Raw genomic sequence first — 72089 nt, forward strand, 5'->3', positions numbered from 1 at the left:
TAAAATATTTATACCTTTATACCTCTTATACCTCTATAAAATATATAATATACCTCTGCCTTTTTCTAGAGTGTAGCAATGACATGAACAGATACCTGTTTAAGGAAATGTTCCTCTTTTATTCATGATCAGGAAATCTGAGTTTCAGCTCTGAAATTCCGATTCAATTCAATAAATTTTCACTTTATGCCTTTTATACATCAAGTCCTGGCCTAGTACTGATAATTCAAAGATGAATCAGGCATGATCATTAGCCTCAAGTTGCACATAATTATATGGATTGATTTGCCTCCTCTATCAGGGACTTTTCCTCAAGTTTTGGTTGATTGGTTGTTTTTTCTAATTGTATTTCTAGTTCTTGTCACATTTCCAAAATTCTGTAAATGTTAGTGGAGTTTAGTGGTAGAGCGCACATTATCCTGTTAAGTACTGTAACACAGGTATAAACAAAGTGTTAGTAAAACACAGAGAGGGTAACTGCTCAACACCACCCCACCAAGGTCATTGAAAAGTACTTCACTGAGGAGGTGCTATGTGATTAGAGAACGTTAAAATGCTCACAGACACAGAAGGAGTAGCAGTATTTCCAGGCAAAGAGAATTGTTTGTACAAAGAAGCAATGCCAGAAAAGTTTGTTTCATGCTGCTGTGGGTAGGTTAGGTGTTGACAGGGGATAAATGTAAGTTTGGAAAGATAATTGTGAACCAAATATAAAGGTTCTTTAAATACCACTTAAGGATCTTGAAGAAATCTTGAGAAGTACCTATGCTTCTCACTACTATGACTTTATGACCTGGATGAGTACACATCTGTATTCAGACAACTCATTAAGATCCTGAAGAGGAACTTCCGTAGGCGTGTTAAAACTCTACCAAAACAATACAGTATGCTGAATCACCATCGTGCATAATAGCATTTAGTCACTCCCTTTCAATCAAATAATAGTCATAAACTGTGTTCATAAGCTAATCTTATTATTTTAGCAAGAACTTCCTGCAGAAGGAACCTGGCTGCTGCTGCTGCAGCAGAGTATACTTGTAAAAGGGGGCTTAATTCTGTGGTTTGAATGTGATTTCCTTTAGTTTCCCATCTGTCTAATAATATTATCCTGGTATATTAAAGTATCTCTAGTTTTGATTTTTTTTCAAATTCTTTCATTTCAGTCTATTTACCAAAATAAGACGGCAAGGAAAAACTAAACATATTGTGTATTTACACAATAAAAAAATAAGTTGTCAGATGAATGAGTTCAACATGTTGGAAATTTAGCACAGACTTTTCGTATACTCCATAATAGCAATATCATGGTAGGTTTTAGAAACTATTGGGATGTTTGTAATCAAGAATCTTCATTTTTCACCAGTTGAGAAGCTGCTTAATTCCACTAGAAAGTGTGACATAAACTCCACACTGACCTCACTTAATGACTAGCCGAATAAAAACAGGAGTGTAGAGGTTTCACAGCTGCTGACAGAGAGTCCTTGGAAAGAATTACGTTGGAATATTCTCACTGTTGCTAAGGAAAGGAATTAAAAGGTTCAGAAATAAGAAACGAGGAAGAAAACAAGCCTGTAAACATTCAAAACTGATTACTAGGGAATTACTTAGTGGTTAAAAATCCACAGTATTTCAGCGACTTATTTAGGAATGTTTATTCCAAAGGACTTTCATTGCGTATATTTTGCTACAAATAAATTTGCTTACCTTAACTCTATAAAGAGCTTTACAAACCACAACTGCTTGGATTTGAATTTGCCAGTTTTCACAACAGCTCCCAACTCCACTGAAAACCAGGAACCTTCCAGGATATGGGAGGGGCCCTGGCAGTCACAGGGTCCAATTATGTGGTTGTCCCTTTTGTTATGGTTCACATTTTAGAAGAAGGCAGATAATGAGCTGTAGCTTCCACCATTAGCAACTGGGAGCCTGATAATTGTGTAGGGACCCCTTTACATTGAGTGTCAAAAAGGGAGATGTGGTGTTTTTCTAATCTAAACCAGTTGGATGATTTACTTTCATTCTCTCATTTGCTTTAATACTTGTGGCATAAACAATCATTGAAAAATTAAGTATATTGATTTCTTTGAACAAGCAAAGGAATCTCTCACTTGGATTAGAGAATCACAGTGCCTGTTAAGGGGGCTAGTGGGCAGTGCATGAATTGAGATTCGGAGGACCTACACTCCATTTTCTACTTATTTATTGTTTGATTAGTCTCATCCTAAGGTAGGTTAATTTCCTCAGTTTCAGTTTCATCATCTTTAAAACGGAAGTGATGATACCTATAGCAGAATGATGTAGGGATCAAGAGAGATGGTGTGTTGCCAAAGTATTTCATTAAAACAGTAATTTACTATACTGCCTCATTTGCCATCCCTGCCATAAACACATTTTTGCTTCTTAAAGTTCCTTGATCTCAGAGCTAGATTAAGGCATGGGCCACATGGACAGCCCCAGCCAGGTGCCAACTTATAAAAGTGCTGCACAGCCCTGAATTACATTGAAAATATGTTGCCAGATAATGCAGGCTTTGACCTGCCATCCTTGGCAAAATGCAAATTTTGGTCCCACTTCTGCCAAAAGAGGCAAGCCCTTGAGCAGAAATAAAAATACAAAACAAAACTCTTCTTGCTAGAATTAGCTAGCTATACTGAGTTTTCTCGCAAACTAGCAGTAACAGTCAAGATGCCAAGGTCCAGGATACGGGTCACAATGCTGCTTAATGGGGACATGATTGATCTTTTTATTTAGATTTTTAATCTATGGATAAGCATCCCACTAAGTGGTCACATTTTTTTCAGAACATTGACTATGCTTTGACCAGTAGACGTCAATCAGTAAAGGAATTTGTTTCTATGAAGAATTTTTTGTTGATATAATTTTCCACACTCCCTAAGTAAATCTTCAACAAGTAGTTTTTGTATATTGGTTGAAAGAGGTGCCAGGCCGTTTGCCTGCCAATGATGTTTAGATTTTCTTGCATTCACGGTGCTTTTTCCATATATTTCCATCTACAAATATTTTGTATTTACTCTACTTTGTTCACTACTCATCTTTTGAGTCCATTAAAAAAAATCAATTGCTCTATGATACCTTCCTGTCCCCCTTAGTTTCCTACAGGGAATTATATTGATAATATTTTCTTGATTCTAAAATAGCAGCGTTTTTTGAAAATCGAAGCAAAACAAATAGAACGTTAAAGATATGCATCAGGTTTAAGACATGTTCCAATAGAGAAACACTAAAGTGATCAAGCAAGTTTTAAAATCTGGCAAGTGGTGTAGTTCCTTTCTTCAAGGAACATTTCTAGCACAGTACATTCTCTGTTTTAGTACTTCTATATCCATGTATCTGACTGTAAGGAATATGAATTTCCCCATGAGATTTGGGTGAAACAAAAATCATATTAACTTATTTTGAAAAATCAAAATAAGTCTTGCTCTGAACTCTCTTGTCAACATGTTTAATACCAATTACTAGAGAGCTCCTCCTTGAGGTTGTTCGTGATTCCCAGGGGACATTATATAGTTTATCCTATGTCATCATGGAGGAAAGGATTCTGTTTTTTTAAATATTTATTTATTTATTTCGATGCACTGTTAGTTGCGGCACGAGGGCTCTTCGTTGCAGTGTGCAGGATCTTTGTTGCAGCATGCAAACTCTTAGTTGCGGCATGCAGAATCTAGTTCCCTGACCAGGGATCGAACCCAGGCCTCCTGCATTGGGAGCGTGGAGTCTTAGCCACTGGACCACCAGGGAAGTCCCCAGGAAAGAGTTCTTGACTTGAGTTCATTCTAGTTGCTTTAGTTGTCATGCCCGTTGCTCAAGCCCACGTGACCTATTTTAAGGTAGGCTACTCTCTTGCTTGTGTAGTACCCTTCCTCCATTGTCGTCTCAACCCCGGAAGCCTTCTCCAAGGCTCAAAAGACCACAGCAATAGAGACTGAGCCACCAGCTTCCTACATACATTCCCTATCAGGGGTCCTTCCACCTAATGAAATTCTGAGTGGGAATAAGATCGGAGTCCCTACCCACCTCAGGAAATCACCTCCAGGTCTCAGTCACACCCCTTCTTCAATTCCAAATAATAACCTCTATCCACTCCCCTTCTGTGATAATCCAGTATAATCTTGCTGAGTAGGCCTGAATCCAGAACAGTTTAACTTTCTTTCTGAAGAGTTCCGTCTGGGTTTACTGAGCGGGGATGGGGCAATTGCAATATAACGGGAGAAGAGATCTCACCTTTTCAGGTGCAAGGTAGAAGAGGAGATAATTTATTTTACCACAGTGAATTGACTGCAGGGAAAACTAAAACTGACATTAAACAACAATCAAGATTGACCAGTTGGTCTGGTGTGTATGTCTACCCGCTCCCAGTGGTCAGTGGTCTTCTTGAGGGTGGGAGCGATGTTTTCTTCATGGATGGATCCTCAGCACTCAATACAGTGCTTATGTGCTTATAGTGCTTATTATATGTTATCAATCAATAGATACTGGATCCATGAATTGAGTGTATTATAGATTATTATTCTCATCTTTTACAGAAATGCTGGTTTTAGAACTTTTAGGTGCATCAAAGTGTAAAACTAGTTGAATAGAACTCAAAAAAAATCCCTGCTCTCCAACCATAAATTTCAATGAATTTTCGTTTAGAGATGTAAGGAATATTGGTTGCCAAACGTGTAAATTGGAATTTTAAAATTCTGGGATCTAAAATAGATTTCAGCTCTGCTTTTTACCCCTGAGAAGTCATTTTAACTCTTTGTGACACTGTGTCTATTCACATAATGTGAAGTTAGTAAAGTGTTCCAAATTTAGATGGAAAGTACACACTGTTCATTGAGGGCAGAGCAATATCTTTGAAAGTGAAATATTTGCTGTGTACACAGATGCTTGTACTTTGCTTTTGTTACATATTTAGCAGCGGGTTTATATCACTGATAAATATCAAGAACATTTCATGGGAGAACAAGGAAGTACCTTGGTTACCATGCAGTCATCAGAGTACGCTTCAAAGCCTGTGTGATTTCACTACCTCTGTTCATAAAATTCCCTCATTTAAAATGTCATTTTAAGCCAACTTTCAACCTCACAGCTAAAGCCCCATGCTGCTGCTTTTCATTCCTTCACTACCTAATAAATGTTCACCACCAGACCACTACCACATATCAGTCACTCTGATAGAAACTACTTATAGGATTTGTTATAGCACAAATTAGAGAAAACAGCTGAAACTCGAGAGACCAAAATGACCCACGAAGGTTTATTTATTCAGTACGTATTTATCAAGATACCTTAGGCAAGGAGCTATAGGAGGCTCTGATGAAAACTATGATTTATCAGTAACTACTGTCCTCAAGAATATTGCTATCTCCAGAGGTGGGAACAACACAAACACACAAATAACTGTAATTCAGGACATAAAGTGATGAATACTGTAAAGAGGAACAGAGTTCAAAAGAGGTAGTGACAACTTTCAGTTAGAGGAATTGGGCATTTCCCCTTAGAAGCGTCATTGAACTGTGCCTTAGAAAATGGGCTACATACCATTTGGACAAAGGATGACTAGGAGGGAAAGGATTCCAAATGCAAGGAGTGCCTTGAGCAAAGACACACTCATGCCACAACATGCTCCCCCAAAGAAAAGCAAACATTCTCTTTCTATCATATTTTCTACTTGGGTATGTCAAGTATATGTATTTCTTTGGAATAATGAAATATTATCATGTAACATCCTATATATTTACTATTTCATATACATTCAAAATTGGACCAACAGAAAATATGTTAAGAATAAAATAGTACTTTCAGAGTTTTCTTTGATTGCTTTTCACATTTTTCTTGTCAAAGTAAGTTCTTCATTCAGAGCAGCTATTGTATTAGTGTTCTCCAGAGAAGCAGGACCAATAGGATGTGTGCGTGTGTGTGTGTGTGTGTGTATGAATGTGCATGTGTACATATACATATATGTGTATATACACATACGGTCAGCTCTCCATATCTGCAGATAAGGAGGGTCAACTCTATTCATTGTACTACATCATTTTATATACGTGACTTGAGTATCTATGGATTTTGGTGTCCATGGGGGCTTGTGAAACCAATCCTCCATAGATACCAAGGGATGACTGTTCATGTATGTATACACACACACACACACACACACACATATACATATACCTTTCATATTGGTTGGGGAGAGAGATTTATTTTCAAGAATTGGCTCATACATGTGTAGGGCTGGCAAGTCTGATATTTGTAGGGCTGGCCGGTAGGCTGGATATTTTTGGCAGGAGTTGGTGTTGTAGCCTTGAGTCTGAAGTCAGTCCTTTTTTTTCAGAGAACTTTAGTTTTTTCTCTTAAGGTCTTCAACTTATTGGATGAAGCCTATCCACATTATGAAGGGTAATCTGCTTTACTCAAAGTCTACTGATTTAAATGACAATGTAAAAAAAATATTTTCACAGCAACATCTAGGCTGATATTTTATGAAACACCTGGGTACTCTATAGCCTGGTCAAGTTGACACATGAAAATAATAATCATAGTTACCACGAATCATGAAAACATGGTGCTAATGAAAAGAGGGAAACAGTATCTCTGTGTAGTTCATCATAGTTTTGTAAACATTTTTGCAAATGTTAAAAACCCTGTGAGGAAAGAAGGGAGCATATTGCTAGCAACAGTTTCTAAATGACAAATCTGAGGCAGAGAGAAATTCAGAATCTTGAAGGTTACGGAGCTAGAAGTAGCACAGTTGGTGTCAGAATTGGAACTGATGTCTTCTGACGCGTTATCTAATGGTCTTTCCATTGCACCATCTACTAGTGATCCAGTACAAATTCCTATAGCATTGATTATCTGTAACAGTCTCTTGACAGTTAAATGTACCTTTACTGATATATGTTCTACTCGCCAACTAAATTCTAAGACGTGCCTTATTATAGAAAACCCTGCTATGTCCTATATATAATTGAATATCAACAAGTGTTTTATAAGAGTGAATTCTGCTACAAATCCTATTTACACTAGGTAACGATTTGTTTATATAGCTTCTGGTGACAGACTCCTTGAATTAGTTTTCAAGGCATGTGGATGATGCTGTGTTTCAGTGCCTTCTATATGGCTGGCAAGTGTGAAAGGCCTAAATTCTCTGTATTAAGAAATGCTTATGAGTTGTGTGAACATGGGCAAGTTGCTCAACTTCTCAAAGGTCTAATTTCTTTATCTGTAAAATAGAAGATGATACTAGAACCTCAAGAATGTTTTATGTGAATAGAAAGTGTATAATAAGTATGAATATCTCCATAACACTCAAGGTACAAGAGATGTCATGGTTCCTTATTTTCTAAATAAAGCCATCTCCAAATTAACAACTTATCAAGGTCAACTTACGAAGTCCAATGTAAGTGATTAACTGAGCTTACAAAATCCTTGGGGCTTACATATTCCTAGGAACATGGGGAAGGGCCTGGCTCTTGGTCAATAGGGATGGCTCTTTTTCCCCGTGGTTCCATCTAGTTGCTATATACTGGGACACAACCTTCACAGACACGGATGGTAGCTCAGTCTTCTAAATGCTCAACAATAGTTGGGCACCACTTCTATGCCATATACTGGAGATGGCCTCCTTGGGTGGGCTGACCAATATATACTCGAGATGTTCCTCTCTGCTGATTCCTTAGCCACAAACGACTTACTCGAGGTGCTCAAGCTGCAGCACTTAGGGCCAATTCTCACAGGCATTCAAACATCCATTCTCATACAAGGACTTGTTATCTACAGAGTGCTGAGTCCAGGCACTTGAAGAAATCTACAGTCCTTCCCATGATTCAATCGGGGAACAACCTCCAGGGTTGGGCCAATTTCCTGAAGCCTCCATTTTCATCCCCTTTGGGATAGTTCAGTTTAATCCCTATATTGGCTGAGGGCTTTGAAATGAGTCCTATTACTCTCACTTTGAGGATAAAGGGAATCTAGATTTCAAAGGCGTAGGGCACTAGCATTATTCTTTGGTGTAAAGACAATAGAAAAAAAATCAAAATATTAACTAATTTCTCAGAAAATCACACTGATGCCTAGGCAAATCACTTAGCATAGAATAGTCGTTCAACATGTGTTGCTTTTTACCACTGTTATTTGGAAGACTATAAGTGCGTGCTGTTTATGCTGCATTGAATCTTCTGTATCTCCAGAAGCAAATTGTATCGGGGAAGGATCCTGGCTTTTGGAGTCACACAGCTCGGGTGTTGGTTCTTGGCTCTACTGCTTATTATCTCTGTGCACTTAGGTGACTTATTACCTCACCCAGCCTCAGTCTTTCTTCTGTAAAATCAATTGTGTAGGTTAAATGCACATAACCCATATAGCCTTAGGCTTCACCTGACGGGACATATAAGTATTTCACATTTATAATAATATCCCGAATCTCAAGGCTTTGAGTCCACAGCTGCTCGACTAGTAGAAAAATCAGTTTTTTGGTGGCAGCCCTTCCCATTCATTTAATTGTGTCTGGGAGGCCCCGTGGGTGAGGTTTGCCTGCAGTCACTTTGTTCTCACGTCCTCTGCTCTTAGCCCCAGGCTGCTGCCCTCCTGCCTCTCTCCATCTCTGGACAGTAGAAAAACTCGTTTCAAGTCTCATGATCAGAGATATTTCAAGTTAGGCCCCTAGAACCAGATCTGCAGGTAGGTCCCAGCCATAGCACACTCACGCTTGGTGAGGAACAATGTCAGGGAAGGTCATGTGCAGCCTCCTGCTGCCACATCCATGGCTCCCTTTGACATTCAGACAAGGTACCAGCTTAGACCTGCTCTTCCATATCTTCTCACAGTTTCTAAGGTCCCCTTCTCCAGGCCAGCCTCTTTCAAGGAATCCCAGTCCCCTAGACTGGTTTGTGGATGCCTGAACACAATATGTGGACCAGGTTTAAGTTCTCACCTACAGATATCCTGGGCCCATGCAAAATAAGATGTGTGTCTGGGCATCTGTGTTAGTCCTTAGGAGCATTCTGTGATGGTCACAAAGCCCCTGGGACATTTTGTAACAAGAAGTTGTGCTATTAGGCACAAATAGAGGACTTCATGCTTCAGCCTTGAGCGGGTCCAAAATATTACTTAAAGCAGCTACCATCTGCCACATAGTAAGCTCTCAGTAAATAAAAGTCCCCTTCTGTCTTCTTTGCTTAAGAACAATTTGATGTATTTGCTAGATAGTTGACTTTAAGCATATTTTATCTTTATGCCAAGCGGACTGTTTTTACAGTGATAAAATTTGAGACCCAATGTCCTTTGAGTCATATTGTTAAATAGAGCATCTCAGGACTTGAGAGCTTACTATCAACGTAGTCTCCATGGTTGTAAGCATGACTGGCTTAATCAGAAATATGATTAGTGGAATGTATAATAGTTACCAGGGAGAGTCATGGTACTGCACCATGGTGGGAGCCATTTCACCTTGGACCGCAACAAACAAGGAATCCTTACCAAAAATGGAGCAGAATAAAACTGGCTCCTTGAGTCCTGTGGGACAGAGACATATAGGGTAAGACACTAGCGTTAAGAGTATTGGGCCAAGCAAATAATTAAATATCTTCCCCACAACTTACAAGTAAAGCAGGAAGGCAACTGTTTGCAAGCTATACTGCAGGGAAACGAAGCCTCTATAAAGCTTATATTTAAGTGAACTTTGATCGTTTGCCAATGTAAAGAATAAGCACTATTTATTAACCGTTATAAGGCACTAAAGAAAAGAAGCCACAATTTAAACACAGAACAATGTGGGGTTAGACATTCTGGGAAAACAGAAAACGGTTAGTAGAGTTGGGACAATACAGGAAGAATTGTCCAGATCTGACCAAACCTGAAAGTATTCCTTTTGTCACGAAAGGGGCAGGGAAGAGGATATGGGAATTGATTAAAAAAACAAAAACAAAAAAAAAAACACTTATGTGATGTTTATAAATATATTATGAGCCTTTAAAAAAAAACATTTATTTATTTATTTTGGCTGCGCTGGGTCTTAGTTGCAGCATGTGGGATCTTTGTTGTGGCATGTGGGGATCTTTTTTTTAATTTTAGTTGTGGCGTGTGAGATCTAATTCCCTGACCAGGGATCGAACCTGGGCCCCCTGCATTGGGAGCGCAGAGTCTCAGCCACTGGACCACCAGGGAAGTCCCTATGAGCCTTTTATATAGTAACTTCCTTTATCTTTAAAACAAGCGTATGAAGTACTGTTGGCTCCATATTATAGGTAAAGTAACTGAGGCATAACTTTCCTAAAAACACAGAGCTAGAAACACCAGAGCCAGGATTAAAAATCAGGTACTCTTTATTAAACATGGTTATCATATAACCTAACAATTCCATTTCTAGGATCTAGTCATTTCATTCCAAGAGAAATTAAAGCATATGTTCACATAAAAATGTGTACACTAACGTTCAAAGCAGTATTATTCATAATAGCCAAAAGGTGGAAAAATCCAAATGCCATTTGGAGGACGAATGAATAAACAAAATGTGGTACATACATACAACGGAATATTATTCAGCTACAAAAAGGAATGAAGTGCTGATATATACTACAACATGGAGGAAGCTTGAAAACATTATGCTAAGTGAAAGAAGCCAATAACGAAGAAGCCAATTCCATTCACAGGAAAGGTCCAAAATAGGCAAATCTGTAGAGAGAAAGTAGATTAGTGGTTGCTTAGGGTGAGAGGGATGGGAAATGGGGGTGGGGAGGGGAGGGTAAAGCTAATGGGTAACAAGATCTCAAAAGAGAAAAAAATCTGGTTCAAAATCTGGACTTTCAGCTCCTGGACTAAGGCATCTTTCTTGACCCCCGAAGCCTGCTGACTACAACTTCTTGCTCTATATACTTGAAGACTATAAAATACATTTGGCTTTGATATGCACAGGGGGGAAAAGTCAGGTGAAAACAGTCCCTTAAGGGAGCCTGGCTTAATGAGTTTCAATGATAAACTGATGGGTAACATGTTGAGGTTTCAACATCTGTTTGCTGACTATTCTTGTACCTTCCCTTACTGTAGATCAGGTCTACCATTGTCCTGTTGCTGCTGAACATATCAGAAAAAGCTGGGATTAAAGTGTTACCGTGGGGTATTCCAGAGCAGGTTCATTACATTGTTGCTCTCTTTAAGTTCAGCTTTCAAAAATGGCTAAGTAGAACCCCAAATTTAATTTCTCAAGGAAGCTATGAAAAATTAATAAACAGAAGCCTCAGTTAAATAGAGTTGGGAGACCAGAAAGAGGAGCTCTCATACCCTGTAGAAATGGCAGAGCCCATTGGACAGAAAAAGACCCCTCTTCTTTCCTGGCAAGGACTCAGGCAATGAAAAGCCATGGACTCTGTTTACTAGAGTCCTCCTAACTTCCTTTTCCCCTGTATAAAAGCTTGCTCCTTCCCTTGCCATGCAGGGACTTGCACATGGCTTGACATGGTTGCAGACCCTGAACTGCAGTTCTTTACTGATCCCAAACAAACCTATCTTGGCTGGAGAACTATGGCAGAAATATTTGTTTCAGGTTAACAAAGCAATCTTCAAGCTGTGCGAAAATGTCAGCTAAATAAATGGGGCACAGATACTTGAAAGCTGAAAAGCTGAAAACTTTTGTTGTTCATGCCTTTTTCAAAAAGAATCTCACCATTAAGTTCTGATACTGACCAATAAACAGATATGAGGAAGGGCCCCCTGCTCACACTTTACTAATAAGTACTAAGTGAGTTGGAGGCCTATGCTCAGTGCCTTGGCCTAGCACGTGTAAACTTTCTAAAATTACCAAGACTCTCGGCTCTTTGATGATAATAGTCTTGGGTTGGTTGTAAACCACCCTCTCATCACTACCACAGGCCATTTTCACTGACCTGGGTTTCCCCAGATCCCGGTGAACAGCCATCAATCAGAAATGATAAGGTGAAAAGTCATACACCCTCTATTTGTCCCTGTTTTCTAAGGAGAGAATTTCATTCCTCAGGTATAAGTTCCAAAGCTCTCAAAAGGCTTTTGTTTGGAAAACTGATTATATCTACAGCAATTGTAATAATATTTAAAAGCGCCCACAACTACTCATTTCTTAATAAGCAAATCTCCAATTTCTCCTGTCATTCTTACCCACCAGGTGGTGCTACTTCCTTACGTTTCCTAAAGACCTCAACTTCTGAAGTAACTTTTTATAGTAGGTTCAAGTTCCCTGTGTTAATACTGACTCACAAACTTCTGTTGTTCGAGACTCATAATATAATAAGGAATTTTGTAAATGGAAACCAGTCAGTTGTAGTTGAAAAGCCAGTTGCAACACAATCAGATGTTTAACGTTGAAGTCACTCTTGTGTATTTAAACCAGAAGTAAGGCCAAGGTTATGGGCAAGCTGTGGTGATAGAAACCATGCATTCAGTAGACTCCACCTTTCTACTTGTGTGGTGCCTTATTCCTAACAGGTATAAGAGTAGATGAGTTCTCGTGCCATAAACACTGCTTCATTAAAAAACACACACAAAATATTACCTACAATGATCTTAGAACAGTAATTTAGCATTTAATAAAGCTTTGTAAAGATCTTGCAATATTTTTCCTTGATCACAATATTTAAAGCAGTCTCTAAAACAAGGATAATAATATTTATCCTGAAAACAAGGGTAATAATATTTATCCTGAATTTAAAGGCAACCTTGGAAATGAAAGAACTTAAGTAAGGAGGAGGCAGGTGGCTGGATACATGAATTATGTTCATGGGGCCGTGGCAGGGGCAGATCAAACCCATTTGCTCTCCTGCCATTTCCTGGTCACCTTGCAATTAGATGGGTTCAAAGGACTAGTTCTGACTAGTGAAATACTAGTGGATGTAAGTGTATTATTTGAAACGCCTTTGCGAGTGCCTCGTTTCCCTCTTTCCCTAACTGAACACCAGAGGAAGCTGCGTGCTCAGGCTGGTGCACCTACAACATGGCGGCATCTCCACTGGCCTGGGTCTCTCAATGACCGTGTGGAGCAGAAAGTCTGCCAACTCATATGAGCGGTGTAATGTGGACAAAAATATAAACTTATGTGTTAAGCTACTCAGATTTTGGAGTTGATCGTAACCCTTGAGCACATGCCCAGAATAATGCCAGCTTTCTCTCTGCAAGGATGTTCTGCTCTCTTATGTCATTCCTAACCAATACATGACTTGATTCTGTTTCAGATTATTTACTTTTGGGGCCCTTGTTAGGGTGTAGACTTTAAGTCAGTCTATAGTCATCTGTATTACATATTGTGTTGGAATCCTCTACTTTCATTTTCTTCTCTTTGCAAGGATTAACCACAAAAATTTCAAGAAAAGGCATTTTAGCAGGAGCTTGGTAGATAGAATTGTTTGAAATCCCAATAATGTCATCTTATAATTTGTGTTACATAACCTTTATGAGCATCGATTATTTCTTTTCTAAAATAGAATTAATAAGCGTACCAATCTTAGAAGTTTGATGTGAGGATTGGTAATTTTTAACATAAATAATATAATTTTCTTTTTTGCTTTTCTGAACTCATGACTTTTACCTTGGTGTTAAGAAAGCTTCCATCTGTGCAGGATGAATCTAAAATTTGTTTATATGATGAATGCAAATAGAATAAATTAAAATTCTTCTTCTGACTTATACATTTGGATTGTGCAGTAAGACTTCAGCCTTATAAGCTTAGAGGACTCAGCTTAGCAGTTAACCAGTGATGGAGAGATGTTTCCCCTTCTACCTATGGTGGCCAGCGAGGCCCTCTCTGGGGTAAAACACACTCCTTTCAAACTAAGGGTAATTATGGGAAGAAGAGGACAGTAGGAGAATGAAGAGAGTGGATGTCTCTGCATTTTTCCTTCTCTGGGTTTTGGCTCTGGCCTAGACCCAGGCATTCTTTAAGTGCAAGGAACACAGAGAATGGAGAGGTACTCTTTCACCCTTCTACTCACCATTTGAGATTCTGGGAGGAAGCAAACATGCGGGCTGCCATGTCCCAAGTTGCAGCACAGGCACATAAGAATGAACTATGTTCACGTGGAGGAAGGCCTGGGTATTTAGGCTTCCTGCGTTGCCTTTGATCCTGCGTGCGGTAGACTGACCCCAAGAGATTGAGCATTGGGCTGGAGAGCTTTCAGCAACATCCTGGTGGATAAAGAATATTGCACTAGAAACCAGAAGAGGCAAAGGATATTACATTCAAGGCCCCTGACACTTCCCTGTTGCCACGCAGTTGTACAAGTTGTACCCCTGCATGAGAGGGCACCATCCTTAGGGAGAGAGGCAGAAGAATGGAGAAGACCCTATGAGACTTTTATTCTATAGAAAGAAACATTATACTTGTTTTTTTTTTAATGTTGAGCCTTCTTTTAATTTATTTATTTTTGGCTGTGTTGGGTCTTCGTTTCTGTGCAAGGGCTTTCTCTAGTTGCGGCAAGCGGGAGCCACTCTTCATCGCGGTGCGCGGGCCTCTCACTGTCGTGGCCTCTCTTGTTGCGGAGCACAGGCTCCAGACGCGCAGGCTCAGCGGCCACGGCTCACGGGCCTAGTTGCTCCGTGGCATGTGGGATCTTCCTAGACCAGGGCTCGAACTCGTGTCCCCTGCATTAGCAGGCAGATTCTCAACCACTGCGCCACCAGGGAAGCCCAGAAACATTATACTTTTAAAGATGTTGGATTGGATTAAATTTAAATGGAATTGGACAGTTAATTTTTTTCCTATTCAAATGTAGGGAATTCAAGTTGAAAACCAAAGTAGTTGTAGACAAAATAAAGCAATTACATTTTATGTAATTTATTTACGATAAGAAGTACATTCATAAATAAACATATATATGTATATGTAAAATGTATACATTACATAGTATGATGTAAAATTCTGACCCTGCTATATATATTAAATTCTGAATACAGTGCTCATAATAAGTGCTTAATAAATGTTAAATTAATGTTAAAATTTCCAGAATGCATGGAATCTCTTCTTGGATATTTAAGAAGCACATAAAATTTAGTATGTTAAATAAAGAATTCTTGACTGCCCACAATTCCGATTTATTTCTTCTCTGCCTTTTCCATTTCAGTAAATGGCCTCACCATCCAGCCAATTTCCTCAGTCTTTGAGTTTTCCCTTTTCTTTCAACTCCACATCTAATCCAGCATATCTTTTTTTCTTTTTAATGTCAGCACTTGGTCTTTGCTTTTTTTAATTAATTAATTGATTGTTTATTTTTAAACATCTTTTTTGGAGTTTAATTGCTTTACAATGGTGTGTTAGTTTCTGATGTATAACAAAGTGAATCAGCTATATGTATATATATACCCCCATATCCCCTCCCTCTTGTGTCTCCCTCCCACCCTCTCTATCCCACCCCTCTAGGTGGTCGCAAACCACCGGAGCTGATTTCCCTGTGCTATGCAGCTACTTTCCACTAGCTATTTATTTTACATTTGCTAGTGTATATATGTCAATGCCACTCTCTCACTTTGTCCCAGCCTTCCCTTCCCCCTCCCTGTGTCCTCAAGTCCATTCTTTATTCCTTTCCTGCCCCTAGGTTCATCAGAACCACTTTTTTTCTCTTTTAGATTCCATATGTACCAGTATGAAATCTTGTTGGCTTTCTTAAATATGTGTTGAATCTTCCTTTCTCCCCATGTTCATTATCTAAACTTAATCAAAACCAACTGGATTTCTGCATTTAACTTCCTAATAGTCCCCCATCCATTCTGTATCTCTCCCAGAAGCGAATGTAATCTTTTAGAGACGTAAGAGGAATCTGGTCAATCCCTTGCTTACAAAGACTTTGATGACTTTCCATTGCTCTTGGAGTAAAATCGAACCTCATCACCTTCATCAGCTAAGCCCTGCGTGGTCGCTCTCTGCCTGCCTCTCTTTCTCCCTCACCACTCTCCCCCTTCCTCCCACAGATCAGACCACGCAGGACTCTGAAATTGTTCACTCATGTTCTTTGTGTCTGGAATTCTCTTCCTCGGGGTCTTTGCAGGACTAGCTCCTTCACAGCCCACAGCTCTCATCTCCAGTATCACTTTAGACTTTCCTGACTCTCCTGCTCATTCTTTATCAAATGTTTATCTCCATTATAACATTTATCACAATCTATAACTATTTTCATTTGCAAACTCTGCTTACCTGTTTGTCGTCAGTAGATTATGAGCTCTGTGGGGGCAGGAATCTATTCACTGTTGTATCTTCATCATCCAGTACCCTTAGCTATACATAGAGGAGTTCAATACTTATTTGCTGAAGGGAGGAAGAGGGAAGGAAAAAAGGAAGAGAAGGAAGAAGGAAGGAAGGAAGGAAAGATGTGGGTAACAAATGAAGACTCCCAAGTCCAAATCATTTATAAAATTCATTATAATGACTGTAACATATCCTAACCTATTTTCTGCTATATAAGTCTTAATAAACCATTTATTATTTATAATAAAATTAGCATTATTTGTTTTTTACAATCATTGCATATTCTGAACTAATGTCACAGGAAATTTTATTTATTTATTTTTTATATTTTTTGCGGTACGCGGGCCTCTCACTGTTGTGGCCTCTCCCGTTGCAGAGCACAGGCTCCGAACGCGCAGGCTCAGCGGCCATGGCTCACGGGCCCAGCCGCTCCGCGGCATGTGGGATCTTCCCAGACTGGGGCCGAACCCGTGTCCCCTGCATCGGCAGGCGGACTCTCAACCACTGCGCCACCAGGGAAGCCCAGGAAGTTTTATTAATCTTGGTTATTAAATTGTTTTACCAAATTTGAAACATAATTCACCATGTGGTAGTGCTAGTCATCAAATATTTCCAGGTTCTTGCCTTCAGGTGGATGGTGGGAGTGTACTTTCTGGTCCCTTTTTTGGTTGGGAGGGGCCACGTGGCTAGTTCTAGCTAATGAGTAATTAGTTGTGATGGAAGTGGTGTGTTTCATTCGCAGACTGGAGCACGTAATTACTGATACAAGGTCTTTCAAAGATTTCAAAGATTTCTTGTGCCAACAGGTTCACCAGAGAAAGTAGTAGTCTTTATGTTGCTTTTTATTATTATTTGTTCTTTAGATGCTTATAGACACTTAAGCATTTTCCCCATTTATTAAATTTTGATGAATGTATGTAACATTTGCTTTGTTTTGTAAAGCTATTACTTCAACGTGTCTTGGAAATCTATTTTTATCAGCTGTTCATCATTCATTTATTCATTCAACAAACATCCACTAAGTATCAGGCCCTCTTCTATGCTCTTGGGATAGATCAGTGTACAAAACAGACCACGACGTTCACCCTTTCAAAGCTTGCGTTGTAGAGTTGTAGAGATAGACAATAAGTATAATATTTAAGTAAATTATATAATATGTTGTAAGGTAATAAACGTCATGGGAAAGAGAAAATGTGAGTGAGATTCAGAAGTCTGAGATTTAGAGGAGGTGGTCAGGGTAGGGCCACTGGGAGAGTGAAGCACAAGCAAAGTCTTGAGGAAGGTGTGGAACTGAGCCAAGCAGATATGTGAGGGAAGAGCCCTCCAAGCTGCAGTGGATTAGCTAGGGCAATGATTCTCAGTGTTTTGGTCTCAGGTCTCCTTTACACTCTTCAAATTTGTTGAGCTTTTGTTTCATAGTTGACATTTTAGATCCCATGAAAGGGTCCTGGGCTTACAGGGATCCCTGGGGCATCCTTAGAGAACTACTGAGCTGGAGCAAAGTCTCTTAGGGAGGCACACGACTGGTCTGTTGTAGGAACTCCAAGGGTGCCTGTGTGACCAGAGAGTGATCCAGGGGAGAGTCAGGAGAGGAAGTCAGAGAGGTAGGTAACTGTGTCCCAATCACGCAGGGCCATCCAGGATCATGTAAAACCTTAAGTTTTACTCTGAGGCACATGGGGCATCATTGAAGAGCTTTGAGCACAGAAGGGGTATGATCTGACTTAAGGTTTTAAGAGGACACTGTGGTTGCCATGCTGCAACTAGACTGGAGGACACAGGAGTGTAAGTTGGGAGACTTGTAAGAGGCTATTACAATCATTCAGGGGAGGCAACCACTTTATCAGTTAACTCTAAATACATCAGTAGGCTCATTACAAACTCCTTTTGTATTGTTACAGTGATGCCACTTCCCTCTGACTGAGTCACATTCAATGTATTCTCTTCTCTTCCCCTCATGGCCTTATGTAAAGATGTTATTTCTTAATTGCACATTTCCTGTAATTTTCTTGTTAAAAGGCAGTACCGAAAAAAAAATCACTTACTTTCATAGCTCCTTTTTAATATTTTCAATTCTTACTCTTTTATCAGCAGACTAATTTTTCTAGGTCTTTTCAAACATATAGTACTTTGAAAGGCAATTATGAATTCTTTTGTTAACATTTTTGTTAGTCATTTTTTTTCCCAAACCCATGGTTTTTTTTTTGAGCAAAAATCACCATAGCGAAACCTTTGACATATCACAAATATGGCACCCTGAAGTACAGAACCACATCTATTCAGAGTATTGCCTGGCCATGTAAGTTTGCCTTTAATAGTCCATTCCAGCATTCAGTGAGGCCGGTGACTTCTGGAAGGTACAACCTTCTATAGTCATTCTCTGGGCTTTCTCTGGTTTTTGCAGAGATCAGACTGGTGAATTAAACACCAGTGACGTGATGGTGACCACCACCTCTGCATCCCAGGATTTTAACGGTGACATTAATTTCCACTCTCTCACTTAGAATGTAATAATTGGTTTTCATTTACTACCTCGACTTGGGTGCAATTTCAGGGCTTCCTTACACTGACGGGTCTTACCCACAGGACTGGAAACCAAAATGAGGTTATTGCAACTACTAAATATATCATCCCCAAATATACATGTGGGTACTGGAGACGTGATCACTGTGAGCCACATTTGAGTCAAGATGCCCCGACCCCTTTAGATCCCACTTTAATGGGGTGACCATTTTGACCCTTTGGGTTTCTATGAGCCAATCAATGTCAATGTTTTATTACTGGTCCAGGTTTCCTCATTTTCTCCTCAAGTAAATGATAGACTATTAAAAAAAAAAAGAAAACTGTAGTATGTTTAAGCTTATTTATTCTATCTCTAAAATTTGTATCACAGAGAAAATGTCACCTTCTCTTATGTCAAGATGGCTTATAATCCATGTCTCAATCTAATAGATCAACCCTATTTTTAAATTCTTTGACTGTTTTAAAGCAGTGGTGTACTCAAATTTGGTCGTGCCAGTAGCCATGGCAACCACAGACCTCAAAGGCTACCTTTGTGGAAAGTCACTATTAGGACTTGGCAGCCCTCCACCGTGGACCCTCGGCTCACACCCGCTGAGGTGGGAAAGAGGCATCAAACGTGGCCTCCAGTGGTGAGAAGATTGGAGGCACTGGCTGAGTTCTCGCAGGTGTGGAGACCCACAGAAGCCTAACACGGAACAGATTATTGTTTATTTTCTGGTCAATGAAAAGACCCAAACCTAAGTTATATAAAAGGAGAGGATAATGGAAATGGAAAATTTCTAAGAATAAAAAGAAGAAAATTAGTGAAACAATTTGAAACACTTTTCCTAGCTCAAGAAAATGCATTTGATAATTTCCTGAATGTCTCTAAAAGTATGGTTATACATTTTGCTATAATGAAATTTTAAGTCACTTTTAATGAAATTCGATTCACAAACAGCACAATTCACCCACCTTTAGTGTGAAGCTTGGTGAGCTGTAACACATATAAAGGATAATCACCACCCCAACTGAGATAGAAAACCTTTCTATAACTTCAAAAATTAACTCCTTCCAAAAAAGAGTGGATCTATGTATATGGATAACTGATTCACTTTGCTGTACAGCAGAAACTAACACAACATTATAAATCAACTACACTCCAATAGGGATTAATTTAAAAAAACAATTAACTCCTGCTCCTTTAGAGTCAATCCCTCACCCCCAGGCTCTGGCAGCTACTGATCTCTGTATTTACAGTTTTGCGTTTTTAGAACGTTTTATAAATGACCTGGCTTTTTCCACATACCAAAACACTTCTGAAATTAACCCTGTTATTCATCAGTAGTTCACTCCATTTTATTGCTCAGCCCTTATTTCTTTAGATCAATATGTCCCAATTTATATATCTCTTTATAAATTGATGGATAGTTGGGTTGTTTCCAGTATGTAGCTATAATGAATGAAGCTGTTATAAACATTCATGTTCAAATCTCTGTGTGGGTATTTTTTACATTTCTGTTGCATAAATACCTAAGACTATTCAAAGACACTGCACCATTGCACCCCATCAACAACGTAGACGAGATCCAGCTCTGCACACTCAAGCATTTAATGTTGCCAATTTTTCTTGTTGTTGTTGCTTAATTTTAGCTCTCCTAGTAGCTGTGTATTAGTATCTCATGGTGATTTTAATGTGAGTTTTTCTGATGAAAACTGATGGAAAGAAAGCGCCTTTCTATGTGTTTGCTCTCCAAATCATTTCTTTTTGGTAATGCATCTGTTCAAATATTTTAATGAGTATGTTTACGTTCTTTATGTATTATTGATACAGTCTCCCATCAGATATGTGTTTACAAACATTTTCTTTCTGGTCTCTGGTTTGTCTTTTTATTTTCTTTTCAGTGTCTTTCAAAGAGCAGGGAGTTAAATTCAATTACCCAGTTTTTAGGGGTTCTGCTTTTTATATATGTTCTATAAAATCTTTGCCTAACCTAAGATCTCAAAAATTTTCTCCTATGTTTTCTTTAATTTTTGAATTTTATTTTTTAATACAGAAGATTCTTATTAGTCATCCATTTTATACACATCAGTGTATACATGTCATTCCCAATCACCCAATTCATAACACCACCATCCCACCCCCCAACTGCTTTCCCCCCTTGGTGTCCATACGTTTGTTCTCTACATCTGTGTCACAACTTCTGCCCTGCAAACTCGTTCATCTGTACCATTTTTCTAGGTTCCACATACATGTGTTAATATACGATGTTTGTTTTTCTCTATCTGACTTACTTCACTCTGTATGACAGTCTCTAGATCCATCCACGTCTCAACAAATGACCCAATTTTGTTCCTTTTTATGGCTGAGTAATATTCCATTCGATATATGTACTACCTCTTCTTTATCCATTCATCTGTTGATGGGCATTTAGGTTGCTTCCATGACCTGGCTATTGTAAATAGTGCTGCTATGAACATTGGTGTGCATGTGTCTTTTTGAATTATGGTTTTCTCTGGGTATATGCCCAGTAGTGGGATTGCTGGATCATATGGTAATTCTAGTTTTACTTTTTTAAGGAACCTCCATACTGTTCTCCATAGTGGCTGTATCAATTTACATTCCCACCAGCAGTGCGAGAGGGTTCCCTTTTCTCCACACCCTCTCCAGCATTTGTTGTTTGTAGATTTTCTGATGATGCCCATTCTATCCAGTGTGAGGTAATACCTCATTGTAGTTTTGATTTGCATTTCTCTAATAGTTAGTGATGTTGAGCAGCTTTTCATGTGCTTCTTGGCCATCTGTATGTCTTCTTTGGAGAAATGTCTATTTAGGTCTTCTGCCCATTTTTGGATTGGGTTGTTTGTTTCTTTAATTTTGAGCTGCATGGGCTTCCCTGGTGGCGCAGTGGTTGAGAGTCCGCCTGCCGATGCAGGGAACGTGGGTTCGTGCCCCGGTCCGGGAAGATCCCACATGCCACGGAGCGGCTAGGCCCGTGAGCCATGGCCGCTGAGCCTGTGCGTCCGGAGCCTGTGCTCCGCAACGGGAGAAGCCACAGCAGTGAGAGGCCCGCGTACCGCAAAAAAAAAAAAAAAAAAAAAATTGAGCTGCATGAGCTGTTTATATATTTTGGAAATTAATCCTTTGTCCATTGATTCGTTTGCAAATATTTTCTCCCATTCTGAGGGTTGTCTTTTTGTCTTGTTTATGGTTTCCTTTGCTGTGCAAAAACTTTTAAGTTTCATTAGTTCCCATTTGTTTATTTTTGTTTTTATTTCCATTACCCTAGGAGGTGGATCAAAAAAGATCTTGCTGTGATTTATGTCAAAGAGTGTTCTTCCTATGTTTTCCTCTAAGAGTTTTATAGTGTCTGGTCTTACATTTAGGTCTCTAATCCATTTTGAGTTTACTTTTGTGTATGGTGTTAGGGAATGTTCTAATTTCATTCTTTTACATGTAGCTGTCCAGTTTTCCCAGCACCACTTATTGAAGAGACTGTCTTTTCTCCATTGTATATCCTTGCCTCCTTTGTCATAGATTAGTTGACCATAGGTGCGTGGGTTTATCTCTGGGCTTTCTATCTTGTTCCATTGACCTATGTTTCTGTTTTTGTGCCAGTACCATATTGTCTTGATTACTATAGCTTTGTAGTAGAGTCTGAAGTCAGGGAGTCTGATTCCTCCAGCTTCGTTTTTTTCCCTCAAGACTGCTTTGGCTATTTGGGGTCTTTTGTGTCTTGAAAAAAATTTTAAGATTTTTTGTTCTAGTTCTGTAAAAAATGCCATTGGTAATTTGATAGGGATTGCATTGAATCTGTAGATGGCTTTGGGTAGTATAGTCATTTTCACCATATTGATTCTTCCAATCCAAGAACATGGTATATCTCTCCATCTGTTGGTATAATCTTTAATTTCCTTCATCAGTGTCTTATAGTTTTCTGCATACAGGTCTTTTGTCTCCCTAGGTAGTTTTATTCCTAGGTATTTTATTCTTTTTGTTGCAGTGGTAAGTGGGAGTGTTTCCTTAATTTCTCTTTCAGATTTTTCATCATTAATGTTTAGGAATGCAAGAGATTTCTGTGCATTAATTTTGTATCCTGCAACTTTGCCAGATTCATTGATTAGCTCTAGTAGTTTTCTGGTGGCATTTGTAGGATTCTCTATGTATAGTATTATGTCATCTGCAAACAGTGACAGTTTTACATTTCTTTTCCAATTTGTATTCCTTTTATTTCTTTTTCTTCTCTGATTGCCGTGGCTAGGACTTCCAAAACTATGTTGAATAATAGTGGTGAGAGTGGACATCCTTGTCTTGTTCCTGATCTTAGAGGAAATGCTTTCAGTTTTTCACCATTGAGAATGATGTTTGCTGTGGGTTTGTCATATATGGCCTTTATTATGTTGAGGTAGGTTCCCTCTAGGCCCACTTTCTGGAGAGTTTTTATCATAAATCGGTGTTGAATTTTGTCAAAAGCTTTTTCTGCATCTATTGAGATGATCATATGGTTTTTATTCTTCAATTTGTTAATATGGTTATTGATGTTAATCACATTGATTGATTTGCATATATTGAAGAATCCTTGCAACCGTGGGATAAATCCCACTTGATCATGGTGTATGATCCTTTTAATGTGTTGTTGGATTCTATTCACTAGTATTTCTTCTTGCTTCTGCTGTCTGCCCTCTGGTTGATGAGGCTATCTAAGTGACTTAAGCAAGCTTCCTGATGGGAGGGACTGCTGGTGGGTAGAGCTGGGTGTTGCTCTGGTTGGCAGAGCTCAGTGAAACTTTAATCCACTTGACTGCTGTTGGGTGGGGCTGGGTTTCCTCCCTGTTGGTTGTTTGGTCTGAGGCAACCCAACACTCTAGCCTACCTGGGCTCATTGGTGGGGCTAATGACAGACTCTGGGAGGGCTCATGCCAAGGAGTACTTCCCAGAACTTCTGCTGCCAGTGTCCTTGTCCCCACAGTGAGCCACAGCCACCCACTGCCTCTGCAGGAGACCCTCCAACACTAGCAGGTAAGTCTGGTTCAGTCTCCCTGGGGTCACTGCTCCTTCCCCTGGGTCCCAATGCACACACTACTTTGTGTGTGCCCTCCAAGAGTGAAGTCTCTGTTTCCCCCAGTCCTGTCGAAGTCCTGCAGTCAAATCCCACTAGCCTTCAAAGTATGATTCTCTAGGAATTCCTCCTCCTGTTGCCGGACCCCCAGGTTGGGAAGCCTGACGTGGGGCTCAGAACCTTCACTCCAGTGGGTGGACTTCCGTGGTATAAGTGTTCTCCAGTCTGTGAGTCACCCACCCAGCAGTTATTGGATTTGATTTTACTGTGATTGGGCCCCTCCTACTGTCTCATTGTGGCTTCTCCTTTGTCTTTGGATGTGGGGTATCTTTTTTGGTGAGGTCCAGTGTCTTCCTGTCGATGACTGTCCAGCAACTAGTTGTGATTCTGGTGCTCTCACAAGAGGGAGTGAGAGCACGTCCTTCTACTGTGCCATCTTGGTTCCTCTCCTCTGTTAGTCATTTTTTATTTATTCATTTTGACTCCATGTTTTTTTTTGCTCTTTTTATCAGACATATTTTTCTACAATGAATGTCTTACATTTTAAACTAGCTCTTTCTTTGACTTCAATTCCAACAAGAATTTTTTTCTGAATACATTTTTTTTGGTACATGAGTTCATTATAAAGTAAAAATAGAAGTTTCTTTCCCTTGGTACATAAAAAAATCAAATAAGTCTATATCATCTGTTATGATTCAATTAGAATGCAGTCACTCTGTTTCTCTGCATTTTAAAAATTCTTTCTACTCATCTATTTCAAATCTCAATGTTATTTTGAAAGATAATTTATTATGCAGCATTGGTTTCTATGTCTATTTCATCCTCTTGAAGAAGAAGCTTCACTAATCTTCCTTTACCCACTCCTCATTTCCTGTCCCTTGTTGGCTCATGAGGATGTGATCAATTTAGGCATATATTTATGTTATTTCTCATTCACTTCTGGTTTCCATACTGAGGCACTTGAAAAAATCTTACTGAACCAACTAAAACATTTTAAAACTTTTAAAAATTGAGGTGTAACTGACATACAACATTATATTCGTCTCAGGTGTATAACATAATGATTTGATATTGAATATATTGCCAGATGGTGTCCACCATAAGTCTAGTTAACTATCTGTCATCATACATAGTTACAAAGATTTTTTTCTTGTGATGAGATCTTTTAAGATTTACCCTCTTAGAAACTTTCAAATATGCAACACAGTATTATTAACTGTGGTCACTATGCTGTACATTACATCCCCATGGGTTATTTATTTTATAACTGGAAGTTTGTACCTTCTGACTACCTTTACCCATTTATCCCACTTCCTCCCTCCCACCCCCCAATCTGACAACCAGCTATCTGCTCCCTCCTCCCTGTATCTATGGGCTTTGTTCTTTTTGGATTCCCCATACAAGTGAGCTCCTATTATATTTGTCTTTCTCTGTTTTTTTTTTTTTTTTTTGCGGTACACAGGCCTCTCACTGTTGTGGCCTCTCCCATTGCGGAGCACAGGCTCCGGACGCGCAGGCTCAGCGGCCATGGCCCACGGGCCCAGCCGCTCCGCGGCATGTGGGATCCTCCTGGACCGGGGCACGAACGCGTGTCCCCTGCGTCGGCAGGCAGACTCTCAACCACTGCGCCACCAGGGAAGCCCCTTTCTCTGTTTTTACATAGCATAATCCCCACAAGATCCATCCATGTTTTTGCAAATGGCAAGATTTCACTTTTTATGTCTAAATAATATTTCATTATGTATACATATGTGTGTGTGTGTGTATCACATTTATCCATTAATGGACATATAGGTTGTTTCCATATCTTGGCTATTGTAAATAATGCTTCTGTGAACATAGGAATGCATATATCTTTTCAAGTTAGGTGTTTTTGTTTTCCTTAGATAAATACCCAGAATTGGAATTGCTGTATCATGTGATAGTACTACTTTTAATTGTCGAGGAAACTCCATATGGTTTTCCACAGTGGCTACACCAATTTACATTCCCACCATTAGTGTACAAGGGTTACCTTTTCTCCACATCCCTCCTCACAAACACTTGTTATTTCTTGTCTTTTTCATAATAGTCATTCTAACAGGTGTCAGGTGATATTTCATTGTGATTTTGATTTGCATTTCCTAATGATTTGTGATATTGTCTTTTCACATATCTGTTGGCCTTCTCTATGTCTTCTTTGGAAAAATGTCTATTCAGATCTTCTGTCCATTTAAAATCAGATTGTTTGTTTTTTTATCATTGAGTTGTGTGAGTTCTTTACATATTTTGGATATTAACACTTGATCCAATATAAGATTTGCAAATATTTTCTCCCATTCAGTAGGTTGCCTTTAATTTTGTTGATGGTTTCCTCTGCTGTGCAGAAGCTTTAGTCTGAGGTAGTCCCACTTGTTTATTTTCACTTTTGTTGCCTTTACTTTTAGTGTCAAATCCAAAAATATCATTACCAAGGTGGATGTCAAGAAACTTACTACTTATGTTCTCTTCTAGGAGTTCTATGGTTTCAGGTCTTACATTCAAGTCTTTAATCCATTTTGAGTTAATTTTTGTGTATGGTGTAAAAGATAATGGTCCAACTTCATTCTTTTGCATGTGGCTGTTCGGTTTTCCCAACACCATTTATTGAAGAGACTGTCCTTTCCCCGTTGTATATTCTTGGCTCCTTTCTCATAAATTACTTGACAATATATGTATGGGTTTATTTCTGGGCTGTATTCTGTTCCATCAATCTATGAGTCCAAAACTATTGTTTCTTAAATTTAAGTGGAATTGAGTTGGTTCGGGGGTAGCACTGGTAGTTATTAATCCAGAAAAGAAATTTTGGTGTATTCTGTATAAATGGATCTTAACATGCTCTTAAATAGAGATGAGATGTTTCAGTGTGCTCATTAACTTGAGCCAAAAATTACATGAAGCCTTTCCTCTCATGAGGAGAAAGAGTAAAAAAGTACAAATTGGTTTATTGAAGATGACTAATAATTCTATAGTTGAATTTTCAAATTAAAAAAAAAACCCTACCCTTATTTCTAAGCCGTTAAACTCTTATAAATAAAGAATAAAGTTAATAAATAAAATTATCATATTGACTGATGTCACCAATTTTATTGTTTGTTTTGATTTTATAATTTTTTTTGCAATTTCATATTCCTCCAGTTTGTAGGTTAATTAGAAAGTACTTTGAAACTTCTTTTTTTGTTGTTTGTTTTACTCAGGCAGTGTCCTCTTCCTCTTGCTCTCCCAAAGGAAGAGAAGAATGATCATCAGTGGCCAATGGCAGTTGCAGAACCAACACCAAGAACCAGCTTCACACTCAGGAGAGAACACTAAGCTTCTTCCTCAGAGTTTCAAGTGCTCTGCACATTCAGAGAAACTTCTCTCATAATGAACTACAGAAATGATCCCTGAAAACATAATCTTTGAAATTCCTATTTTCGGTGCAGGCAGTTCCTGACTTATGGTGGTTCCACGATTTTTCAACTTTACAATGATACAAAAGCAATATTCATCCAGTGGAAACTGTACTTCAAGTTTTGAATTTTGATCTTTTCCTGGGCTAGTGATTTTCCCTAAGATACTCTCTCGTGATGCTGGGCAGCGGCAGTGCTGCAGCTCCCAGTCAGCCACGCAATCACAAGGATAAACAACTCGTACACTTACAACTATTCTGTGCCCATACACCCATTCTGTTTTTTTCTTTTCCTTACAGTATTCAATAAATTACAGGTGACATTTCAACATTTTAGTACAAAACAGTCTTTGTGTTAGATGATTTTGCCCAACAGTAGGCTAATGTACGTGTTCTGAGTACATTTAAGGGAGGCTGCACTAAGCTGTGATGTACAGTAGGTTAGGTAGATTAATGTGGTTTCAACTTAATATTTTCAACTTATAATGGGCTTATTGAGACTTAATCCACCGTAAACTGAGAAAGATCTGTGTTATACTTCTCTTGAGTCTATATAGGGCAATTGCTACATATGTAGGGTGTACATATAATTTATTTTCTAAATTGGAGCAAAACTGAGAAATAAAAGGTGCACTAGAACCTAGGACAATGGGTGTAATTGTGACTGTCCCCAGCACACCAAAATATCTCATCACCCTATAGACATGTATTGGAGAAGCACATTTCTTTCCACGGTTTTTGTGTCCTGAAGGGAAAGAAATTTCCAGAATAGTATGGTAGAAACACTTTTATCTTTTCTCTGCCTCTTCCCTTATCCCTCCCCAGAAGAGGAGGAGATTCATGAGTCTGGGAGAAAACTGAGCATGTAATCTCCAAGTACAACCACTGCCAAAGCAACCAATGTAATACTTGATACTTCCAAAAATAAAGATTTTCCCAGATGCTTGCTGCAGAAGGTTCTGATATTATATAAAATGATAAATGTTTGCTTGATAATTCTAATTTTCAATATCCATGTGGAGTTTTGAAAAATTAAATTAAAAAATATATCTCTCTTCACTACAACTCCCTCTACTGTAAATCTTTTCAAAGTCTTCAGGTAGAAACTTCTTTTTAAAGGAAAGCTTTCTTCTCATTTTTACGTATCATCAAAAGATGCCTTCTCTGTTTCTGAGAATCCTCTGTTTAATAAAATGTAAATTTAGCTTTTGCCTTTTTGCACTCATTAAGGGTGCAAATCAAGTTCAACCTACTTTATTTTGTGTATTCTTGAGCTACATTTATTATTAATCTAAAATTTAAAATCTAACCCAAATTGTGGAGCTCAAGTTGGGAAGTTTTTGTTTTTGTTTTTCATCTTTTAAAGACTTCCCTACAAAAGAGTGCCAATGAGTATATGTCACTTTTGAGCAGCCTATAGATCTTTCCATGGTATTGAATCTTTAATTTTAAAGACAGAAACAAAAGATACAAAAAGCAAAGCTAAACATTAACAAATGCCTATTTTCAACTGCTTGAAAAAATAAGATGGCTTAATAAATAAAAAAGAAAGATGCAGGGCTTCCCTGGTGGCGCAGTGGTTGAGAGTCCGCCTGCCGATGCGGGGCGCACGGGTTCGTGCCCTGGTCCGGGAGGATCCCACGTGCCGCGGAGCGGCTGGGCCTGTGAGCCATGGCCTCTGAGCCTGCGCGTCCGGAGTCTGTGCTCCGCAGCGGGAGAGGCCACAACAGTGAGAGGCCCACGTACCACACACACACACACAGACACACAGACACACAGACACACAGACACACACACACACACACACACACACACACAAAGAAAGATGCAGTACTGTTCCAAATATATCTTTTAGATTATGAAATATCTACAGTCGTATACTACTATATCAGCTAGCATTCCCCGTATCTCTTAAATCCACTAGTATTTCAGGACTAAAAGACATCAAGCTCCTGATTATCTACTATGACTCTAAATATAGTGTCAGTTTGTTCTTTTACCTCTTCAGGAGTAAATTCAGTTGAGTATATGGGAGTCAAGAGGCCTGAACCATCCAGGCATCTTTTTTTTGAGACGGAATCCTCTCTTTACTCTAGCTGAAGGATCTCTAGGGAGAGACATCAAGAGGACACAGAGACTGCACTTGAGTCTGAGGAAGAATGCTGCCTTCACTAAGTGGATTCACTCATAAAACCCTTAACTGTCTTGAAACTGCTATACTGAAGGTCATTAGTCAGCATCTGATTGCCTCAGCAAGTTGTCTTTTCTTGGTTCTCATCTTGCACAGCTCATTACCTTCTTTAAATGCTTGTGGACTCTTATCCTTGGGTACACTGTCCTGACTTCCCTATTCTCTCGTGGCTTTTGTTTTTTCCTTCTGTTAGTGGATATTTTCTCTCCTTCTTCAATTTTCAGGTGATTTCCAAAATCTTCTTGTCTCACCTTTTGCCTGTAGATATTTTCTTCCTTTGTGTCAACCGCCTCCTCAACAAAGAAGATTCCCACTTCTATACTTCTAGAAAAATTCCTAACTTCCTGCTAGACTTCTCCACCTCGAGCTATCTACACCTCGCAAAGCAGCGTGTGTTACCATTTGCGCAGGCCCTTTGTCTCTCTTCCTCTGTAGTTTTCTTCCTGCTCTTCCCTCCATCTGGAGCCCCTTTGCAAATTCAACCTGTTCAAATCCTGCTTAAGTTCAAGCCTCAAATACACTTCCAGCTCAAAGCTTATCAAGACTTCCTTTAACCACATTTGATATCTTCATGTTTTGAACTCAGGTGGCACTCTGGGTTGTCTAACTTACAGAAATGATTCAACTTCGTATAATTTGTTGGTTATTTATATACCCTTATGCTGTAATTCATAATTTACTCGTACTATACTATATACATGTTAAGAAAATGTAGCTTTCCCCCCCTATAGCCAGGCTGATTACCTTCACAAGCCACCACCCACTGATGTGAATAAAGCACAGTAGTAAATGGCATATAGGACATGACAATTTTTTCCTAAAGAAACATGTGATGAGTGTGGTTATTCACATATTTTTCCTGACTTTACCCACCATTGAGGATAAATGGTTCACATGTGTAATAATACACAAACTCCAGTGTCTGAGACCCCCTCATGTGGCTATACAATACTCTGTCCCCTCCAATTTGTAACTTGAGGAGTCCTAGAGGAAGGGAGAAGAAAGATCCTGACTTAATCAGCACGTTGCATTCCTTCTGCTCCAGTGTCCTTTGCTCAGACTTTATGACCCCTTGTCACAGTTCACTCAAGGGGTTTGTCCCACCCCTTTTCTGTGTGCCTACCAATCTACTCCACTCCTTGAAAGAGCGATCTTATCTCTCCCCAGATATCTGAGAAGCTTGCTATTTTAATTCCACGGGGAAATTATAGGTCCCTGTGGCAGTAGGAATCACAGTGCTTTCTTCTATATCATTGTTCTCTTTTATCCAGAGCAGTCAAGCTCTTGAAGGGAGGAGACAAAGAGGGGTCAGAAGATGGTCAAGCCCAGTATCACACTGTACTTGTACCTGTTCCCTCCAATCTTTGGGTGCTGGACCTCAATCTACCTACCCTTCAAGAATACTATACTCTTCTTGTACCCGCTCCAGCCGAATCTCTTTCAGGGAGCCTGAGTTCATCTGACAGATCTTACAAATTGGAAACCTATCTGCAGGGAAGATTCATATTTTCTCCCACAGTCCTAGACTCAGTGAAGATCAGAAAATATGTCTGGACTCCTGTTCCAGTGTCCTTGAGGTCATTAGACTGACGTGGCTCTAATGCCATGGCAATCTGTGTAAGTAAGCAAACCAAAGTCTAAGTCTGTATTTTATAAGCTTTATAGAAAATTTTTTACTCCTTTGTTATTAATTTTTTGTAGGGGAATTTAAATAATTTGAATTTGACCTGACATCATTTTATTACAAATTGGAAATATGGGTGAATTTGAACAGATGCTCTATGGAGTCAAATCTGCTTTAATCATTATTTCCTTTCTTTTTCTTTTTAGAAAACTACTATGGCTCTCTCTGAGAAAATCAAAACCGTAAGTAACCTGCAGGTAAAAAATAAATCTATTGATGTCATGTGGCTTCTACAGGGCTCCAACTTTCATGCAAACAAGACATGCCTTGAGAGAAAATTTCACCTATGTCTGGAATGCCCCACAGCACATTGTAAGAGGCTCTATGATGTTATTATAAACCTTTGTTGGTTTAAAGTTGTTGTAAACGGCAGTGTGATTTTTTACTGGATCCTAAGTTAATTAAGTGTTATCATAATGAACTTTGTGGTTGTTGATTTCATCATATGTAAAAAAACATATCTATCTGGGAGACGTCACAAAGTTTACTGTCATTGAGTGGAAAGAATGAAATCCCCAATTACATATGAATTTGGAGATATATATAGACATATATATCTGTATATATGTCTCTATACACACACCACACACACACACACACGTGTGTGTTTAGAACCATGTTAATTGGTTCACATTTTAGTTGAAGAACATGCATAACAAAAAGCTAAACCACATCTTTTTCACCTTTGACACTGTCCTGGGCAGAATTGAAAGTGAGGCCCACAGAACTCTGAATGCTATTGGCAAAATGATGTCCCTTTCCCAATACTTCTCACTACAGAATATCTAAGATACTAATGACAAGTAGGAGGCTGTAATTGGAACTGATGACTTACCTCCCTTTAGGACTCCATCAGAATGCATTCCATCATGCCTTTAACACATAAAGCCCAAACTCCCAGGTTATTTTTATCGCTTGTATTTTCCTCTATACCCTGTCATGGAGCCAAATTCACATCCCTCCCTGACCTGACAAACCTGTCCATTATATCCTCTGTAATTTAAAATCTGTCGTCAAGAAAATCCCCTAGATCATACATCTCTTTTTCTGAATGGTCACTTAACTTTCTTGATATAACAGAAAACTGGCAGTCTTCTGCTTCCCCTGCAGCATTCTTTTTAAGTTTATTCTTTAATTATGGTAAAGTAAACATACAATCAACTTACCATTTTAATGATTTTTCAAATGTACAGTTCAGTGATATTAAGTACATTCACATTGTTGTACAATCATCTCCACTGTCTACCTCCTGGACTTGTTTCCCTGAAGCCCTCTTGATTGATGGTTATTTTCTCTCTCACCTGTCACCTCCCATTGGACAGGGAAGGAGCAGGTGTCTCCTCATTACTGTTTGGGACCATTGCCCTTCCATTCGCTACTTATTGGACAACCCCAATTTACTGAAGCGTATGGCATCAGTTTAAACTGAACATCAGACCAAACCTCTCAGAGCTGCATCATCCACAGATCCCTAGTTGCGATGACCAGATTTTAACACTTTGGTCACTCGTTATAGAGTTAAATTCAAAGTTCAATTTAAAAAAGTTAATATTTTTCTTTTTTCTTTGGCTTAAATCCTTTGGGAACATATCTGTCATGAGAGAAGGGAGGTATGTTTTGCTTCTTCTCCATTGTCTTTCTTCCAAATACTAGGCTGCTGCTGGCTCCTTCAGGGTGGAAGAGGGGATGGAGTGGCTTCAGGGAGAAGCAGGAAATGTTTACTTGAGAAGTATCAATCTATAATTGAATCTTTAAACCTGACTTTTGTCTTATGAGGGCTTTCATGGCAAAACAAGAGAAAAAGTTAAAAGACGATGAGAAACTGGGAAATACTTCATGCTATTTAATGGAACCACGTAATATATTTCATAATATATTTCACAAACTCCTTATTGATCACATATGTATGTTGTTTCTAGCTTTTCTCTATTGCAAATATAGCTCCCATGAACACAATTTTGTCAATGTTTTCCCATTTAAATCGATTTTATTTTTTAAAGAATTTTTAAGTTCACAGCAAAACTGAGCAGAAAGAGTTTTCCTACCTCCCCCCACCCCGTCTCCACACATGCACAGCCGCCCCCGCTGTCAGTATCCCGCATCAGAACGGTACATTACAGTCGGTGAACGTAGAGCGATGCATCATCATCACCCAAAGTCTACAGTCTACATTAGGGTTAACTCTTGATGTTGTACATTCTACAACATCAGGGTTTTGAAAAATGACATGAATCCACGATTGTCGTATCATATAGAATAGTTTCACTGCCCTAGAAGTCCACGGATTTTTTTTTTTTTTTTTTTTTTTTCGGTACGCGGGCCTCTCACTGTTGTGGCCTCTCCCGTTGCGGAGCACAGGCTCCGGACGCGCAGGCTCAGCGGCCATGGCTCACGGGCCCAGCCGCTCCGCGGCACGTGGGATCTTCCCGGACCGGGGCACGAACCCGTGTCCCCTGCATCGGCAGGCGGACTCTCAACCACTATGCCACCAGGGAAGCCCCACTGATTTTTTTTTTTTACTGTCTCCGTTGCCTTTTCCAGCAGGTTATATACTGAGAATACTTTTCAGATTGGTTTCTTTCACTTAGTAATATGCACTTCATGGCTTGATAGCACATTTCTTTTCAAGGCTGAATAATATGCCATTGTCTGACTGTACCACAGTTTATTCATCCATTCACCTGTTGAAGGGCCTCTTAGCGGCTTCCAACTTTTGGCAGTTATGATTAAAGCTGCATTCTTGTGCAGGTTTTTGTGTGGACATAAGTTTTTAAGTAATTTGGGTAAATACCAAGGAGCAAAATTTCTCTATCAAATTGTAAGAGTATATTTAGCGTTGTAAAAAACTGGCAAACTGTCTTCCAAATTAGCTGTTGCATTTTGCATATCTTCTTTAGGGAGGTGTCTATTCAGATCTTTTCCCTTTTAAAATCAAGTTGTTGGGTTTTAAGAGTTTTTGGTAGATTTTGGATAATAATCTTTTATCAGATATGCTTTTTGCAAATATTCTCTCCCAGTCTTCAGCTTGTCTTTTCATTCTCTTGATATCATCTTTCACAGAGCAGAAGTCTTTAATTTTCCCAAAGTCCAGCTGTTCATTCAATAAGTTTAGGAGGAAAAGAAACATAGCACCATGACAAAAAGTTGGAGGATCTCAGAGGTCTCTAACCCGCCTCTCACTCAGACATGGATCTTTTCTTACCTGCTTTAGCACTTTTTGATGGGGCTCTCCCCATTCCAGAAGGAAAACTGCCCTATGGGGACAGTATTAATCCCTGGAAAGTTCTTGAGTATGTTGAGTCTACTCTGCCTCTGGATAACTTCATACCACTACTAGTTCTAATTCTAACTTCTCGTGCAACACAGAATAAATCAAATCCTTATTTCAAAAGTCAGTTCTCCAGGTATTTGAAGACACCAGTCATGCCTACCAAAGTCTTCTCAATAAGTTATTCCTCAAGTAACAGATCTCTCAAATCATGTCACTTTCTCAAATCCTTTTGGGAAAAAGACTAGGTTATATTTATTCATTCAAAAAATACTTATTGAGTTGCTACAGTATGTCAGATAAAATATGTTATTAATAATATTGAGTAGAAAATAATAATAATCCATGCAGATAGTTTGTCTTGATAGAAAATGAGAGAATGAGATGAGCCATATTTTAATGAAAGTCTGTTTCATAACTTTCCCATTTTTTGGTACTTTTTGATTTTGGAAGTAAATTATGGGCTAAATAAATGAGCTCTACTTCAGAAGACTAAAACTCTAGTATTACCTGAATAATAGTATATTGAAGTGTTTTAATACTATCTTGTTGCTTTCCATTTTTCACATATCAACAAACAGTATGGATCTTTCTCATTTATTGTCTAAATAACATTTATTATGTTATCATAATATCATTATGTTCTTCATATTATAATTACAAAATCACTTAAAACCAACTCTGCTGAATATTTTCTTTCCAGTGTCTCAATTTAACTGAGAGACTTGATTTTCATTTAATGAACAGAATACTAGTTAGTATAATGGAAGAATGATTTTCTTTCTTGTTTCATTACTTCGACAAATTGTGAAACACAAGTACTAGTGTTAGTAGAGACTTCATACAATGCAGAGGAGCTTTGCTGTAGCATGGCCACTTTCTCATTCTGGCTTTTGAACACTTTGCCTTTCTACTGGATCTCTGATTCTCCACTCCTTGTAGGGAAGGAAAGAATGCAGATGGTCCGTCAATCATTCCCTCTGTCTTTCATCTCTCCTTATTTCCTGCTTCTTTACTCTTGGTCTATAATCATGAATGTAACCTCCTCTCTTTCTCATCTTGGTGAATTATAATCTATTTAGTCACCCAACTTGAGAGTCACTTGGCTGCCTCCCCTCTCTTTCCATTACCCAGTAGGTAACTAAAACTAATCCATCTTAATTTCCAAATAACTGTTCAGTCTGTCTCCTCTGCTTTACAAGGACTGACCTTGCCTTTGTTGAGGCCCTCATCTTTTCTCACTGAACAGTTTCCATCATCTCCTATTTGGGGTCCCTGACTGCCATCTTGACTTCCCCCTCCAATAAGATTTTTTGTGACAGCCAAAAATACCTATCAGAGTTGCAAATGGGGACTTCCCGGGTGGCACAGTGGTTAAGAATCTGCCTGCCAATGCAGGGGACACGGGTTCCATCCCTGATCTGGGAAGATCCCACATGCTGAGGAGCAACTAAGCCCGTGCGCCACAACTACTGAGCCTGTGCTGTAGAGCCCACGAGCCACAACTACTGAACCCATGCACCACAACTACTGAAGCCCACACACCTAGAGCCTGTGCTCCACAACAAGAGAAGCCACCACAATGAGAAGCTCACACACCACAATGAAGAGTAGCCTCTGCTCGCCACAACTAGAGAAAGCCTGGGTGCAGCAACGAAGACCCAACACAGCCAAAAATAAATAAATGAAATAAAATAAATAAATTTATTTTTAAAAAGTTGCAAATGTGTTGTCTTCCAGTACTAAAACTTTCTTGTAGCTAAACCCTAGGACTTTAAAATAGCGTAATAAAATAAAATAGCATAAAAGACACTTGTATTTGGATCCTACTTATATACAATGATTCAGATGCCTTTACTTCTCCCCAAGTCCCCTGTGCTTTTTACCGTAAGAGTTACTGGCACGTCTCTGGATGGATCATGCTTTTTCGTACATATGAGCCTCTGCCATTTTTCTTCCTTCTGGATATAAAACTCTGCTCTCTCTAGTCTATTTTATCAATTTATACTCATTTCCAAAGACCCTTCTAAAATTTCACCTCTTGAAGGAAGTCTTCCCAGACTTTTCCATGCAGCATTAAGCACTTCCTCTAATCTATATATATCTTGTTGGTGCTAATATGTAATTTAATTTGTTACGCTGTAGTTATATATGTCTGTCTCAATCATCACAGTAAAGCACTCCCTCAAGAACAGGAACTGGAATCTATTTCATTTTTATATTCCTAGTGTCTAGAATATTGCCTGGAGCATCATAAATATTTATCAGGTCAGTATCCCAGGCAGAATTACCCTTTCCAATTCTGCTCTATAGTCCTTTGTTTTAGACACAAAGATAACATTATCAATGTGCTCTTTACCACAGTTGGTGGATTGAGAATTACTGAATTGTCAACGACTAAATATGGTTGGCGCAAACCGCTTGTGATCCTTCTCTTTTCTAGGAGGACTTAGTACATGCAGTTGGTGAGAGTGCAGCATTGGGGACGGCAGGAATAATATTGTGGGGAGGATATGAATATTCTGATTCAAAGGTAAGCAGTGATTACTCCGTCAGCATCTTGGAGGTCTTCTAGATATTGATTTTTTTAATTTTTCAGGTTGGAGACAAACGGTTGCAGATTATCTACTCACTTGACTTTAATAAAGCGCAAAGAGGACAGGCACTCACATTGAGCACTTACTCTGTACCAGCCACTGTTGCTGGTAGTAGCGTAGAAAGGGCACAAGTTTTCCAATCAGACAACCCTAAGTGAGAATTCAAATTTTACATTCTAGGGGTGTAATCTTGGACAAGTTAATTAACCTCTCTGAGACTCCATTTCTCCATCTAAAAAAAAGGATTGAAATAAAACCAACTTTGCCAGAATTTTGGTAGATTAAATGATGTAATATATATGTGGCAAAGAAAGAATACTAAACTTTAAAAATAAATATTTTTTTCATCCACATGGAGGATGGATTCTCCAAAAGTGATTCTTTATTTTCTGATTATCTATGATAGAAATGCTCATGGGAGGAAAAATATATTTATATAAACTTTATTAACAATCTACTCTTGATAGAAATGCTCACGTGGAATAACTCTATTATTTTTCCACAGATGACTTTGGACATGTTCAGTTGGTGGCCTGTCACACTACCTAAGTGAAAATTCTGAAACCACAGTTTTTCCTCACTTCTAGGTATTAACACATAGTTCAATTTTCAGGTATTAAAACATCCAGTCTCACGAAATATAAAAACAGCCACGTCTTTCTCGTTCGGCATTGCACGAGTCAGCGTGGTGGGGTTAGTAAGAGCAGGAGGGTTGAATTGCTTGGGTTCCAGTGTTCACTTTTTGCTACCTACTAGCCATTTGACCTTGAGCAAATCTCTACAATTTCTTTATCTGTAAAATGGGGCAAATAATAGTATCTATCTCATAGGGCTGTTATGAGAATGACATTATTCATACATGTAAAGCACTTAAAACAGTACCTGGCACATGGTAAGTGCCATATAGGTGGTGGTTGTTATTCTCCAGGTTAAAACTTCTTGCTTCTCCTCCCCACACCCCAAGCCTGGGTTTCAGTTATAGGGAAGAGGAGCACCATCAATTTTGTTGCTCATTTGCTTCAAGGATGGGTAAGGAGACTAGGGTGGAGAGGAGACAGCTGGGCAAGGTAATTTTTATTTATTTGGTGACGTTTATAATTGTTGTTGTCTCTTGAAGACCTTTGCACATGGCTGCCATGTAGGGTCTGGCTCCTTATTGCATGAGGGGCCCTTGAGATTTGGTTAGGGACACTCCCAACACCCACAAAACTTGCACCTCCAAGCTTTTGCTCCTGAGGCATTGGAAAGAGGGAGCTGGCATATGCTGAGATGTGGAAGGCTGTCAGAGCAGCAGGCTGGGAAGAGGATCAGGAGATCAGATTGGAGTAGGTTAAGGTTGAACTGTTTGTGAGACATCCAGGTGGAGATGTCAAACAGGCAGATGGGTGTACAGTCAGTCAGGGAGAAAGTCTGGGAAATACACATTTGGGAGTTCTGTTTAAGGCAGTGAGATGGGATGAGTTTACCCAGAGAGAGTATAGCTGGAGAAGAGAAGGGGTCCAAGAACTAAGCCTAGGGCACTCCAGGGTTAAGAGGTAGGGAAGCTGAGCAAGAGCTAGTAAAGGAGATTAAGAAGGAGCATTCAGTGAGATAAGGAAAAACCAGGAGAGTGTGACATCCTGGAAGATGAGTGAAGAAGGAATTTCAAGGAAGAGGGCTGGGACAGAACAGGGGATGCCCCAGTTGAACTTGATTGGGTTTACCTGTGTTCTATGCTCTCTTTGATTACAGTCTCCCCGCAATCTTTTCTTTTCTCCCTCCTCCCTCCCCCTTCTTTCTCTTTCTTTCTTCCTTCCTTCCTTCCTTTCTTTTTCTTTCTTCCTTCCTTCCTTTCTTTCTTTCTTTCTTTCTTTCTTTCTTTCTTTCTTTCTTTCTTTCTTTCTCTCTCTCTCTTTCTTTTCCTTCCTTCCTTCCTTCCTTCTTTTCTTTTTTCTTTCTTTCTTTCTTTCTTTCTTCCTTCCTTCCTTCATTCTTTCTTCTCTTTCTTTCTTTCTTCCTTCCTTCCTTTCTCTTTCTTTCTTTCTTTCTCTCTCTCTCTTTCTTTCCCTTCCTTCCTTCCTCTTTCTTTCCCTTCCTTCCTTTCTTTCTTTCTCTCTCTCTCTTTCTTTCCCTTCCTTCCTTCCTCTTTCTTTCCCTTCCTTCCTTCCTCCCCCTTTCCTCCCCCCACTTTCTTTCTTTTTCTTCCTTTCTTTTTTATTCTATGGTTTCCTGGTTTTATTTTTTTCCATCTGTCCTAGAAACCTCCTCAGATACCTCAGATAAGGAGTCTTGCCCTGACTAAAAATGACATTTTTTCCTAAATATAGTATGAAGCTGGCCTAGACTGAATGTGCCTTGAACAAAAATATTACACACAGGATTTTCAGAACTTGTAATTGCCCAAGTGATCCTTGTTCAACTGCCTGCCATTAGGTGCTTTATTCTGCCTTACGACTTTGCATTTGAACCCCTAAATCCTTATTAGATGGATTCACATTTCCGGGGCCTCTCCTCCCAGAGAAACTATCCCACTGTTTTACATTAATTGGAGCTTTTTCTACAAAATAACTGACGCGCTAGTTGAAAACACACTTGATGTTTATTGAATCTACTAGGATTTTCCCATGGTCCTTCCTTTATGGATCAAGGCAGGCATTGATGAAGATTCTAGCCAGATTATTCTGGGTTAGCTGATGATGTCGTTTCAGTTAGGCTAGCCCATTCTAGCCGCACAGTGTGATCATCCACAGGTGGAAATGTGTCCTAGTGTTAAAGCCCCAAATTGTGGACACATCAATGGCACCCAACCGTAGACTTATGGGAAGACAACCTTACTTTCTATATGCTATACAAGTGACTTAGGTATTTGGTTGTAAATAATGATCTTTTATAGACTCTCCTACAACCCAACTGATGAATAAATAATGGATGATATATTTATACTATGAAACTGAATCACTGCTAAATTTTTTTATTAAAAAGGGCTACATGTATGAACATGGGGGAAAAAATCTCAAGAATGTTGTTTGAAAAGCAAGTTGTATAAAATAAAATATCCCAAATAATATAAATTTATATAAAAATTTAAAAACACACTGGGACTTCCCTGGTGGTGCAGTGGTTGGGAATCCACCTGCCAATGTAGGGGACACAGGTTCAATCCCTGGTCTGGGAGGACTGCACCTGCCGCGGAGCAACTGAGCAACTAAGCCTGTGCGCCACAACTACTGAGCCTGCGCTCTAGAGCCCGCGAGCCACAACTACTGGGCCCACGTGCCACAACTACTGAAGCCTGCGTGCCTAGAGTCCGTGCTCTGCAGCAAGAGAGGCCACCACAATGAGAGGCCCACACACCGCAGTGAGCAGTGGCCTCCGCTCGTCACAGCACGGGGGAGCCCACGCGCGGTGGCGAAGACCCAACACAGACAAAAATAAATAAATTAATTAATTAAAGAAAAAAGAAAAGTATAAAAAATTAAAAACGCAAAATAATATTACATATTGTTCATAATTACATTTATATGTAGTAAAGTTATAAAAAGATGGATGCAGGGACTATGCCCCGCCCCCAACTTCAGGAGGACGGTTATCTCGGCAGAGGTAAGAAGAGGAGTGGGATAACTTGGCAGTCTTAGAAAAATCTGACCTGATATTAACATAGATGAAGTATCAGTATCAAAATTGTTTCACAATTAAATTTAAATTAAAAAAACCCCACGTTAATGATTTGTTTTGTTTGTAAAAAAAAATGATTTGTTTTGTTTGTAAAAAAAAATGATTTTGTTTTGTTTGTAAAAAAAAATGATTTGTTTTGTTTGTAAAAAAAAAATTTCTTTGTAAAGCGTTACTACAAATATCTCTTTAAGGATAGTCTCTAGTGGAAAAATGTGGAATCATCTTCCCCCGAAAATGGTTTGAAATTGGTTCATTAGTGTATTCCTAATCAAAGGCATGGATCATCACTTATGGGACTTTATAAGGACTTAGTCTATCATTTAAATGATTAATCACTGAAACGCTCTTTCTTCCCAGCCTTACCAGATATAAAATTCAGGTATTAATAAATACCACCTGGATAATGGAATCACATTATGAAAGTGATCTGAATAGATCTCTGTTTTTCCTACAGGAGACCTGCTTGTCTGTGCAAAAATTCATTCAAGGGCCATTGGACCGTTATGCTGTTAATGTGACAACAGCAGCCAAACTCTGCAAAGTCTATGTCATAATAATGGAAGATGTGTTCGAAAAGCACCTGAATCCTCCTCCTATCTGCATATGCCTGAAAGTAGCAGTAAGAAATATGCCCTAAGTAAGAGCTTGAGAGTCATCATTTCTCCAGCCAATAAACTGAAGACGATAAAGGACATGAAGGATGGGCTTGTGTGTCACTGCTGTCATGGCTGGCATGGAGTCTTGCCAGCAACGTTCTTTGGATGTCTTGAGAGGGAAGAATAAGCCTCCTATGGCTAACTTTAAATTATCGGTTTCTCTGCATGACCTTCTCTGCGATTCTGTTGATTTTTTTTTACCCCCTACGACTACGTCAATATTTCCTTGAAATACTGAAGGGTAGGAGATGCTGATTTTTTTTCTTTAACTTCAATCTACTTCTAAAATATCTGTTGGCTTTAAAGTAAAATAAATAAATAAATAAAGGTATTCATTGGCTCCATAGAGCCATTAGATAGAGCAATTATTTATTGGGTGCTTACTTCATGCGAGGCACTAAGGATAAGGATGTGAATGTACCGAAGTCTCTGTCCTTGGGGAGCTTAAATTATTGTGGGAAAATGAACTATAATAAATAAACAAATACGTTTATATCAAATGGTGCTAAGTGCAGTGGAGGCTAACAAAGCAGGGTAAAGGGATTAGGGAGTGTGGGAGAGCTCTGGAAATTACATCTAAGGTCGTGAAATGTGGCTGCCTAATGAGAGGACCTGAAGGCAGGAGGTGCAGATCACAGATGTGTCTGAGAAGAGCATTCTTGGATTAGGGAAGAGCAAATGCAAAAGTCGTTAAGTGGAAGCAGGTTTGGAGGGTTTCAGGGCCTCAAGAAGGCCACTGTGGCTGATGCAGGATGAAGAGTGAGCCAGGTCATTAACTGACTCTATTTGAACTAAGAGTTTGAGTGAAGGTAACTTTAAAAAAATAAGAGAAATTTCTGGAAGAAAATGGGTCAAGTAAGATGTTATCTACATTTTATTATTTTTTAAAAAAATAAATATACACTTAAATTGGACAGCAACAGGAGCATCTATTATGATTAGATGTTGCTACGATAGTTTTGAGACTCTGATTGCTAATAGCAAATTGAGAAATTGGTAATAAGGTCATGTGAGATATGGAACGTACAATAACATGGGAGCTACAGAAGGCAACCATTGTGTTATAGCTGTTTCTGTTCCAACAATTGGGAATTCCTACATGATACAAGTGACCCCAGGATACCAAGTCATGGGGCAAGAGGGAATCTATACTGAATGCTGTAGGGCTCAATTTTATCCAAAGTATCTCTAGGGCTCTTAGAAATTCATTTGGCAATCATCAGTATCAGAAGGTAAGCCCTATTAGACTCCCATAAATGGAATTTGTATAGGAAATTCTTTGATATGATACCTGCTGGTTTATTAAGGTGTACTGTATCTAAGCAATTTCCTTTGAGTTTTGAATGCATGGCAAGTCATTTGAAAAATTCATATGACGACTTGATCTGACCTACTTGTAATCCAGATCATTTTCTTTCATAAAGATTCAAAAGAGATTATATTATCTCAAATACCGTTTCCCTCCTTAGTTTAGGGAAGATGTTTTCCTGCCTGAAACTTTCCAAATATTAGACTTTTCTTGGTACTTTATCCAGCCATATAGAACGTTGATAGGTAGATCACACTCAGCTTCAAACTTCATTTGTTTGTCTATTTTCTCATTTTCAGGAGAAGTAACTTTAAAGAGGCAGTGAAATATAGTAAGCTAAATTGGGGGCTATTTGTAAGTTCCCCTATTTTGTTGGTATCCTGCTGCACCAAGACTGCAATTACAGTAATTCGATTCTCGTGCCCAAGCAAGAAATGTTTCTACAACTGTTAAAAAGTTGGTGCTAAGCCATGATAAGCGAAAAAGAATAGCTCCTTCTATCCTTACAGTAATAAGTTTTTCAACGATTATTATACGAGTTTCGATATGCAGTGGATTCCAGTAAGGCAGGCAAAGGCAAATATTAATACATATTATCACCATTTTGAAGATAAAGGAAATAAGATACAGAGATATTGAGAGGTATAGCCAATTTTACCCACTAATCTGTGAATACATAAAGGATGGCATACACATCACTGCTTTCCACTGTTTAAACTAACATGCCTCCAAAATAGTCAAGGCATAAGAAGGATTAAGGTAGATGAAAGAAAAAGGGAAAACGTATGGAAAAGACATAGAAGAAAATAGGACCCCCCAATTCTATTCCCCACAAATAATCATTTAACTTTTTCTAAATAAAAAACGTTATATTTTATTTCACTTAAATTTAATAGCAAGCAAAAGAAACGTTTTAAAACCAAAGGATGCCACATTTCTAACAACAGATACTTCAAAAATTTTGGCTTGTTAAAAAAAATCTGCTCAGGTTAAAAACAGATTATGAAAAACATTGAATTTTTGTTATTTATTTTGACTTGCATAACTTTGGGTTTCCAGACCATAGTGCTTAGTAAACTGTCTCATAAAAACTCATCAATTATGTCTAATCCAAAGACAAACACATACATCTCTATTTTTCTTAAATAAAAGATCGAAATTTAAACTCCATTACTATGTTTATGATAATTCTCCAAGAGACATTAATAAAGGATACACTGTAATCAAAATATCTTATAAATACTACAAACCACTTTAGTAAATGAAACATACCTTGTAAGATGATTGGTAATACCTGTTAGAAACCCTGAGAGTGCCCATCTCGCTCCCGAATTACCTGAACAATGATACTTTGTCTGTTGTCTAGGGCAGTGCTCTTTCTTACCTCCCATTAATTGTTAAAAAAAATCACAGTACCCTTTATTGGACACAAACTTTTTGATGAGATACTTGCTTTTTTCCAGTCTTGTAATTGTTCCACACCATTAACTTTTAAATCAGAAAGAATGTATGTCTTCATCTCAGTAGCAGTATGTCATACTTTCTGGTCCTTAGTAAATTCATGTCATTGTGTTTATTTGTATATTGGAGATATTCTTTACAAAGCCGCCTAGCTTTCTCTCCTAATTCAAACTCCCATCTTCAGCTCAGGATAATTTTCTTTCATTATTTTTCATTCTCTCTGTTCATTTAAGAAATTACTATGAGATGGATCTTAGCCATTCTAGATCTATACTCAGTGTTGCTTTTCTTTCATGTATTCTAAGCCTTTGTCTTTTTTGTTTTGTATTATGGATTTGCCCACTTTTTCTTCTGGAATGCTAGTCTAGTCTTCACAATATTCTGACACTCGTATTTTTAATTCCAAAGAATTCTTTTCTTGTGTGTGTATGTGATCCTTGGCTATCCATTTATATTTATGGGGGAACAGAGTGATTGCAAACCGTCATAGGGATCCCCCAACCCGTGCCAGCCCCCTGCCTTTGTTTGGGTATATTTACTCAACAGGACTCTATGTTGAATGGGAGAATGGGCTGTAGACTGTGAAAGGGGCTGAGGCACGCTGACAAGTAAGATTCCATCTGGGGCATGTGAGCAGAAAACAGGCAGGTTGGTAGGAACACTCACAATCATCAGAGTAAGGAGAAAATTACCTTGGAAGAGGAGTGTAATTCCCTCGAGGGCTGAGAAACCTTTTTATGCCCTCTGTGCCCACTGGAGAGACCCAACTATACCCAGCTCAGCACTGCTCTTGTATTGGGTCTCACAGACACTCTGAACCCTACCTGGGAAGGTCTTTCTCTATATTTCAGCGTCCTGGCGTCACATGGCTCTCTTACTTGTCGTGCTCCATACTCTGGGAAGTTGAATGGTCTGACTGGTTCTGCTATACTGGAGTCAATATTTTAACTGATTGCTCAGATAATTGGTTCCCCATGCACTTGCATTTTTTGGAGCTGTTGTCGCTGCACCTAAGGTTTATTTCTCCAGTGGAAGGGACAGTTCATACCTCTAAAGTAAATTTCTACTGTTAAAAATTTCTGATTCAATTCAATCTATTTTCGATCTTTGAGTCATGTCACCTCTTCTTGTTTTCAGCTTTATACTGTACTTTTTCTAAGGACATGTACTGCAGATGACACAGTAAATACATGATCTCAATTTATCATCTTGAACCAGTGGTTCTAGTAGATTAATGTATTTACTCAGTATGATAACTAAAACGCTACTAAGAGTTAATTATTCCATTATCATCAAGGATAGCACATCCTAGGAAATCTTTCCAATGTATGGTTATTTTTACCTCTATTCTCCAACTAAAGTCTCAATCAAAGTTTTCTTTCTTCCTTCTTAGGTCAGTGAATTTAAATTGGGTATTTTCAGAAACAATGGTCACTCATACCAATGTGCTTTTAAGAGAGTCTGACTTTGGTTATAAAGAGATGTAATGCCAGCCTCTAGTTTAACTTGGAGGACTGAGTCACCTCTGTAATGACATGTTTCTCTGAACAGCCATAGGGCATCCTTTTGCCACTGAACCTCTGCTTGCATCAGGTGACTAAAGGACGGGCAGCAAACAAAAGCAAAGGTAAAATACACTTTTTGTTTTGTTTGAAAATTTTTTGAGGACTGTTTTTAGAAACATGCTTTCTCAGAGGAGTTAGTTAGAAGAAAACTAGTTTTGTTTCATTTCTTGGAATATCCTGATTTCTTTTCTGTCCTAACTTATTTTATTTAGTTTCCAAATTCAGTTATCTTTCAAAATGTGAACTTGCTTTTATGAACCTAACATTGTAAAAAGTACATTTGTCGCTGACAGATATAACTTAAATTCCAGTTCATTTTTTATTATAAATTTGTATTTGAGGATGATTCTTACATTAATATGTATTTGAGACTTGTTTCATTTCTCTTCTATATGAACAATTTCTCTGAAAAGCAGCTTTTTGCAGTATATTGTGTTATCATAACCTAATACTTAATCCTTAATACAATAGCATCAGAATGTATTCCTTGAAGCAGGTTAGTAAACTAACTGTAGATAAGCCATAGAACATATGGCTTTATGAGAGACCCACAATTTTAATATTTTTTATAACTGATAGCTGTGCAGAGTCCCTCAAGCTAACTTTATATACCTAAATGGTTTTCTTTACATATAAGTATATTTCTTTATTTGATAAAGATTTTATTTTTGCATGATCGTTAATAAAATGTATTTTAGAAGATACGTTACATAGTTATCATACCTACTGTATTGGATAGTATTAGAGGGCTGTTATTTGGAACAAGTATTGCAGTTTTTAGGAAACATATGACATTTAAAATGGTTCAGAAGATGGTTATTTTTTTGGTCATAAAATATGTTTTAAATTTTCTTTCCAAATACTAATAAAGGGACTGAATATTCAGAGATGAAAATCAACAGGCACTTCAAATAACAAAATCAGTAATTGGGAAGAGGATGTAAACATATATATACATAAAGATAGTTAGATTTAGATTTTCCAGAAAAGAAAGAACAACTACCAAAACAATATGAGAAAGACAAATCTTAAATCATTTAATCCATTGGAGAGAGTACATCTTAAAGTCAAGAAATAGCCTAAAGACGGAGAAAAAAGCTATCTACTTTGGTGGCTACATACACCAAAGGTAAAGTGAAATTTTTGAAAAATTATGAGTTGAATAACATAGCTTAGGCAATGAAACTTGATTATCTCTAACTCCTTCATGGCCAGCTCCTGAACAACAATCTTTAATCTAGAGCCATTACTAATTAAGATATTCATATTACTAATAAATACTTATATTGTAGATTTACTTAAGAGAGTTTAGTCACATGATTTATTTCAGCCTTGTCTGTAAATTTGAATTCAGTTTGATGACAGAAACAAGGTTCCTTGTTGAAGTATTTATTCATAGATTCTTAATGTTTAGGTAGAGTCAGGAGCAAAGAGTTGAAAAGGTGTTAAATGGTGAAGTTAAGGAAATTTTTAAAAATAACAATTTATAAAAAACTCACGTGCAGAGATTCAGGATTCATGTCCTTTATAATGTTTTTGAGAATCATAATATGTACCATATTTTCTTAGCAATAAACTTCTATGGGAACCTGACTCTTTCTTGGGAAAAACTTTAGCAAATTCAGTAATTAAAGTTATAGTTATATTTACATCATCATCTATAATTACTTGTTTGTTGAAATCTAGTTCTCCTTAGGTTAGCACATCCTTGAATTTTTCTACATATAATAGACTTGCAGTTGCTATGAATTTCTAACAGGAACAATCTCCAGTTGTCTTTTTCACAGAGGGAAGCTTTTCACCTAAGCATTGGTCCAATGTTCATAATAGATCCAAATGAATATATCCCATGTTCCCTCTTATCAAGTATACTTGAAAAAAAAAACAAATTCCACTCTTCAAGGAACACTGTTTCTTAGATGCATTATATTGGGTGGTTCAAGAATTGTCTACTGTCCTAGGCTGGAATTGCTCTGCCTTTATCATCAGTATCCCAGAACAACCTTGGTGCATCCTTAGTCCAACCCAGAACCCATGACTGGAACATTTCCAGATTTCCTTATTGTATTAAGAGATTCTGTCAAGGTTACATTTGGAAACCAAAATCTATTTCAAAATATTTTCAAGTTATATTGTTTGTATAATTAAACTGCGTGGAATTAATGGTCATGAACGAGTAAACTTTTTAAGGAACTAAAAATTCATTGTATGAAAAAGCATTTACTTCACATTTATGGTTAGTATATGCTACTATAATTAATGCAGAAACTCAACTTTCTTTACTAATATCCAAGTACAACACACCTCTCATATCATGTGAAAGGGCAACCAAAGTAGAGATCAAGTAATGATCTTTTCCAAATTCATACAAATTAATGACTAGTTAGCTACTATATTTCGTGTTTCAACAGTTTATTAAAATTTTTAAAAAATAAAGCATAATTCCTTGGTTACACGATAATACATACTATTTGTTATTAAAACCTGGTGGAGCTCAGGCTGACCAGCACATTCACTTGCAACATCAAAAATTTTATCATACATCCAGCAGGTGTACCTGAAGTGGAAGCCTAGAGACTTAGAAGGAGATATGAGATATCTAGGTAGCTAAGCATACCTAGATCCAAACCTGAAAAGTGAAGAAAAGTACATGCAAACATAATTTTGCCAGCTCTTAATTTTTTATGTGCCACAGTCTTTTCAGATTGCTTAATTGTAATGGGTTTGACAGTTTATAACCAAGTTTACTGAAGGTTGAAAGGGATATTTTAGGTAGGGAACATTAGTTGCAATGCCAAAGGGCACTGCAAACTCAGGCATGAATCAACTGAGTATCAGGAAGCGAGACCATAGTGGTGAGATGTCCAGAGAGCAATCCAATTCAGAGGGATTGCCATCTTGGTTAGAAAATCTGTCTTTTATGAAAATGTCAGCCAGAGGGCTATAAAGTTGCAGAGGGGTGTGGAGGAAGGGGTGGTGGGCAAGATTCTATCCTATATTCATAAATTTAAAAAGTGGAATTTAAGTTCACAAGTATAATTTTGAAAAACTGAGATTTCAGCTCATAGACAGGGGATAGATGTCAGTACTATATTTGCATATATAAAATGCTATCATTTATCATCATACCCTTGCTGCCCCCCCAAAAGACAGTATTGTGATATGCTATAAAGGCAAATTAAAACAATATAAATAAAAATTGAATAGGTGAGACAATGAAACTTTTTCCAGTGTGCTTTTTCCAGTAACCTCTGCTTCATACTGGCTTCTGTTATATTGCACTGAGATCTCCTTATTTTGTGTTGTAAACACACCAGGGTAGTTGGATAGAACTCAAAGAAAGAAATATGATTTGAGAAAGGGTTTATAATAGGGAAGTGTGAGGAAGAATAAAAAATAAAAATAATGCCATAAACATTGAAGAATTAAAAAAAGAAGTCAGAAGTTAATTTCTGTCAGAAAGGTACTATTGGATAAAATACACTGGAATTGAAGTGTTTAAGAAAACACAAGAAAAAATGATCTGAAGTTGAATGGGTAAAATGCAACTTCCTGAGTTATTTAAAATTAGTTGGATAAATCACCAAAATTAACGTATAGGCAAGGAAATAAAAAGAATGATCAAAGCATTTTTTTCATATCAAATCCCTCCAAATGCTTTTACTGTTATAGCTAGAGCTTTGCATTGTTTGCAATCAGAGAAGGCCTATTACCCTACAGCCTATTTTCCCACTTGTAATAAGTAATGTAGTGGTATTGTGCACTGCCTTTTGTGGTGCATAATAACACTAATCAATTTCTTTTCTTTTTTTTTTTTTTTTTGCGGTACGCGGGCCTCCCACTATTGTGGCCTCTCCCGTTGCGGAGCACAGGCTCCAGACGCGCAGGCTCAGAGGCCATGGCTCACAGGCCCAGCCGCTCCGCGGCATGTGGGATCTTCCCGGACCGGGGCACGAACCCGTGTCCCCTGCACGGGTAGGCGGACTCTCAACCACTGCGCCACCAGGGAAGCCCTAATCAATTTCTTTAGGCCTATCTTCTGTGTTCCTACTGAACATCTCCTAAACCATTAACCACTGTTAGTTTTCCTTTACCATAGATAATTAAACAACCTATACTTAGTTCTTAATATCCGCGTGACAGCATAGAGTGGTAACTTAAATCTCTGGCTGATGGTGTTTACTTCAACTACAAAAAATAAAACCTCTCTTATTTCCTGAAAAGGTCTTTTTCTTGCCCTGTTGCAGAAAAGCATACCATTTTCTCAAATAACTTTATAAAAAAATGATCTTTGTAGTAAAATCAACTCAGATGTTACCTTGTTTAGGAAGCCATGCCAGATTCCTTATAGTCAGAATCAATGTACATCTTCTTTCTTTTCCAAAGAATTTTATTCATTTTTTTAAATTTGAGTAATGGTTTTGAATAGCTGCTACATCAACATAGTACAAAATCCCAACAGAAGTTTCCTCCTCCCCCAAATCTCATCCTACCCCTGCAGTTTCTCTCCCTCAGCCACAAGTTCCTCTTCCTGGAGGCAAGTAATGCAATCATAATTCTTCCAGAGATATTCCTTACTGCACAGATCACATATTTACATATATATGTAATATATATATTTGTATATATATATTACATATATACACATACATATATATATATCCCTTTCTTAGAAAAATAATGGCTGCATTCTATACATATCTAGCTTTTTAAGAATTTTAAGTATATGTACAGACATATACATAAAACAAATATATACTTTAAAGAATAATTATGATATCTGGTGAATATCCATATCAACATGGAAAGGCAACCTCGTTCTTTGTTACAGCTGCATAGTATTCCATTGTGTGGAAAGCCATGCTTTATTTCACCAGTCCCTTAATGATAGACATTTGTTTCCAGCTTGGAAATGATAGGCAATGCTGCAATGAATAACACAGAAGCAGAATTTCCAGGTGAAAGGTTTTGTGCATTTGTCACTCAGATAAAAATTTTCTGCCTTCTGTTTCCACCAGGAATGCACCATCATTCTTTATTCTTTCTTCATTACAGAGAGTTTCGAGCCAGTGCTTGCACATTTCACCTTGCTCAAATTTCCTACCTTGCTAAAATATGTATGCTCCCACAGAAGAATGGGTGCTGTTAATAAAACCAGGCCAATCCTAGATTCCAAGCTATTCCTGTCAGGACAAAGGCAGAAATTGAAATTAAGCCATGCTTACTTAAGAGAAAACCATGTGACCTGGCCACAACCTTTTTCCTCTCAAGTGCCTGCCCTTGCACTCCAGTCTGTACCCTGACATTCAGATCTGGTATCTAGAGAACCCAGATCAAACTCTCCTATTTAAATATCCTTGTAGTCCTCAGGCCTGAGGTTCGGCCTCACCACCACCCACCCCCAGCTTCCTAGTTTCTGTCTGCTTACCCTGCCTGGTATCCCAGCTCTTCCGGTCAATGGCTTGGGTCATATTATGGGAGTAGAGGGTGTTTTAAGTTATAATCTTGACTATGGACATTGAAAAAAACCTTAGTAACATTTCACAGACCACTAGATGGCTTTACAGTTCAAAAACTTCAAGTAGAAAACTGAGGATTCAAATCAACCTAATGTTATTTTAAGGAGCTTAGTTAAAAATGGTTTGACAGAGGGAACATTTTATTCAAAATGTGGTTCTAAGACTTTGTGTGCTTTTCCTAGAAGCTGTTGATCTTGGCTGCAAGAAATTTCAAGTCCTAAAAGAGAAGTAATACTTCTTGACAAAGACTAAGTATATACGCTTATGTAAAGACAATTACATTCTCTTTCAAGTTTTAAAATGCTCTTGCTTCATAAGAAATGTGGCCTTTCACACCGAAGAGTGAATTTCCCATTAGCACAAGCAACACTGAAATAGTCATTTTTATATACTTACAAAACTTAAGCTCATTTTTAGGAAGCGAAGCCGTTTTGTACAATCAAGGTAGTCCAGTGGTTCTAAAATTTGTTCAGATGGAGGGACATCAGTGTTCTTTGATTATGACATGAAATAGAGTTATAATAAAACTTAGTACCTAATGATGAATTGTGGAACTTAAAGAAATCTTATCATATAGTATATTATATTGTAAACCAATAGGCATCAAGTTTTTAAGAAAAATGTATGGGAAAAACTCTATTCATTAAACTATATTTTTTCTTCTGCTGGAACACTTAGCACCAGCTTTTACAATATTGATATTTCATGAGAGAAGATCTTAAGAACCACCAGGATAAGACATTAACAGTCAGACTAAGGTAATAACATTCTTCAGATAAAAAAATGGAAGCCTATTATTGGCCTTTTCTCTAATAAGCTTTTATGAGAAAGCAGGTTAACAATTATTTCTACAGAGTTGAGTTGAACTCAGCAGCTCTGCTCTATTTTCCATTCTGATAAATATTTATGCATATAGGGCTTCCCTGGTGGCGCAGTGGTTGAGAGTCCGCCTGCCGATGCAGGGGACGGGTTCGTGACCCGATCCGGGAAGATCCCACATGCCGCGGAGAGGCTGGGCCCGTGAGCCATGGCCGCTGAGCCTGCGTTTCCGGAGCCTGTGCTCCACAGCAGGAGAGGCCACAGCAGTGAGAGGCCCACGTACTGAAAAAAAAAAAAAAATTATGCATATATATTTATTATTGGCAACAAAATATCACTTCAGTCAGTAATTTCCTTAAAGCTTTGGAAATAAAACATTGTGTTTTTAAATTTCCAATAAAAATGGGGATAATGACCTTCAGGATACCTTTTTAAACCCTTGTGGATTTAGGGGAAGACACTTGGAGTCCTAAAGGTTTTGAAAACAAATCCCAATATCGCGAAAAAAAGAAACAGAAGAGTTGTAGACTTGGAAAATTAATTCCTTCCACTAATACATTAATATTAAGAGATGAACGTGTATGTTTTTGGGGAATACTCCCAAAAGTATTCCCTCTAATCTTAAAGATTAGTAAGAATCACCATGCTGTATGGAAAAAAAAAACTACATTGTGTATAACAGAAGTTTAGAGTTGTAATCAAAATTAAAACAAAATTAGTAAGATTAATTTATAGCTTTATAATCTTATTATTTTTCTGTGTTGGTGATTATTAAAAATATTGTGAAGTTCTTCTAAATAACTGGATCGTGCCACTGTCATCTCTGTCCTGGATTATGACAAGAGCCTCCTTACAGGCTTCCTGCTGCTTCTTTCTTGTGCCCTTTCACTTTCATGCTTGCCTCAACACAGCAGCCTATGGAATCCAGTTAAGCCCAAATCAGACAGTGTCATTCTTCTCTCCAAACTCTCTCAACTCCTTCCCATCGCACTTAGAGTGAAAGCCATAGCCCCAACAAGGCCCTACAAGACCCTCTCTCTTACCTCTCTGTCCCTTTTACTTAGTAACTGGCTTCTTTGAAGTTCCTTAAACATGGCAGGCATGTGCCTGCCACAGGGCCTTTGCACCTGCTTTCCCCCCATGCTTCCCCAGACATCCTCCAGCCTTACTCTTTATCTTCTTTTCAGATCACTTCTTTTCAGATTAATGAGGCCTTCCCATCTAAAATGAATCCTTGCTTAATTCTTTTCTTGGTTGTTACCGCCATCCAATATATTGTATATTTTACTCACCTTATTGTCTGTCTCCCCTGAAAGGATTTAAGCTCTGTGAGGGCAGGTGTTTACATCTGTTTTGCTCCTAGTACTTGGAATGGGAGCCTGATGTGTAGAAAGTGTTCAATACCTTTGCTCTCACCCAGGTGCCAATTCCCCAAAGACCACCAGGAACACACCTGCAGTTCCATGAGTTGGGTAATGACATGTTGCAAAAAAGGAAGACACACACCACAGGGAGCTGTGAGGTGTTCCCGTAAGACGGTGTCAGAAAGAACCTGTTACAGAACTTAGGTTTAGTTGGGTGATTTGGCAGAGGGTCTGAGGAAACCGGGGTTTTCTCCAGGTTGGATGTGGTCAGAAAGCAGGGGCATTTCTACGTGGGTAAAGAACAGAAGTCATTCATTTAGCAAGAGAGGGATGCTTGGTGTTCTGTGGGTAGCACAGTGATCTTCGTTTTATTTCTGCTCAGACACAATGAAAAAGTGGTCTTGTTTTATCTCATGTTATTATAGTCTGAGAATAAACCTGAGGTTGGCATTTTGTGAGACTGTTTATGTCTAATAGGAGAATAACATGGCCTGGCTGTGAGTGCTGTCAGCTTCTGAAATCGGGGTGGGGGAGGATTTGTTTTAATGTATCACAAGCAAGTAAACTTTGGGGAGGAAGGAGTGAGAGGGGAAATAGGAATAAGCAGGGGATAGAGACTTCTCTGCAGACTCTTGTATCTGCACATGAAGGGCCTCCTCCCCCAAGGGGACCCCTTGTCTTCCTCACCATCCTTCACCACCAGGAGGGGTAGCTGTACTGCGATGAGGTCTGAGGCCTGCTTAATGGAAGGCCGTACCCAACTTCCTGTTGTTGGTGTCACGTTCTCTTCTCAGTGGGTGAAGAAGTCCAGAGCTGTGAAGCCAAGGTCAAAGCAGTGGTGGCCAAGCCTTGGTTCTGAGGAGAAATCTACCTCCCTTTACCCTCTGGCTTTCACGGATGTGTCACTTTGCTGGGAATCATTTATCCAGGGCCCTTCAAAACATCTTCATGGAAGTTTCCCAGTTGGAGGAAGGGAACTAGTCTTTCATATATGTTCTCAGAACAAACCTAAGAAGAGAAAACTGGGTGATAAAATTTTAGGGGAAAAATTCAGATTGAACTCCTCGCCATACCCACCCCCAATATCCTGCCAATTCTTCCTAAAATCCCACTAATTCGAGATTTGTTTTAAAAACTTCCTGGAAAGATTATGAGAGTGGGGAAGGGAAAAAGACAAGGAAAGTGCTACTGGTTACTCATGGTTAAGTGTGGATAATTCAGAGATTGTTATGCTGTGACAACTAGTCAAGATACAGGTAGAGCTTGGCAGTGGGGATTTTGATGGCCTGGGTAGGATGACGGAAAGGGTTTTAGAGGGATTCTGAAGCCATTGGCAGGCCTGCGCAGGTTCCGTGGTGAAGGAAAGAGGGTGGGAGAAGCACACAGCTAATAGCGCAGCGGGGGCAGGGGACTGAAAAGATTGTCTGGGAGGTGCAGAGCGAGGGACTCTCCTCCCAGCAAGCCATGCTTAACTAGGAGAGTGAGAGAAGGGGCACCAGTGCCGTGACAAACCTGCGTGGGAAGCAGAAACCCAAGGCGTACAGCAAATAGAAGACACAGGCACTGGATTTCCCTTGTTTATTTCGCCTGTATTGGTTGTGCACCTGCACATTTTATCAGGAGCTCTGCCTGCCACCTGCCGTGGAAAGTGCACCTACCATTTACTGGAGAAAGGAGAATAACAATGTTCCAGGATAGGAGAACAGAACCACTTGGTAACTTTGTAGTAAATGAATGAGGACTTTCTGTGGCAGTGATGAGGAGACTGACCAAAAGGGAAACAATAATCAGTGGAAAACTATGTTTTGCATGAAACCCAAAGCAGGAAGTGTTCTGGGAGAATAGATTTTTTTTTTGTATACATACGTAGCCTTCTCCAACATAAACTGAATTTTAAATTCAAAGAAAAAATGTTTTTCTGTGAATGAACACCTTATGCACATCCATTTTTCTTACCCTGAGGCAGAATATGATAAAAACATTCAAAGACAAGAGGCAGTTTTGAGGACCGCAATTCTTATTGTACTCATAAAATTATACTCCCTTGAAAATACTGTTCTCTTCAAACCATAATTTATACATTCAGTAGATTTCATGTTACTAAGTAATCTTACTCATCTTTGCATTGTGGAAGGATACAGATATTTATTCTGTGAATGGCTGAGGAAAATATCTACCTCCATAGCCTTAAAAAGTGGTATTTTGTGTATATCCCCAACTAATATTTTATGTATAACTTAGGACTTCTTAATGTCACTGAATAAAGTTTTACAGATTACTTATAATTTTTGTTTACCTCTGTGTCCTAGGCCTGAGAAATGCTGTAAGGTTTGCCTGGTGACACCTGGTGGTTAAAAATGATAATTACATACAACATGCTGCCCACAGTGATCACCTTTGCCGGAGGAAGTACTCACAAGCCACAGATTGCATGGAAAGCATCTCTGTCAGTTAGAGTTCCTGGTTGTAAGCAACCAAAACAAAACCTCTCTGATCTGCGCAGAAGAGTGCTGTTCCGTGAGGGCAATGCTGCCACTTAACATCAACACCATGGGTATCAGATTGTGGGTGCCCTGACAGGCACTGCCACTCCCGGCATTTCTGGAATTTCTGTTATCACTGGCACCACCACCTTTTAGCCACTTTGATTCCCAAGATCTCAATTCAAAGTCTAGAGTGGGCTGCATCTAATTGTCCTGTCCGTGGTCACATACCAGTACCCTAGCGGCAAGGAAGCCTGGGAAAGCAACCAGACATTTGGCTTATTGAATGAAATAATAAAAAGGTATTACAAAATTAAATGAGATAAATATTTATTCAGGAAGTAAGCACTGAGCCTGGGATTTGATGAGTTTTCCAAAATGGTAGTGAATACTCTTTTACATCTTTATTTGATCATGAGCTTTTTTGAGGGCAAGGACCACATCTTATTCATTTGGTATTCTGGACACAGCATCTGATGCTCCATGATGCTTGTTGAGTTGCATTGCTTCCCCCTGAATAGAAGTTAGGTCACTGCACTCACTTCTATCTCAATGTATTTATAGGGATCTTTAAGACCTTTAACTAAAATGTACTTAAAGATGTAAATAGATAAGAACTATAATAATATCCAGCCAGCATTTGAGTCTTTTTCCTCAAAATTATCGTTAACAGAAAATTGAATCTCTCCTCAGGTCTTCCAGAGTGCATTAAAGCAGAAGAGAAGATTTTTATCTTATCATGAAACCATTATCTGAAGGACAACTAAGGTTTTGTGTTGTTCAACCAATACATCTCACATCATGGCTGCCCATACTTTTCATTCTGAAGTCTATCTCTTCCCTAAAACCTGCCCAACTTCCAATTTATCAAAGGAAACCTTTTATAGCTGCCTGGAATGCTCCAACAGATCAGTGCTTGATAAAATATAATTTAAGACTAAATTTGAAAATGTTTCAGGTGATTGGAAGTCCACTGGCCAGGGCCAGGGGGCAAAATGTCACTATATTTTATGTCAACAGACTGGGATACTATCCATGGTATACATCCCAGGGAGTTCCCATTAATGGGGGTCTCCCCCAGAACATAAGTTTGCAGGTACATCTGGAAAAAGCTGACCAAGATATTAATTATTACATCCCTTCTGAAGATTTCAGTGGACTTGCCGTTATAGACTGGGAATATTGGCGACCCCAGTGGGCCAGGAACTGGAACACAAAAGATGTCTACAGACAGAAATCAAGAAAGCTTATTTCTGAGATGCAAGAGAATGTATCAGCTGCTGATATTGAATATTTAGCCAAAGCAACCTTTGAAGAAAGTGCAAAAGCTTTTATGAAGGAAACCATCGAACTGGGAATTAAGAGCAGACCCAAGGGCCTTTGGGGTTACTATTTATATCCTGATTGCCACAATTATAATGTTTATGCCCCAAACTATACTGGGTCATGCCCAGAAGAAGAAGTTTTGAGGAACAATGAGCTCTCTTGGCTCTGGAACAGCAGTGCTGCTTTATATCCTTCTATCGGTGTCAGGAGATCTCTTGGAGACAGCAAAAACATTTTGCGTTTCTCGCAATTTCGGGTGCATGAATCCTTGAGGATCTCCACCATGACATCCCATGATTATGCTCTGCCTGTGTTCGTCTACACAAGGTTAGGCTACACAGACCAACCTTTATTTTTTCTTTCTAAGGTAAGAAAGATACCCCTTGACAAAGATAAGGAGATTTCCTCTTATCTCTAAAAGAGACATTTCTTTGCTAATTATGTTCTTTAAAGGATTCCAGAATAGTGGTCCATTAGATAGGAGCATAATTCTTCCTTTGAGTAGTCAATCACTCAGATTCTTCATTTGTACACACTGAATTTTGATTATCTCATTTATTATTTGTCTTTCAAGGAGCAAAGTAAGGAGGGAAGGGGTTAAAGTGCAATGTCAGCAACTACTTCCCGCTCCCCAACCTTGATTGTGTTCCCTTACAACTGGCCTCTTGCGAAGGTTACTGAAACAATTGGGGGTGAACAGGTTGGGAAAACAGAGAGGAGGTTTTAAAATGGGGTAGTTTGCTCATATGTGTGGAAGTAGAATTGTAGACATTTCTGCTGCTGGCCTCATTGTTAAAAATCTTAAGAGGAGGGCTTCCCTGGTGGCGCAGTGGTTGGTTGAGAGTCCACCTGACGATGCAGGGGACGCGGGTTTGTGCCCCAGTCCGGGAAGATCCCACATGCCGCGGAGAGGCTGGGCCCGTGAGCCATGGCCGCTGAACCTGCGCATACGGAGCCTGTGCTCCGCAACGGGAGAGGCCACAACAGTGAGAGGCCCGCGTACCGGAAAAAAAAAAATCTTAAGAGGAAAATAGTGTTTTCTTTTTAAGGCACAATAGCAGGTTTTATAAAAGATATAAGGGAGGCACAACAACATGAATATACTCAGAAATACCTAAGATAGTAAATTTTATGTGTTTTTTTCACACAATTAAAAATAATTTTTTAAGGAATAAGGGAGTTACAAATCTGCTAAAAGTAGGTGACCCCTATAGATTTAACCATCTGGTTTATTCCTGACTCTATGACCACAATTAGTGGAAAGTTGGTAAGAGTGGTGTGAGTTTCTAAATTCAATAGTAAATTCATCACTAGAAGATGGTTTCATAACCCTAGGTTAAAACTTACATATAGAAGTTTTATTCTGTTTATTTTACTTAAGTCATATATGCAGCCAAAGACCTCACACAAACTGTGAGTGTAGCTTTTAAGATAGATGAACTTTCAGCCCAATTTTCTCTCCCTTACTTTCCCTTTACTACTCTAGTCACTGAAATGGAAACTTGTAGAGATAAAAATTTCAAAGAAGATGCTACTCTAACCTTTGGACTTGGATAATTATGTGTGATTATGAGAAGACTTGAGCCTTGCTCAGACCTTCATATTTGTGATGCAGAGGTATTTTAAGATATTGCTGCACACTAGGGGTTGATCACCTTTCTTTTTTCTCCACTATAACAAGTTTCAATTTGCCAGCATGTATCAAAATATAAAGATGTTCTGAGTATGCAGTATCCAAAGGAGACTCAGGAAACACCCCAGTGAGGACTCTACCATGAGCAGTAGGTATCTGTGGAGCAGACAGAGAGTAGAGCTTACTCCTCAGAGGGAGAAATGACACAAATGCATCAGGATTTGGTAAATGCTGTGCCTCTGACGCCACTGATGAGATGAGTAAAGATAAAAATTCTGTCTTGTGGGGCTTCCCTGGTGGCGCAGTGGTTGAGAGTCCGCCTGCCGATGCAGGGGACACGGGTTCGTGCCCCGGTCTGGGAAGATCCCACATGCCGTGGAGCGGCTGGGCCCGTGAGCCATGGCCACTGAGCCTGCGTGTCCGGAGCCTGTGCTCCGCAACCAGAGAGGCCACAACAGTGAGAGGCCCGTATACCACAAAAAAAAAAAAAAAAAAAATTCTGTCTTGTGAACTGATATTAATACTACCCAGAAAAATCAGCAACAACTGATTGAGAATGGTAGGAAACTAACACTATTTGGAAGGTGTAAAAAAGTTATCTACATCTTTATAAAATAGTCTTGACTCTAGAATTGGAAGTTAAATACCACCTTCCTCTATGAAACTTCTTTTGCTTTTCTGTGTTTGGCTCAAACAAGTTCCTTTCTTTAGTGATAACAAATTTACTTTTGGAAGAAACAATCAACTTTAAAGGACAAAGTGTTCATTTCAATAGATTAGTTTAAACTACTGGTGCCTTCTGCACATTCTGCAAGCCAACGGCAAGCTCCTTCTTGAACAGCTACAGCCTCAGAAACATTTCTGTTCCCTCTAAGGGAAGAAGGAACAACCGTTAGGGTCTCACCTGGAAACAATTTTCTTTGTTAGTCTCGTGGTATCATTCTGTAAACTTTCTGAAAGGCAAGGCATTTCCACATGTTTTACACCATCAAACCACCATTTTATTCCATCCTCAATAAAAACCTGCCCACAAACTTTTCAAAACGTGATATTCACTTATACCAAATTGTTAATACTAGTAATGGCTTCCATTTCTGCCTTCCCAAAGATATCTGCATTTTAAAATGTTTGTGTGCGCACACACACATATAATTAGGATTAGAAAAACAACTTACCAATAAGTACCAAACCTTTTAACCTCTCCAGACCTCAGTGCCTCATTGTCTTAATCTACAAAATGGCACAATATTACCTGCCTTATCTACTTAGGAGAAATATTATGAAAACCAAATAAGAAGACAAAAATGAACATTTAAAGCACTACAGAAATATATGTGGTATAGATAACACTTTTTAACAAGTAGCAGAGTCTTAAACTTGAAAGGGGAATATGTAAGAATGAAATCTCAGTCAGCAGCCATAGCTTGGGGGAATCATATGCGGGCTATAAAGCCTCATTTCACACAGTAGATTGCCTATACCACATATATAAATGCAATTTAGATATCGTTGATACTATGCTTTTAAAAAATAATGAAAGGGGTTTTCTTGACTATAGGTTTAAAGATGTTTTCCCCTGTAATTAATTCATATTCCCTCTGATAACACACAAAGGGAGCACATTAGTGATGCTCCAGCCCCCCCACAGTGGGCTCCTTACTTACACGTAAAGCTTCAGGGACTGAAACCCAAGGGTAAAGAATGAGTCCTCTGGGTGTCCCTACTCTTAACTTCCAAAACCTTGATTTGAGCCAAGAATCATGGGTAGGGCAAGGCTCCCTTACACCAGGCTGGGACCTGGAAGATGTGTTGCTATTACATCAGGTGCTCTTCCTTTATTTCTCTTTTCATGTGGCTTATGCGCTCAGGTGGTCCCAATTTACTCCTAGAGACATCTTACCTGTGACTTCCCTCACTGAGTAGTACCCTGATTTTTTGGCTCCCCAAGCATAGCTGTTCTGTGTTTCATCCAGCACCCTGCTCTCGGCTAGGTGACGGTGGGCTAATTTGTTAGAGGAATTTGCCTAAATATCTGCTAGTGACTCCTTACCTCTAGTCAACACGTGCTAGAAGACTTGCCATTTTGAATCGGTCCCAATAAACTCTCTTTGATAATGATGCTAAAGGACACGTTGGAAAGAAACTAACGTTCCCTCCTGATATAAACCTCAGAAGCTGTGGCTTTCACCACAAACATCTGTAGTTTCCGTACTTACTGAATATGGATCAATAACCTGTAAGATCCCACCTGCCGCGGAGCAATTAAGCCCGTGCGCCACAACTACTGAGCCTTGTGCTCTAGAGCTCACGAGCCACAACTACTGAGCCCATGTGCCACAACTACTGAAGCCCGTGTGCCTAGATCCTGTGCTCTGCAACAAGAGAAGCCACCGCAATAAGAAGCCTGTGCACCTCAACGAAGAGTAGCCCTGGCTCACCGCAACTAGAGAAAGCCCACGCAACAGCAACGAAGACCCAACGTAGCCATAAGTAAATAAATAAATTTATTTTAAAAAAAATAAGAAACTTATTTAGAAAATCAACTGCAGAAACTTTATTTAGGAAACCAACTGCACACATTCAACTTTTAATTTCCCTCTGAAATGACCTAGATTCATGTTAATCTTTAAACACTAAAACAATAATCCTTTAGGATTACAAAACCAAAATTCTCCCTGCTGAAATTTAGTTTTCATCTATCTTAACCATATTGAGAAAAATCTCGGCAGCCTTACTGTGACTGGAAGAATCATAAGTAAAGCCAATTAAATCAGGTACTTTAAACTTAAATACAAATAATTTCAGGGACCAAATGTAAGGGCTGGATCAAATCGGCTCCTGCGGGGCCCTTAACACTGTGCTCCTTTGCCTATCCTGGGAATCCAAATGACACAAAAGCCTTCCAAGTCACTGCAGAGGCAAAGTTCTCAGGAGAATGTTGCATACTGGGAAGGGAACTTGGCTAAGATGAATGCAAGGCAGTCGTCACATTTAGAGAGGGAAAACTTTTGGATTCTGTTTCCAGGTCATATACTCATAGCTGGTTTGTATGTATATACTCCTAGCTAACTTCAATTAAACAACTTTTAGTGGCTATTTACAGGCTAATTGTTTAAAAGTAATGTCCTGTTTGGCAAAATATAAGTTTAAAAATATGTATTTAATATGTTTTTATATGATTATAGAGTGAAATTTCTGAGCCCCAGTTCATTTAACATTTGCTTTAAGAAACTGGAGAATAGTTTCATGTATTATATTGAATTTAGCCTCCAATCCTAATCCCTGGCAGGTTGTTTATATTCAAATGAATACAGTGTAATGAACTCTCTTCATTCTAGCAAGATCTAATCAGTACTATTGGAGAAAGTGCTGCCTTGGGAGCTGCAGGCATCGTTATCTGGGGAGACATGAATTTGACTTCCTCTGAGGTAAGACAGTACCTTGGCGGTATAGTTAATATCACAATATTTACATTATTTGCTCTGTTTTCCTATAGAACTTACTCTAATCAGAGCTCTCAGGTCTCCCATGGTAAACCTGCTTTAGAATTAAAGTCCAAATCAGCACCTGATACATAGAAGGAGCTCCATAAAGATTAGCTTTGGTTCAGATAGTAATCATGATACTGATGATTGTTGAATATTTACTCTATGCTAGGATTGTGCTAAGTGCCTTTTGGTTTCGGATTTGCTCACTTCCTGATCATAATAACCCTTATGAGGTAAGGACTAGCATCCTCATTTATAGATGAGGAAACAAGAAAGGAAATCTAACTAGGGTAACAGTTAGGCTAGCTAGTGGTGGAGCTGGCACTAACCACAGATGGTATGACTTTGGAGCCCTTGCATTTAGCCATTACATAAAATGTATGATATCATATTTAGAGAAGTGGAATCAGATGGTAATTTTTAATATCTATATTGAACTTATTTTTCTTCTATGGAGAAATTAGCTGAAAATTAATAGCATTTAAAATATGAGTTATGTCTCTTCGAATTTCTTCCCGCTCAAATACTACCTACTCCAAGAAGTCTTCCTAGTTTTCTCCAATCCATATTAATCACAATCTCTTCTGTATTTCCAGATGTTGTTTGTTTATATCCCTATAGTGTACTGCATTTTGCCTTGAATTATAATACTTGTATCCTCAATGCTTTTATTTATTTATTTATTGCTGTGTTGGGTCTTTGTTGCTGCATATGGGTTTTCTCTAGTTGCGGCGAGCAGGGGCTACTCTTCGTTGTGGTGCACGGGCTTCTCATTGCGGTGGCTTCTCTTGTTGCAGAGCATGGGCTCTAGGCGTGCAGGCGTCAGCAGTTGTGGTGCGTAGGCTCAGTAGTTTTGACTCGCAGGCTCTAGAGCTCAGGCTCAGTAGTTGTGGCGCATGAACTTAGTTGCTCCGCGGCATGTGGGATCTTCCCGGACCAGGGCTTGAACCCGTGCCCCCTGCACTGGCAGGCGGATTCTTAACCACTCTGCAACCAGGGAAGCCCTCAATGCTTTTTGTTAAATTGAATTTTTTGCAAGTTCATGGTGATCTGATATTATTCTTAGAATTTCACAGGCTCAATTTGTTGCTACCAAGACATTGTTCATGAAACTATTTGTGACAATATAAACTTAAAAGTCTCCTCTGTCCACACATGAGAATTAGGTAGAAACTGAGGATCAGTACCTGAGTCTCCAGGTGCGACATTTCCCCTCCAGCCCATGTGGCTCCTGAGAAGAGCATCCTCAGGAAGCTGAGTGCACAACCAGGTGGCCTCTGTTTAGAACACACAATAGGAACCACACACAAATGACCTGGTCAGCCTTCCAGGCTTTCCTGTCTTTGAATTGTACAGAGGGGGCTAGATCCCAGGGCAGTCGGTATTTGAGCATAATTAACAGGAAAATCCAGAAGGCTCAGGTTGATAGTCAATAACAATTTGGTAGAACATGATGATTCAGGTTCTAACACAAGCCTGAAAGACACACACACCTGAAAGGTGGCCAGAGGACAGCAACTCTGGCACGATTTCTCAATTTGGGTTTGTTCCTCTTTTTCTCACACCCATTAACTTGGGATCTAGAAGGAGGAAATAAAGGATGTAAACTGAAAGAAGGCAAGGTCGTATATGCTGAGGCTGGGGCCCATTTGCAAGTTCAGATAGCCTATGGTAACATATTCTCCATCTCCTGTCGCAACCACCTCTCATTTTGCTGGTCTGGGTCCCCTGTATTACAGCACTTGAACCTAAGAGTTCATGGGCTGGAACCAAGCCATTAAGTTTCAATCAAGTCCAAAGAGCTGCCTTGTGGATCTAGATGCTCTAACCCTACCAGTACCAGAAAAAGCACTAAATCCCATTTGTTTCTACCTTTCTAGGGCAACTGTACAAAGGTGAAGCAGTTTGTGAGTTCTGATTTAGGGAGCTACATAGTCAACGTGACCAGAGCCGCTGAGGTGTGCAGCTCTCACCTCTGCAGGAATAATGGGAGATGCGTAAGGAAGGTGTGGAAAACGCCCGATTACCTTCACTTGAACCCTGCAAGTTACCACATAGAGGCCTCCGAGGATGGAGAATTTACTGTGAAAGGCAAAGCATCTGATACAGACCTGGCGGTGCTGGCGAAGAGATTCTCCTGTCATTGTTATCAGGGATACGAAGGGGCTGATTGCAGAGAAATGAGGATGGCTGACGGCTGCTCTGCGGTTTCCTCTTTTTCTGGCTCCCTAATCACATTGTGTCTGCTGGTTTCCACAGGTTATCAGAGCATTCAGTTGTGAGATAACTGAGTTTAAAGGGAATGAAGTTTGGCCTCTAGAGTCGTCACTTAGGGAAGAGATGAAACTTACAACAATCTTTTTCTCACATGAAATCCATTGAGAGGTATTGTAAGTAGACACATGTGTCACTTAACATAAACAGGAAACGTATTACTTCATTTGGCTCCGATTTGGCTAAGAAACCAGATCCAGGAGTGAAATCAATGCATTCTTCTTCCTTACTGGAATGTTTAAGTTGTATTTAACCTAAAACGAATATATTTTAGTCTTCATATGAACATAGATACATAAAAGTATAAATATTAAATTATTGATTTCAAAGACTGGTTTTCCAGCTAGCAACTTATTTAAGAACAGATTCCTATGCAGTTATCTGATTTAACAAATGAGGTCACCTCAGGGTGTGACCTGGTCACCTGGTCTACCAAAGGGGACCAAATGCAGAATTCCTGTTCCAGCCTTAGGTTCAAACTTCTTCTTCAGGCTTCTTCTCCATGCCTGGGCTCGATGAGTGCAGAACCAGTCACTGATGTGTCTTAACAGAAGAGTGCAGGAACTGAGGCAAGGGGAGCTGTAGTCACTGCAAAGACATCTATTCCAATATGGCGCCTTTCTCACCCACCGTGAGTCCCTCCCTCACAGAGGCTGGTGATCTAAATACAGCAAAAGGCTTCAGGATAGTACTCATGCTTGCCGAGGCTGACATTGCTCTAGATCTAGAAACTGGAGAGCCATGTTAATAAAAATTCAGTTGGTGTCTTTAGCAAGCAAAAATCATTACTAAAAATTTTAAAAATAAATGATATTTAAGGGACCTGGAAGTGCTATTGGGAAGTGCTATCGCTATTTTGGTCCCCACATATGAGTTTTGAGTAGTGGTTTTAGAGTCAGTTTGAATCTGATTTGAATCATTGTTTCACTCTCCATCTGGTTGTGTGACTCTGGGCAAGTTATTCATATTCCCCATTTTCTCAAGTGAAATTTGTTAATATAATTCCTACCTCAGTGAATTATTCTGAGGAATAAATGGGATAACACATCCCATACATACTTCAGCTATTAATACATGTTGCTAATCTTCAATTATCTTCTCTTGATCACCAAAGTAATGGAGACACTTAGGATAAAACAGTCTTGGGCAATTTCCTCTTTCTGATATTATGTTCTATGTACAATCACTTATGCATGTGTTCTCTTGAGAGCCACTGTTTCAACTGACAGGATTTCCTTCTACTGGAAATGATCTACTTAGAAGGTAAACTCAAGACAGGTATGATGCTATTACAGAAGTCATGAGAGTTGATTCAACCTCCTCCTCTGCCTCTTTTGTCTTTCTGTGAAACATTTGCAATACAGGTGTGTCTTTTTCAACTCTGGGTCCCTGCTTGTCAGACGTTACTGACATCGTGAAGGTCTAATTTCTAAATGTAAAATACAAACAAAACAAAAAAAATTTATAATACCATAAAATACAGGTAACATTATGTAGGTTAACTTTTTAAATTTTTTCATTATTTTATTTTTATATCAAAGATGATATAAATACACTATAGAAAATTTGTAAATAGAAAAAAATAATGGAAATCACCAATAATCTCTATAATATATACTGGTAACTCTTGGTGTATTTCTTTCTGGCCTTTCTTCTAAAGACTTTTTAAAAACATGGTTGTAAATAATAATATACACATATTTTTGCATCTTGTGTTTTTCACTTAACCATACATCGTAGTTTTCATGTTATTTCATAGTCTTCATAAATATAATTTAAATAATTTTAATACCACATAATAGTCTATCAACTGGATGTAGCAAAACTTAATTAGCAATTTTCCTTAAGTTTTGATTTTTGAGTATCCAGCTTCTACTATTTAGTCACCTCATCAGAGAAGACTTTCTGTATCATCTTCCTAATTCATTCATTCACCTATTAATCAATTTGTACATTAATCAATTTATTAAGCATTACTTCTTATCAGGCACTAAATATATCCTAGAACAAAACGAAGAGCCTTACCTTCTTAGAACTCATATTCTTGCTGGGGGAGACAGACATTCAACATACAAATAAACAATTTATATCAGATGTTAGATGTATACGAAAAAATTAAGAGAGCAGAGTGGGGGAGGGTGGGATTTTCCATGTGTTGGGTCACTTTGAGAAGATGCTGTTTGAATGATAGAGAGTTAGCTATGGGGATATTTGGGGGAAGGGTATTTCAGGCAAATGACTCAGCAAGTGCACATTTGGTAGTGGGCCTGTTGTATTCAAGGAAGAGCATAGAGGGCACAAGGGCTGGACACGTCCCTTCACCATCAACTTCCTTGTTTATTCTCCGGTCTGTAGCATTTATCACCAACTGACATAGTATAGGTTAAATATTTGCTTATTTTCTGTCTTCTCTTACTAGAATGTAAACTAGGAAAATGAGGACTTCATTTTGTTCACTGCCAGAACACTACTTGGTACAGTGCCTGGCACATAGTAGGTGCCCAACAAATATTTTGAATGAATGAATGAGTGATTCAGAAACCTGAATCAATAGAAGCTATAAGTTTGTTACAGGTTTTTTTTTTTTTTTTAACTTTGCACATTAATGAGAGAGTGATTGCAAAGTCATTGGCCAGTGTTATTGTTTTATTCTTATCCTAGTTCATTAGCCTCTGAAATCACATAGTTTAACTCCTCTGTGAAGAGCTGAGGCCTGAGGAGAATAAATCACTTGGCAAAGTCAAAGAGCCAGTTTGTAAAAGACGCCAGTCTGGAATCTGAGTTGCCGAGTTTTCTCTTCACCATAACTCTTGTCGCAATAGAATCCAAATATATTCATTCAGCTTTTGACCATGAATTTAATGCATTTTTTATTAATTTGGGCTATGACTACTGATTACGTTCAACCAGTCCCCAGATCTTCCAGATACAGATTCTCTGTTTCACTTGGCTCACTGCTCCAAGGTGGATGGGAAATTCACCTCTAAAGCTGCTTAATGACTGCAGCTTCTTGGGATTGTCCTAACTTCCCTTTATGGAAATAGCAGGGTATTCAGGGGTCTCTAATCTTCTGTGTTCTCTTTTTCAAAAGGGAGATCCTAATGGTATCTTTTTTCCTTTTATACAGATTTAATCATACCAAGTCGATAAAATACTTAGCACAAAACCTGGCACATAAAAGTCCCCAACCAAATGTTAGCGATTATCATCAAGCACTTTCAATAGTACAATGGGATAGCATTCAGCTTAAAAAGGAATGAGGATGTTCTCTATATGCTGATGTCAAAAGAAGTTTAAAATACAAGTGTCTTGTTTAGGCTTTATTTTTTTTTTTATTTTTATTTTTTTTAGGCTTTATTTTGACTTCTCTCTAATCATATTGAGGGAGACTCATAATCTTATACATTAGAAATGTATTTCCAGTTACATTTTAGAAAGACTTCCTGGAGATAGCTAAACTAATCTAAAATTTATTAAGCATCTACTGGTATGGAACTCTAAAGTATACAAATGTAAAAGCCATATGTGACTAGCCAGCTAAGTTCAAGGAAATGATAATCTCATCAAAGAAAGGGAACCTGAAGAAACCATTACTAAGCCATGTACATCAAGTATAAAGTGATATATAGTGCTATCAAATTTTAAGTTATTTGCTTATTCTAAACCTTGAGCAGCAGCTCTGTTATAATTTAAAATTATAGAATAAAATTTAATAATGGAAAAATATTGTGTCAAAGTGAATGTTAGTATTATGATTTTTGTTTCTATCAAAGGACTAAATATATAAACTTACTGTTTCCTTTGTCTTTATTACTAATCTTAAGAACTTGGAAAATGTTTAATGTTACTGAACGTTCATTTATGAGCTCGACATTTTGTTCCTCTCTGCAAGCCCAGGAACCATCAATTTTTCACTTCAAGTACCGCTTTTATTGTGCAAACTTAGAACAGGGTACTCTATTCTCTGTGTCTGGAAAGTAGAAGTCTTAGGTCATTATTTAGGCCACTTACTGCATTTTGTTCTATTCAGTTACTGAAAGAAATAATTTTCTGCAATCAAATTTATTGCTACCCCCAAATTACTTACAATTCTTTTGTCAAGGCAAAATATATAGTAAATGTTGTACTTCTAATCTACTAAAGATTGTACTGTGTTGGTAAACCTAAATGTAATAAGGTGCTACAGTTTTCCACCTAGGAGCATTTACTGATTTTAATTTGTGTGTATTCTAGCAATCCATATTTCCCTCTGGATTTAAGAAATCTGCCCTTATTCTCTTTTTTAAAAATATTAGTTTATTTTTCCCTCTGAAGGCAGATAGTTCAAGACTCTGCTCTACAGAAAGACAGGGGAAAGAATTGTCAGACCCACTACTTGATCGTCTCAAGATGGTGAATGACTTCGTAGCTATCACATCTAAATTCCACACAGTAAAATGGAGAATAGTACAAAGAGGAAATAAAACAAATGAATAAAATAAATCTCTTTTTAGAAAATTTCCCAGAATCTATCACATGATGCATCAGCTTACATCTTTTGGCAGAATTTGGTCACATGACCCAGCTGGCTGCAAGCAGGATGGTAAATGTGTTCTTTTTCTGGCAGCCATTTGGCTAGATTAAAATCTGTTACTACTAAAAAAGGGAACAGGAGAGTGGGGAATAATGAGCAGTCTCTGCCATTACTATGTCCTGCACAATGGACACTTTTTTCATTTCATTTTTCTCCCTCTACTCACTACTCACTACAACTTCCTAAACAGTAGGGACTATCTTGTTCCCCATTGTATTCCTAGGTCAAGCTCAGACCAGGCACACAGGAGGCACTTGAAAAATGTTTCTTAAACAAAGAATAGTTAAAACAAAGAACAGTAATTCAGTTATTCCTAGCCAGAGATGCATATTAAAATCATTTGGGGAGCCATCCCCAAACAAATACCACCTACCACCTACTGTGGAGTTAGAAGTCTTAACTAACTTGTATATTTTGAAAAAGCTCCCTAATCAACTATGATAGGTATTCCTAGTGAAAAAAGTTAAAATATATATATAACAAGAAAAGAAAAATTTATGTGATCTTTTAAAGAACAATAATTGGAGTTTTCTGCTTCATATCCTAAGCAGGAGCAACAGAAACAACTAGATTGTTCTTAGGAGTTGTGAGAACCATAACATGGGGATGGTTGTCTCTCCTTCCTTCCTCCCTCCATCCTTCTCCCTTCAAAATAGGTTTCCCTTGGGAGTCCCCTGGCAGTCCAGTGGTTAGGACTCAGCGCTTTCACTGCCATGGGCCCAGGTCCAATTCCCAGTTGGCGAACTTACATCCTGCAAGCTGTGCAGCATGGCCAAAAAAAAGTTTCCCTTAGTGAAAGTCTGCTGGGGGACAACTCTCTATTTTTTAGTCTGATAATGTCTTAATTTTACTCAATATAAAAAGTTTTGATGGTTATAAAAGTTGACAGTTATTTTTCCTTAGCATTTTGTAGATCCTTTTTCATAGTTTTATGTTATTTTTTGTGATAATACTACTTTTTATCTGAATGCCTTTCTTTGTAAGTAAACTGTCTTTTCTCTCTGGGCCCACTTTATGTTTTGGGTTTTTGTTTGTTTGTTTTTTGCGGTACGCGGGCCTCTCACTGCTGTGGCCTCTCCCCTTGCGGAGCACAGGCTCCGGACGCGCAGGCTCAGCGGCCATGGCTCACGGGCCCAGCCGCTCCGCGGCATGTGGGATCTTCCCGGACTGAGCCACGAACCCGTGTCCCCTGCATTGGCAGGCGAACTCTCAACCACTGTGCCACCAGGGAAGCCCTCTGGGCCCACTTTAAAATGTTAGACCTGGTTTTGAAGTTCTATATTTTTGGTCTAGTGTCTAAACAGGCAATTTTTTCTGCTTATCCTGCTTATCATATAAGAGTCTTTTGCTAAATCATTATTATGATTTCATCTTTTAAAATTTTAAGATTTATACAGAGATATTTATTATTTTCTATTTGATATTTATAATTACTTAAACATTAGGAGATCCTATACCTGTTTTCCTGTTGTTTTGGGCTTTTTTTTATTCTTGCTGACCTCAGTCATGGTAGTTTATTTGTGTGTTTGGCAACCTTTGATTATGTGTGTATTTTGTTGATCTTAGTCTGTGGGAATTCTAAGTGTCAAAATTTGAGTTGCTTTCCTCCAGAAAGAATTTTTAAAATTATAACATCTTAATGGAGATATAATTAACATATTATATAATTTATCAATTTAAAGTCTACAATTTAATGGTTTTTAGTACATTCACAGAGTTATGCATCCATCACCCCATCACATTTTAGAACATTTTCATCACCCCGTCAAAAAACTCCTAATCCATTAGCAGTCACTATCTATTTTTCCCCAATCCCCAGCCTCCCTAGGGAACCACTAATCTACATAACACACAGGGGCATACCTGGGAGTGATATTTGGGAGAGGACAGCCCTAAATTGGGTAATGCTTTGTGCTATACAATTGTTTGTCATTAAAAGAGTTGTAAGTCGTTCAAATGCTCTCTTCTTAATACCTACCTTACAAGATCAAATTTTTCTCCACTAGAGGATTAAGACATTTCCTTAGTGGAGCCTGCATGTCCTCCAAAAAGAAAATAATTTGTGATATTAATGAAAGTCAATATCAGGGGCTATTTTCAAGTTACTCCAGAAATATAGCAAGGACATCCTTTATGAGTAATGGTGCAAGACTAAATTCTGTGCTCCTTAACCAAGACCAAGCATCCCCTTTTCAGTCCATTACCTCTTTTCATAAACTCCCAAGATCTACATCTAAAGTTACCTACTTTGCCTTCAGCTTAATGAAAAGTGCCTTTCCCAACATCTTTGGCACCATCAGGCCTGACTGTGGAAATCCGGGAAGAGGTGAAGGAGAGGAGACTAAACTGTCCTGACTGGGTGGATTCCTTCTGTTACCTCATTTAATAATTAATCACAAGGAAATAATAAGAAATTTCCACATTGAAATCAAATGCTGGGCTTGAACTTCTCTAATTCTTTCCTTTCATTGACTCTTGCCCCACACAATGTTAACAGACACTGACAGCGTCCATACAGATCCCCCAAGGTCCCTTTTATTGTCTGTTGTGTATCCCCTCCCCGAGATTCAGTGGCTTCCCCTCCTCCCTCCCTCCCATTCAGTGTGGTTTTGCCTCCTGCAGCACTTAATTGGATCCTTTGTGTGATCAGGCTAATGCTGCCTTCCACAGGACTTTACTTGAAACTGCACCCTTTCTTGGCTTCATCCCCTTTTTTTCTTCTGCTGCTTTCATCCTCTAAGAATTTTTTCCAGAAAAAACTTCCTTAATAAATCACTTGCACATTAAACCTCATCTTAGAGTCTGCTAGTGGGGAACTCAAACTAAGTCTCATTTATTCTCCAAATATTTAGAAACAAACATGAAAAAAGGAGCTTGCTTTTGCATGGAAACCATACCATGGGCAAGTCAAAACACAAACTGGAAAAACACATTTGGGACACATGACAAGACACTAATTCCCCTGATATATAAAGAGCTCTTAAGCAAACCAATTCAAAACCACCCAAACCTAACATGGGAGAAGGACATGGACCAAGAATTACAGCAAA

General features: G+C 38.7%; 2 protein-coding genes and 1 non-coding gene across 6 annotated transcripts; 2 read left to right on the plus strand and 1 right to left on the minus strand.

The window, feature by feature from the left end:
- The first annotated feature begins 23563 nt into the window (after positions 1–23563).
- Positions 23564–41813, plus strand: LOC109548188 (hyaluronidase-like). Of its 4 annotated transcripts, none has more exons than XR_012334057.1 (6): positions 23564–23726; positions 27013–30983; positions 31197–31232; positions 36762–36851; positions 37421–37502; positions 41024–41813. XR_012334057.1 is itself a non-coding variant. In XM_073809884.1 (4 exons), the coding sequence occupies exons 2-4, from the start codon at positions 31206–31208 to the stop codon at positions 41204–41206; spliced, it is 300 nt and encodes a 99-aa protein (XP_073665985.1). In that variant the 5' UTR covers positions 23564–23726; positions 31197–31205; the 3' UTR covers positions 41207–41752. The 4 variants fall into 4 exon arrangements, 2 of the variants coding, with proteins under 2 accessions (XP_073665985.1, XP_019780171.1); XR_012334056.1 differs by having other exon boundaries at positions 26982–30983; positions 41024–41811; XM_073809884.1 differs by lacking the exons at positions 27013–30983; positions 37421–37502 and having other exon boundaries at positions 41024–41752.
- Positions 26976–27186, minus strand: LOC117313655 (small nucleolar RNA U3). The gene has a single exon (XR_004528243.1). It is a non-coding gene; the product is annotated as a small nucleolar RNA U3 (small nucleolar RNA).
- Positions 41814–56484: 14671 nt separating the features above from the next.
- On the plus strand, positions 56485–64474 carry HYAL4 (hyaluronidase 4). The gene is made up of 3 exons (XM_004310968.4): positions 56485–57438; positions 62043–62132; positions 64073–64474. The coding sequence occupies exons 1-3, from the start codon at positions 56485–56487 to the stop codon at positions 64472–64474; spliced, it is 1446 nt and encodes a 481-aa protein (XP_004311016.1).
- Positions 64475–72089: the final 7615 nt, after the last annotated feature.

The sequence above is a fragment of the Tursiops truncatus genome, chromosome 9 (genome assembly GCF_011762595.2).
Source record: "Tursiops truncatus isolate mTurTru1 chromosome 9, mTurTru1.mat.Y, whole genome shotgun sequence".
In the NCBI taxonomy this organism is placed as follows: domain Eukaryota; kingdom Metazoa; phylum Chordata; class Mammalia; order Artiodactyla; family Delphinidae; genus Tursiops; species Tursiops truncatus.

Excerpts from the sequence above, each read along its gene's own strand:
- LOC109548188 (XM_019924612.3), top strand. Across the intron at positions 31,233-36,761 it reads TCTCTGAGAAAATCAAAACC|GAGGACTTAGTACATGCAGT; the intron begins GTAAGTAACCTG and ends TCTCTTTTCTAG. Across the intron at positions 36,852-41,023 it reads ATGAATATTCTGATTCAAAG|GAGACCTGCTTGTCTGTGCA; the intron begins GTAAGCAGTGAT and ends TTTTTCCTACAG.
- HYAL4 (XM_004310968.4), top strand. The coding sequence starts at position 56,485 with ATGAAACCATTATCTGAAGGACAACTAAGGTTTTGTGTTGTTCAACCA. Across the intron at positions 57,439-62,042 it reads CTTTATTTTTTCTTTCTAAG|CAAGATCTAATCAGTACTAT; the intron begins GTAAGAAAGATA and ends TCTTCATTCTAG. Across the intron at positions 62,133-64,072 it reads TGAATTTGACTTCCTCTGAG|GGCAACTGTACAAAGGTGAA; the intron begins GTAAGACAGTAC and ends CTACCTTTCTAG.